This window comes from Saccostrea cucullata, unplaced genomic scaffold, assembly GCF_032062105.1.
Source record: "Saccostrea cucullata isolate Sc308-1 unplaced genomic scaffold, CSIRO_AGI_Scuc_v1 ctg1751, whole genome shotgun sequence".
Taxonomy (NCBI): Eukaryota; Metazoa; Mollusca; class Bivalvia; order Ostreida; family Ostreidae; genus Saccostrea; species Saccostrea cuccullata.
In genome coordinates this window covers 56,635-128,723 of record NW_026920766.1, presented here as the reverse complement: position 1 = coordinate 128,723, position 72,089 = coordinate 56,635, and the positions used below count along the sequence as shown (strand labels likewise).

General features: G+C 33.6%; 2 protein-coding genes and 3 long non-coding RNA genes across 5 annotated transcripts; 3 read left to right on the top strand and 2 right to left on the bottom strand.

The window, feature by feature from the left end:
• Positions 1 to 31,153: 31,153 nt before the first annotated feature.
• On the bottom strand, positions 31,154 to 34,105 carry LOC134257225 (frizzled-6-like). Its single transcript, XM_062739871.1, has 2 exons — positions 33,849 to 34,105; positions 31,154 to 32,250 (listed from the first exon to the last, which is right to left on the bottom strand). Exons 1-2 carry the CDS (start codon positions 34,010 to 34,012, stop codon positions 31,575 to 31,577), a joined length of 840 nt encoding a protein of 279 aa, XP_062595855.1. The 5' UTR covers positions 34,013 to 34,105; the 3' UTR covers positions 31,154 to 31,574.
• Positions 34,106 to 39,622: 5,517 nt separating this feature from the next.
• LOC134257214 (ralA-binding protein 1-A-like) lies at positions 39,623 to 61,592 on the top strand. The gene is made up of 15 exons (XM_062739860.1): positions 39,623 to 39,670; positions 49,458 to 49,550; positions 49,834 to 49,966; positions 50,597 to 50,651; positions 51,421 to 51,556; positions 52,002 to 52,124; positions 52,741 to 52,944; positions 53,482 to 53,600; positions 54,176 to 54,306; positions 54,580 to 54,781; positions 55,527 to 56,156; positions 57,474 to 57,828; positions 58,347 to 58,436; positions 59,285 to 59,487; positions 61,197 to 61,592. Exons 2-15 carry the CDS (start codon positions 49,529 to 49,531, stop codon positions 61,326 to 61,328), a joined length of 2,535 nt encoding a protein of 844 aa, XP_062595844.1. The 5' UTR covers positions 39,623 to 39,670; positions 49,458 to 49,528; the 3' UTR covers positions 61,329 to 61,592.
• Positions 40,320 to 41,701, bottom strand: LOC134257197 (uncharacterized). Its single transcript, XR_009989872.1, has 2 exons — positions 41,624 to 41,701; positions 40,320 to 40,495 (listed from the first exon to the last, which is right to left on the bottom strand). It is a non-coding gene; the product is annotated as an uncharacterized LOC134257197 (long non-coding RNA).
• Positions 42,436 to 46,219, top strand: LOC134257190 (uncharacterized). Its single transcript, XR_009989870.1, has 4 exons — positions 42,436 to 42,456; positions 43,164 to 43,259; positions 43,551 to 43,636; positions 46,089 to 46,219. It is a non-coding gene; the product is annotated as an uncharacterized LOC134257190 (long non-coding RNA).
• A 7,575-nt stretch (positions 61,593 to 69,167) lies between the features above and the next one.
• Positions 69,168 to 70,004, top strand: LOC134257183 (uncharacterized). The gene is made up of 2 exons (XR_009989869.1): positions 69,168 to 69,414; positions 69,707 to 70,004. It is a non-coding gene; the product is annotated as an uncharacterized LOC134257183 (long non-coding RNA).
• The last annotated feature ends 2,085 nt before the right edge of the window (positions 70,005 to 72,089 follow it).

The window sequence follows — 72,089 nt, the reverse complement described above, 5'->3', positions numbered from 1 at the left end:
GATATACGAGAATCATTCATCTTAATTTAGGATTTCTTCCTATTGTATTGAAGCCCTTGTTTACAGTGATAACAAATTGCTGGCATAAATATACCCTGATTAAATCAGGAGCGCTGAATTATTTACATTCTACCTCTGATCCCTAATCTCTTTATGGTAACTGGTTTTTTTATGCTTCATAGAACCAATCCTCTGAATTTTACCTTGCTGAATATTTCTACTATCTGATTGAGCTAAAAATATAAAAGTCGTGTACAAGCAAACACTTTGCATGAATCGTCGCAAAAAGATATTCAATGGTTTGCAGTTTGCTAAGGAATTTTTCATGAGCTTTTTTTCAAATATACTTCTGCAATACTTCTAAAATCATTCTGTATTATTTCAACATCTTTTTCACTATGTCTTTTTTTATATCGTATTTTGATATTTTCGTTTTTTACTGAAAAATACTAGTAAAAGAACGTTTTCTAAAACAGAATTTGAAAGTTAGATTCAATTTTGTAATAAAGGAACCCTTTCAGCAATTGCTTCCGAAAAAAAGTGTCAGTTTTATTTTATTTATAAAATTGTAAGTTAAAATATAGAGAAGAAGCAACAACAATAATATTAAAAGAAATTGTGACATCTAAAACCCTTCATACTCTGCTCACTGTAATTCTATGAACATACTAGTCCATAGTATTATATTAAGTGTTTAGATTTTCAAAACCTAAAATGTAACATTTTATTAGTGCGTAAAGGGACACAAAAAATTGTTTTGAACATATTTTATTGTATAATTTATACTTTAAAAAAACCTCTCCCTGAAAATTAGGAGCATTAATTCTAAAACTTATTCTTAAAGATACAGGTAATTTATAGTTCAACTATTTTATATACAATAAGATTATTCTAATTTAATTTCCATGTTTACATCTTATAAATTCTGATTATGATTAAGATGAATAATGGATATATTTTTAAAATGCAAAAATACTCTGAGATTTGCTCAGAAATATTGAAACCGACCATCAATTTTCTTCCCGATCTTGTCATCTGTTGTTAGAGAACATGTCTACTATTTAAAATTCAACTGCAACTGGCAACTAAACTATATGACCAATGTGTTGATAATATTTGCTTTCAATCTTCAACTTATTTCTGCAGTAACATTCTATTAAAACCAACCATATGGTGTTTGTATTTTGATTCTATACCGAACGTATATTGTCCAAAATCTTATACGTGTAAAAAAAAAACACTTGCTTTGGCCTTCAACTTAAAAATTTAGACGACGAATTGTCAATTAACGATGGTCATTTCCATTCTTACATATACATGTCGATATATATCGGTGAGCTTGAAATAAAAGATACGACCTGACACATCTGTTTATATTTGGAATATTTTAGTCTTGAAAAAGGCGTTAATGGTAATCTTAAAACCAAGATATATGATAAATGTGACGTCTTTAACTTTTCAATCATCAACTTCCATACTTATGCAGCAATATACATGATCCTTTACCATTTGCATGCGGAGTTTATACCCCTCTGTTGACTCTATATGCAAGAGCATACTCTACTTATGGACAATTTCTAGAACGGAGTAAAATATAGACAAACAAGTTGAAAACAGGGATATCAACAGTCTCGTTTACAGTCAACATTTCATAAGTTCTATGGTGGATACAATGAACTTGTCAGCAAATAAAATTTTTCATTTCATAGATGGGCTATAATTTACACTTTCAATTCTCGACGGATTTTCCGTTATTCCCCGATCATAACAAGAAGCACCCGGGGCTTTGGCCAGTCGGCAGGGGATGCTCATTCCTCGATGGCATCTGATTCCATCTCTGATGTTTTGGAAGTCCGTGTTTGCTCTCTCCTATTTTTTATTGTTTAATGGACTTTTAAGCTTGATTACTTGTCGTTATCTCCATATACAAAAAAATTTAAACGATTTTTATTAGTGACAAATAAGTGAATATTAAAGGGAAATTCACGCCTTAAAAGTGGTCGGGCATATAGTGATCGGGGTGTTTGTCCGTCTGTTACACTCTCTTATCCGCAACTCTTCTTATACCACTGATTGAAATTTAATGATACTCTTGCATAATCTTTGTTACATAGTGCCATTTTGACCTCCTATTTGACTTTTTTATCTGACATATTTCTGGTTTCCAATTGCAAACATGGACACTGCCATTCTTTCTATAATATTGAAGGGTACCCAACTCTAATCTAACTTCATCATACCCCTGAATAAAATTTAATGATACTTTCATGGATTCTTTCTTACATAATGCAATTGTGCATCTCCAATTTTACCTTTTGATCTGCCAATTATTTCGGGTCTCCGGGAGCGAAACATGGACTTTGCCATTATAATCATATGGGAGGCGGGGCTGTAATTTATTTGAGCTCATTGCTCACATTACCTCTTGTTTAAAGTCAGCAGTTTGCAATTAATTTTAATGGTCGCTATATGACTTTATTTAAGAATTAAATAGCAAATTTAAAACTTCGATGGAAATCGAATTGGATGAGTCATGTGATCAAAAACTGTAAAGACCAAATGTCCTTTGACCTGTAAAAAACTTCATACAGGTATGAAGATATTAGCTCTCTGTGTGTTTATTTAAAAAAGTTAACACCACAAAACATATATTTGCAAATACAGCCTATTATTTACTACAAATAATTGTGCCATTTGTTAAAAACAAATTTGACTAATTTTATTCCGTATCTGATCAATACAGTGGCCTCATGGCGGATGTAACCGGGGATGCCAAGGTGCCTGATCTACCTGGTATTTCCATTATTGCCGTGTCCTTAACCTGTACAAAATTCATTGTTCACAGGATTTATGAGATCAATTACTGTTCCTTTTCCTCACTTGTTATTTCCTTATTCTTGTAAAAATGACACGTTGATTTATTTGAACTTAAACTTATGAAGTTTTATAGAAACACGATAAGAATTTATGTTAGCCGAATACAATATAGCATCCAAAGTTTATATGAAATGTCACTTCAAAGTTTTACAGTTAAATATCATGACACAATCCGAGTAGACTCTCAAGTGAATTTTCTTTATCTGTACTAATCATTCTACTTTGTATGACCAACAATAAAAATGTGAAAAGGTAATATAAGTCTTAGTGTAAGTTAGTGAGAATACCGGTCTAAGTTCAGTTACATCTAACACATCAGTGTGACTCGTTGTGGAAAATTAACTATGAAACCCTACTATAACATTAAAGATGAAGGTTAAACTACGACAAAAAGGATGAGACGGAAGCAACGCAAATCTAAAAATTGCTGACTAACCATTCAAATCATTTCATGCATAACCTCCAATGCTTACATACTGTAGTTTCAATTTCACTATGTTCGCGGCTGAAGAATTTTCCGCGAACATAAAGCCATTGTGAATATTGTCGACATCCATTCATATATTTTTACATTTTTATACACCGTTTTCTACTTGGTAATAACAGAATATTGACACAGTAAATGTATAAAATAACCTAGGTAATGACAATGAGAGGTTAAAATTACTTGTTGCGTTTTTTCCCGAATACTAGTAGTTTACAATAAATTTTTTTGTTTTCAAGAATTATACAATTGCAAATATTTATTTTGAGAAGGTCATTATCCGTGAAAAAACCCACCGTGAAATGCTCAAATATAGAAAATCATGAAATATTGAACACGTGAAATTAAAGGGGTGCGTATCATTACCGCTACATTCTCAAAATTTTCATTACCGCTACATAATCATTACCGCTACAAAAAACCTTACGTTACCGCTACATAAAAATGTATACATTACCGCTACATTGCCTTATGCGTGTACAGTACAACCTATACATGCATAAGACTTTTTTCCCTGCTCACCACGGGGAGGTGAAAGTAGGACTTTGAGTAGGATGGCATTTTTTTTAAAAATAAAATCAATTTTATTTCATAAAACACAAAAAATTAAAATCAAGAACTGTTCATAGATAAAATTCTAAGTTTTGTCAAATGCTTTTTACGCTATCGGTAAAGCCTTGAAAGCCATTTACTTGACCTATTGTTGCCTTATAATTTCCCCGTTGTTATATTTAGCTTTCATTTCCCTTTTTTGTGTTGTGTTATTATTCACCTATCGTCCTGGGAGAATCCTGTTTCTTGCAGCACGCATTTTAAAGTAACTTTTTGTCCGGACAGACTGAATCTTGGCCAAAAAATCAAAAATGCTCGGATGTGAACTATAAGTTGATTAGAACTCATATACCGAACCATACCTGGCTAAATCGCTATGTAGCAGTAATGAGTTGTTTTTTGCTGATTCAATATGTAGCGGTAATGAGTTGTTTTTTGCCGGGAAAATGTAGCGGTAATGATCGGTCGAAAATCTGAAAAAATGTAGCGGTAATGAGTTGAAATTTTTGGCAATGTAGCGGTAATGTTGACCTCCCAATTAAAGACATTTACAGTTTATAGAAAGCATATGTCTACAGCGTAGTGATGGAGACACTGAGAAGACCAAACGCCTTTGTCGCTTGATTTGCGCCATTTGTAACCCAGAACTAATTCCTTTCAAGAGCGTCACAAGGGACCTATCCAGCCCAGGGTTTGATGACATACTCGACATAAACATATACGGTTCTAATGAGGACAAAAAGGGAGAAAATCCTGACTTCCCTCCCAGATAAACTTGGCTTTCAAAATCAATGTTAATGTAGATCAAAAGTTGGCGAATTGATTCTGTTCTGTTCGTTGCCAAGTTAGTTAATTTCATTTTAAATTTCAAAAGGAAAACATCTTAGTATTTAATCTGTTGATGTTCTGATATAACGAAAGTTGAAGTCATAGATTTATACGGATTTATATTAGCATATAAATTGAAATCTAATTTCTAATTCTTCATTGCTAGAACTCATTACAACTACGAAATGGTTGTGCAGTGAAACGTAAAATATACATATTTTAATAGTCTTGTCCTAAATTGTTTCGACAAAATTATTATTCACATACCCATTTTATTTTCAATATTGTCTGTTCAACGACATATTCTAAAAGTGATGTAAATCAGATGTGAATTCTCCAAAACTCCCCAGAACTTTTGAAAAATTTTAAAAGAAAGTAAATAAAAAAAACAAGACTTTTCTACAACTATTCCTCACGACAAATCAAAGCCTAAGCTTCTTGATATCATTGACAACTTAATCTTCAAAAAAATCAAGGTCAGTATGATAGAGAAGCAAACATATTGAAAAAGATGGATTGATTGATTGTATATGTTGTTTAACGTCCCGTTCGAGAATTTCTTACTCATAAAGAAACGTCGCCATATGCCGGTCAATGGTTTCAAATTTAGACCTATACTCGGCACTCAGGGCCATTGAGCAGTGGGGATTCTTTGCGTGACACGGAACCTACGGTTTTAATGTCATATCCGAAATACACGTGACTTTCACTCGGCTTGGCGAAGGAACAGTCAGTGCCTATGTTAACGTCTTAGGTTTGACGCGGCGCCGCGAACGAGAATCGAACCCGGGCCTCCCGATCACGTACTGAAGTTTTGAATAAGGAAGAACAAAGTTAACATATGAGGCTTTTGTCAGGACATCTCGTTTGCTTAAATTTCCAAATTTTCCTTTCTTAAATCGAAAACCTCATATATAGTCAAACATATTGAAACGTAAGAAAATAGCCGTATGATGAAACGCTATAAAGCTAGATTCGATTTTGTACTTATATGCATTCAAATCATGGACCGTAGACTGCGACAGAATTAAAGGAATAGTTGGAATAATGCAATGAAATACTTATGAAATAAAATAATCTTTTCAAGACTATCAAGAACAAATATACTCGTACAGGAATCCTAAAGAGTAGATTTAGGGTTTTTTTATTTCTGACATTGAGAACTGGAAGGCGACACATGGGAGTACAAGGCTAGAAAATATCATTTTAAGAACATTTCCTTTAAATATTTTATTCACATGTAAAAATGATAATTTTACAAAATAGATTAGAGCATACTTCATTCTCAGGAGGTTAACTTTACTCTCACAAAGTGTATGTTTGTTCAATCAAATTCCTCAGCTAGGGTTTTAAAATTGGATTTTATCTCCGTTTTGGGAAATATCGTACAATGTAAATGGAAGTTTAGGATTGTTGTTTGCTTTAAGGTTTCCGGATATTTTTTGCCTCCTATCCCCAAGAAAAACAACATCCTTTCATCTATTCATAGTTGTAGTGCCTTGATCAGATATTAACTCGATAGCACATCAATGTTTGTTGATTTACCGTTGACCTATGAGATAAATGTAGGTTTTAATAAATGATCTAAGTTTTACATTGGAGAATTCAGGAAAATTTCTTTTTCAGTTGTAGGATGGAGCAGTTTTATTGTAAGGTAATGTCAGTAGAGATTTGCTAAAATGAAACATAAAGGCAAGGAATAGTAATCTAGCTCAAAAGTCCCTTCAAACACGACAAATCGGAAGCAGAGTAAAGATAGACCTCTTGAAAGGTCAGAGGTGGGATCAGGTGCCAAGGAGGAGTAAGCATCCCTTGCCTACACGTCATATCCGCCGTCTGCTCCTTGTCATGATCGAGCAGACGGAAATTCAGTGCGTAAGTAGTGACGTAACAACTTGTATGAAAAACGTTAGTCGGCATTCAATGAAATGATAGATTGTATTTGCTTATAAGGTCACTATATCAACCATGACTTTAATAAACAAAGCTTTTGATATTTTTGTTTCATCAATTTTATTGACCATAGCTTGCCTTATTTCAGACATTGTTCTATGTAGAGCAAATCGAATCATTTTGGAGACATAAACCTCATAGGCAGGAAATAATTATATCACTGTACAAAAATAACTAGTTAATGTCACGAAGAAAACTAGTAGATTCACTGTCCATACAATCACTACCTTAATAGTAGTTTTACCAGATATTGGTATATTTACTAGATAAGATTAGTAAATTTAGAATTGATGAGTAACTTTCACTAGCTTAGGTATCTAAGTATCTATACGACCCCCGCTCCACAACTCACTATCTTAACCAGTAAACTGAAAGTTTACTAATCACGACCAACGCTTTACTAAACACACTAGCTAAATTCACTAGGTTTTTCTTTCAGTGATATATTACTGCACAAGAAACGGAAGCTGACAACAGAAAATTTGAGATCATCATGTTTGTCATAAAGTTTTGCTCTTAGGTTACCATTAACATTTCTTTCTAGTTAATTATCCAAATTTGAACCAGATATGTTGACCAGATTCTTTTATTTCAAGTTTTTTGGACATTTCAAGTTGACATAGCAGTTAATTTGAAATGCGTTATCGATATATCTAAATGTCAAGTTAAAGGCAATAGCAAAGTAATTTCTTCTCATCAATTGTTTTTAAAATAATTTTCCTTCATATGAATACAAAAAAAGTCTGTTAATAACATGGTGTGATGAATACTTATTAGAATTACGACAGATTTTTCGAAGACCTGTTCTCTTGAAAACTATGCGCTGTTTTTAGCATTTGGCTATAATTGTTTATCAACGTTTTGATTGGGAATACAGATTACATAAAGGATTAAAGTACTGGAAGTACTGAAATATGCTTACTTCATGAAATTTTGTATGCCAGTGGCCAAGCGTACATGTAAATACATGTATGAATGTTACATCGTAAGAAAAAAATCTTGTTTCAGGTCTCATAAAGGGCGATTTTGTTAAATATATGGAGAAAACGAAAAGTATTCAAGCTCAAAAGTCCATAAAACAATATCAAATAGGGGCACCGTCCCCCAAAACATCAGAGGTGGGATCAGGTGCCATGAAGGATTAGAATCTCCTGATGACCGATCATACCAGCCGTGTGCTCCTTGTCAAGATTAGGAAATAACGGAAATATCCGTCGTCAATTCAGTGTGTAAATAATGGCCTAGCAAAAAGTATGTAAAACTTCAGTCAGCATTTGACTCAGTGAAAGATTGTATTCGCTGACAAAGTTTCAGTTATGTGAATGTGTGTGTTTTGTTTTCGGGGTTTTTTTTATCCGAGTAATAAGCCACTGTAAGCTTCGCATTCCATGTACTTTTTTTTCTTTTGTTACCTCAACGGTTATGTAAAATTTGACTTTGATTGTCTTCGTTATAAAAAAAAAATATGTCTAAAAGACGATTTCCATATAAAAATTTAATTTATTTTACCCAACCAGACACAAATGTTCTGAATATTCTTAAAGTACGAACTGAAAGGAATTTAAATTTAAAAAAAAACATCTGAAAATTTGAGAATAATTAGAAAATAAACAGATGTGGGCAACAGAGAAGAAATGGAAGCGCTGCACAGTGCATTGAAAGATAACATCCGAATTAAATTGCCGGTGACTCCCAGTTGAAATTCAATTAACTTACTTGAGGAAAATGATTTTCGTTAAAAAAAAACAATAGATTGAAATTAAAATGGGATTAAATGGTGTGCACTTAGATAATGAAACCGTATTGTTTCAGAATAGCTATCAGTGTTTAAAAAGCAAAAATATACATATTTTATTTGAATATCATTTTCTGATCTGAAAAAAAAATGAATTGGATTTTGGTAATGTTTCATCAATATAAGAAATATTTGCCTAGGTTTTCACAAAGAATTAGCTGACTTTGATCATTCAAATCATTTCATATATAACCTCCAATGCTTACATACTGTAGTTTTAATTTTGCTATGTTCGCGATTAAAAAAATTTCCGCGAACATGAAGCCATCGTGAATATTGTCGACATGCATTCATATATTTTTACATTTTTATATACAAATTTCTACTTGGTAATAGTAAAATATTGACTCATTTAAATGTATAAAATAACCCTAGGTTATGACAATGAGAGGTTAAAGTTACTTGCTGCGTTTTTTTCCCGAATACTTGTAGTTTACTATAATTTTTTTTTTTTTTTTCAAGAATTGTACAATTGCAAATATTTATTTTGAGAAGGTCATTATTCGTGAAAAAACCCACCGTGAAATGCTCAAATGTAGAAAATCATGAAATATTGAACACGTGGAATTAAAGACGTTTAAAGTTTATAGAAAGCATATGTCTACAGCTTAGTGATGGAGACACTGAGAAGACCAAACGCCTTTGTCGCTTGACTTGCGCCATTTGTAACCCAGAAAAATCCTAATTCCTTTCAAGAGAGTCACAAGTGAGCTATCCAGCCCAGGGTTTGATGACATACTCGGCATAAACATATACGGTTCTAATGAGGACAAAAAGGGAGAAAATCCTTACTTCCCTCCCAGATAAAATTGGCTATCAAAATCAATGTATATGTAGATCAAAAGTTGGCGAATTGATTCTATTCTGTTTGTTGCCAAGTTAGTTAATTTCAATTTAAATTTCAAAAGGAAAACATCTTAGTATTTAATCTTTTGATGTTCTGATATAACGAAAGTTGAAGTCATAGATTTATATGGATTTATATTAGCATATAAATTGAAATCTAATTTCCAATACTTCATTGCTAGAACTCATTACAATTACTAAATGGTTGTTCAGTGAAACGTGAAATATACATATTTTAATAGTCTTGTCCTAAATTGTTTCGCAAAATTATTATTCACATACCCACTTTATTTTCAATATTGTCTGTTCAACGACATATTCTAATAGTGATGTAAATCAGATGTGAATTCTCCAAAACTCCCCAGAACTTTTGAAAAATTTTAAAAGAAAGTAAATAAAAAAAACAAGACTTTCTACAACTATTCCTCACGACAAATCAAAGCCTAAGCTTCTTGATATCATTGACAACTTAATCTTTTTAAAAAATCAAGGTCAGTATGATAGAGAAGCAAGCATATGAAAAAGATTGATTGATTGATTGTATATGATGTTTAACATCCCATTCGAGAATTTCTTACTCATAAAGAAACGTCGCCATATGCCGGTGAATGGCTTTAAATTTAGACCTATACTCGGCACTCAGGGCCATTGAGCAGTGGGGGTTCTTTGCGTGACACGGCACCTACGGTTTTAATGTCATATCCAAAAGACACATGACTTTCACTCGGCTTGGCAAAGGAACAGTCAGTACCTTTTTTTACGTCTTAGGTTTGACGCGGCGCCGCGAACGAGAATCGAACCCAGGCCTCCCGAGCACGTATTGAATAAGAAAGAACAAAGTTAACATATGAGGCTTTTGTCAGGACATCTCGTTTGCATAAATTTCCAAATTTTCCTTTCTTTAAACCGAAAACCTCATATATAGTCAAACATATTGAAACGTAAGAAAATAGCCGTATGATGAAACGCTCTAAAGCTAGATTCGATTTTGTACTTATATGCATTCAAATCATGGACCGTAGACTGCGACAGAATTAAAGGAATAGTTGGGATAATACAATGAAATACTTATGAAATAAAATAATCTTTTCAAGACTATCAAGAACAAATATACTCGTACAGGAATCCTAAAGAGTAGATTTAGGGGTTTTTTTATTTCTGACACTGAGAACTGGAAGGCGACACATGGGAGTACAAGGCTAGAAAATATCATTTTAAGAACATTTCCTTTAAATATTTTATTCACATGTAAAAATTATAATTTTAAATCAAAGTACTCAGAAGTACAGAGAGCCGGGCTCATTTACAGAGTAGAATGGATTTTTTACATGAATCACGTTTACTATATAGTATATTCTGATGAAAAAATTATTTTAAAACTATCAATATAAATGATAAGGCACTGACAGTGAGTTTTTCAATCCTAATACCACAGTCCGATTTTGTCAGAATCAGAATTAATCTGGTACCGCAGCTGAATGTAAACAAACAGGCCAGTCTGGTTCCCTCTCCTGCTTTACCTCGTATGTGTAGAGAACTACGGTAACACTGATTATCAAAAATCCTTACGCTAATGAACTATGTTCTTTGACTTATGAAGTTTTCAAAGTCATTACTACTGATGTTTATTTTATATAGATAAAACATCCTTTTATTTTTGTTGCTTTATTTAGCGTTTGTGTTATCTCAAAAGCGGTTGAGAATTAAGACTTTATATTTTTGCACGTAACTTTAAAATGGCGACTATGGGGTCAACATCCTGCCTTGAACAGGATCACATAAGCCGGCAATTGCTCTTTGAGCAATAAGCCCGGCTAAAAATTAATTAGAGAATACTTCATTCTCAGGAGGTTAACTTTACTCTCACAAAGTGTATGTTTGTTCAATCAAATTTCTCAGCTAGGGATTTAAAATTGGATTTTATCTCCGTTTTGGGAAATATCATAATGTAAATGGAAGTTTAGGATAGTTGTTTGCTTTAAGGTTTCCGGATATTTTTTGCCTCCTATCCCCAAGAAAAAACAACATCCTTTTATCTATTCATAGTTGTAGTGCCTTGATCAGATATACCTCGAGAACACATCAATGTTTGTTGATTTACCGTTGTCCTTATGAGATGAAGTTAGGTTATAATAAATAATCAAGGTTTTACATTGGAGAATTCAGGAAAGTTGATATTTCAATCGTGATGGAGCAATTTTTTTGTAAGGTAATGTCAGTAGAGATTTGCTTAAAATGAAACATAAAGGCAAGGAATAGTAATCAAGCTCAAATGTCCCTTCAAACACAACAAATCGGAAGCAGAAGAAAAGATGGATCTCTTGAAAGGTCGAGAGGTGGGATCAGGTGCCAAAGAGGAGTAAGCATTTGTTGCCTACAGGTCATATCCGCCATCTGCTCCTTGTCATGATGGAGCACACAGACATTCAGTGCGTAAGTTGTGACGTAACAATTTGTATGAAAAACGTTAGTCGGCATTCAATTTTGCTTGCTTATAAGGTCACGATATCAACCATTACTTTAAACAAAGCTGTTGATATTTTTGTTTCATCAATTTTATTGACCATAGCTTGCCTTATTTCAGACATTGTTTGTGTTAGAGCAAATCGAATCATTTTGGAGACATAAACCTCATAGGCAGGAAATAATTATATCACTGTAAAAAATAACTAGTTAATGTCACGAAGAAAACTAGTAGATTCACTGTCCATACAATCACTACCTTAATAGTAGTTTTACCAGATATTGGTATATTTACTAGATAAGATTAGTAAATTTAGAATTGATGAGTAACTTTCACTCGGTATCTAAGTATCTATACGACCCCTGCTCCACAGCTCACTATCTTAACCAGTAAACTGAAAGTTTACTAATCACGACCAACGCTTTACGACAAACACTAGTTAAATTCACTAGGTTTTTCTTTCAGTGATATATTACTGCACAAGAAACGAAAGCTGATAATAGAAAAATTGAGATCATCATGTTTGTCATAAAGTTTTGCTCTTAGGTTACCATTACCATTTCTTTCTAGTTAATTATCCAAATTTGAACCAGATATGTTGACCAGATTCTTTTATTTCAAGTTTTTTGGATATTTCAAGTCGACAAAGCAGTTAATTTGAAATGCGTTATCGATATATCTAAATGTCGAGTTAAAGGCAATAGCAAAGTAATTTCTTCTCATCAATTGTTTTTGAAATAATTTTCCTTCATGTGAATACAAAAAAGTCTGTTAATAACATGGTGTAATGAATATCTATTAGAATTACGACAGATTTTTCGAAGACCTGTTCTCTTGAAAACTATGCGCTGTTTTTAGCATTTGGCTATAATTGTTTATCAACGTTTTGATTGGGAATACAGATTACACAAAGGATGAAAGTACTGGAAGTACTGAAATATGCTTAATTCATGAAATGTTATATGCCAATGGTCACGCGTACATGTAAATACATGTATGAATGTTCATTGTAGAGAAAAAAATCTTGTTGCAGGTCTTATAAAGGGCGATTTTGTTAAATATATGGAGAAAACGAAAAGTATTCAAGCTCAAAAGTCCATAAAACAATATCAAACAGGGGCAGAGCAAACACCGTCCCCAAAAACATCATAGTTGGGATCAGGTACCATGGAGGATTAGAATTTCCTGATGACCGATCATACCAGCCGTGTGCTCCTTGTCAAGATTAGGAAATAACGGAAATATCCGTCGTCAATTCAGTGTGTAAATAATGGCCTAGCAAAAAGTATGTAAAACTTCAGTCAGCATTTGACTCAGTGAAAGATTGTATTCGCTGACAAAGTTTCAGTTATCTGAATGTGTGTGTTTTGTTTTCGGTTTTTTTTTATCCGAGTAATAAGCCATTGTAAGCTTCGCATTCCATGTACTTTTTTTTTCTTTTGTTACCTCAACGGTTATGTAAAATTTGACTTTGATTGCCTTCGTTATAAAAAAAAATATAAATGTCTAAAAGACGATTTGCATATAAAAATTTAATTTATTTTACCCAACCAGACACAAATGTTCTTAAATATTGTTAAAGTACGAACTGAAAGGAATTTAAATTAAAAAAAAAAACATCTGAAAATTTGAGAACAATTAGAAAATAAACAGATGTGGGCAACAGAGAAGAAATGGAAGCGCTGCACAGTGCATTGACAGATAACAACCGAATTATATTGCCGGTGACTTTCCAGTTGAAATTCAATTAACTTACTTGAGGAAAATGATTTTCGTTAAAAAAAAAATCAATAGATTGAAATTAAAATTGGATTATATGGTGTGCACTTAGATAATGAAACCGTATTGTTTCAGAATAGCTATCAGTGTTTAGAAAGCAAAAATATACATATTTTATTTGAATATCATTTTCTGATCTGAAAAAAAAATGAATTGGATTTTGGTAATGTTTCATCAATATAAGAAATATTTGCCTAGGTTTTCACAAAGAATTAGCTGACTTTGATGCCTTCTGTTTAATTCTATGCTGATTTGGTATTCCCTAATCACCATTAGTTCCGCCGTATTGAAAATAACGAAGTGTTAAAACATTTACCTGGCTTAATCCGATGTAGCTGTGAGTTTCTAAGTATTACTCTACGTCAGAACTTCAATGATCTGCAGATAAAGGGGATTTAATCAGAGAAATTAGTCATAGACATAATTAAAAAAAATATGGTAATCGACAGGATTTGAAATCATCATCTTTGATTGCTTCATTCGCTGTCAGCATTTGACTACTCAAATATTGATTCCTTCTCTTTGGAAAGGATAAACTCGGTGTCAAACCTAACTGCTGCACTGAATGTTATAATTATTTTTTGCTAAATGGTTTGTAGCTAGCTTTCTTCTTTGACACTTATCCATGAACTTAACCAAGCCATGGAAACCCCGTGTCGTGTTTCTGTCTTTCCGGTATTACTTAGATTGGGTAACTCATTTCACGACTGATTGGATTTTTTTGCCGTCGACCCTTCCAGCAGCAGTTATCTGGTCAGCATTAGCTAGTTTCTATGTTCTACTATAGCTTTTAAGGAAATATTTTAATGTACAAGAGAAAATGAGCATTGCTCTGTGTGATACCGGTTAAACATGCCTGTATCTTATTGCATTGTGAAATGAAAGCCAATCGATCTACAGCCCATTGCTTGTCTTCTCGTCCTGATACAAGCTTTAAGCATCAGTATCATACCGCCGTTCTTACTTTTTTGAAGCTTAATTTGATACTTGTTGTGATAACAAAACAGACTTTCACCAACTCAAGCAGACATTAAAGGACCCTCAAATGCAAGATAACGTCTTTTTGTCTCATCCCTAGAATCTATATGATCAGAGGTCATTTACGTGCTCACGGTGATCAAGAAATCCCGCACTTAAGAATTCTTTCAGGGCTATAAAGATACCTTACTAAAAACATATTTCAGTTTATTTACTTCGTTTTGCATGACATTTGAATTATTTCTTTGTGCAGTTAAAAGAAGGCTAAATAAACCTCTCTACTTCTTCCCGAAGCAATTTGTTTCTCTAACTTTATGGAGTGATCTAATAGAAGAAAACGATGTACACCAAGCAGTTAACTGTCTTGGTGCCTTCAATAAGGAGTCCTCTGGTGATGTGTATTTGTCATAAGAGCTTGACGATTGTACTGCAAGCAAGTTCCAATTATACCCTAGGGTGAATAAGCATGGCTCAAATACTAGTAGATCGACTGCAAGACCGGTCATTTCTTATAATTGTCTGAGCCAGTGACAGCATAAATCTTACTTTTAATTTAAACTGACTCAAGAGAGATGAAGAAGATGGCGAATACAAAACGTAGAGTCAATAAGAATGCACGTATCAAGTTCTCCTACGCTCTGTGATTTATTTTTGCAATTATTGAAAATCGCTAGTGATGGGGAATCGGAAAAAAATCAGAATCGATTATCGGTAATAATCGGCTGGGCATTTTGAACTTTAATAAAATTAATATAGAAAAGTTGAAACTTGTTTCAGATTTGTGTCAACTTTACAAAAAAAACCATTTCTTTACATAAAATATTCAAAAATGTTAATTGAAATTTGATTATAAAAAGTGGAAAATAATATTTTGTTTACTTTAAACAATATAGGACTATATAAGACTATTGAAACAGAATGGAGATGTTTTTTTAATAAAGTCATTGCAATAATATAATAGTCCACCTTCATTTAATACATGATTGTATATTTTCTAATTTGGTTTCATATAAGTTAAAATAATAAAATTGCAAGTTTTAAAAGTAATTATCCAGAAGTTAAACTATGATAATGACGTTTAAAGATCAACAAATTATGCTTTCCTTGTATAATTAAAAACCTGATGTTCAGTTTGGGTATGCATCTTAACCCCATATTTAATAGTGGCGGTAAAAGTATCAACAACGAATCCTTCCATGCTTCAACGTTCATCACTACTTTTATGCTCTTTGCACTTGGATTTGGTAATGGATTGAAGGTAACAATCCTAGCAATGACGACATTTTATAATCGATTAGTAGCATAAAGCTGACCGACAATCGATTGTCGGCGACAATGATTCCAACACTAAAATCGCAACGGAAAGGCTTTTGCTTTGTTTGTTAGTTATTTTATTATGAATGTTAAGTGTGTTCAATTTATGGATCAACATATGGTCCTTTGAATAAAATAACCAGATATTTTCATTATTTTGTAACTGCAAGAAAATCTAGGTAGTCAAAACTTCCAATCTTATTGTTAATTCAAAACTCATCGAATTTCTGTTTTGTTGACCATGTTTTAAGATGAAGCGAGTAGTATTGATGATATCGGTTGTACAATAAACATGAAACACGCAAAATTAAGTAAACATTTACTAATCAGCAGGTTTTTCAGTCCTCCTTGTCATCTTTATCATATTATAATGGAATTCACAACAATCGAGAATGAACAAATTGCTATTAGTGAGCACAAAGTGTGCGAATATGGCGAGGATGAAACGACCCAATCTCCACTTATTAATGCATAGTTTATCACACAGAGAATTACTCTATTGTCGATTACTTATTGTGCGTAGGGACAAAGAGTAAAGGAAGGAAATTAATATGAAAAGCTAACCCGATCCAAAACCAGAATTCCTGTTCGGTGGTGACGGGGTTATTGTTCTGCTCTCGTTACAACAAAGAGAAAGTCACAGATTATCGATAAGATGCTTAAATCTATTCACTTCATCCTCTCCATTGAAGGTCACGTGATAAGCTGCACTCTATTTGCACCATGGTACTCAAAAATGTTGAAAAATTTCAATGTTAACATTGGAGCCTTGTGTGTGTGTGTTTTGTTTTGGCAACAAAAGAAAACATAGTGTTATTCCTTCCCCTTACTTCCAGGTAATACTTACAAGCTTTTTGATGGTGCAAAGTTATTATTTTTTCATAATAATGTAAATTTGAAGTGTGTGCATTTTTGTGGAGGTTCAAAGTCATAATCTTATTCTCTGACACAATACTTAACCTTGTAACAAAACCTTATTGTTTCAAGCAGTAAGCCAAAACAATAGAACAGAAATGCATAAAAAAATACTGGCATGCACAACTTTTAAAATACATAAACGAAAGAAATTGAATTCCAGGGCGACCCTATGCATTCTGACCACATCCAAAGACATAACACGACCTTCTTTGATAGAGGTCACTAAAATAACTATCAGAAATAATGTCCCAAAACCTCCATCAAGATGACAGATCACATGATTTGAAACAACCAATGACTTCTGTCCACTACATGACGTCAATGTTCCTGGAAATTGGACAATTGAAAACACATACAAAATGAACTTGTATTTGACATCTATACCACTGTCAACCCCGACAAATCTAGTAGAAGGGAGTAAAACAACAATACATACATCTTACAAAAACAGACAGTGTAGCATCGAAAATGAGGCTTACAACTATTAACAAACACAAGAAAAATAAATTTGTAAATAGTTAATCATGGACACATGCAATGACCTTGCAATCTTTTCGGTTAACATGCGTCCATGAATAAGGAGGTAACATCCAAAAATACAGAGAGAAGGGATTGAAAGCTTATATTTTTAGAAATCATCTGTTTATATGAAAATGCAAGGTTGATCTGAAAAAATCAAGGACAATGCATTGCAAATTATACTCCAGTTTCCACTAAATTTACATGTCTTTTTTAAATACACTGTACATGTAGCTGGCCTTAAATGTCTTTACTAGTAAAATCAATTTAATGTTTGGTATTGGAATAATTGGAATGTTCTAAAGACAGATAGTTAATCTGTTGCTGGCGCAAACATTGTGACACAGAGTAATGCTCTTTGTCGCCTTGTAATATCCTAAGTCACTGATGGATTTACACTGGGGCAATTATTTGTATACGGATATCAACACAAATACTAGATAAACTGTGAACAAAAAGATCTACAATAAGAAAGATCAACATAATAATGGGTACAAAAAGGTTATCGAGCTTATTAGTTGCTTGTATTAATGATATCATAGAAAGTATTTTATAGACACATCTATCAATAACAGCTTCCTGCTTTCCGATAAACTCTGCCGTTATTTATGTTTAATCCGTCGCCAAGTTTTTACTTAAAAAAAAACTAATCGTTGACAGAATCAATGGCTTTGGAACAGATGAATGGTGTACTTAAAGGTTAAATCCTTCGCTAATCCATGAACATCATTTATAAATAGAACATAGAATAGCAAACAACAATCAGAACCAAAAAAATAATACTTTACAAAAGGAATATTAGGGGGGATGTATGGCTAATTCAGCCATATATAATACATTTTTAGCCATGCACAAACTACATGTACCTCTATGACCGTAAGCGGAAAAATAGTCCGTAACTTTTAACTCCTATTTTCATATTATCTAAGGTATGAAATGAAAGGTCTTTTGGCTGGTAAAGGTAAGGATATCATCATTTTCTATACCTTCCAAAGCTTATAATTAAAACAGTCTTTCCTGAATGTTAGGCTCAGTCTGTAAATTTTAATATAACTTCTTCTTATCTCAGTGATTTTCGTATTTGTTCCTTCACAGATCAATGGCTTTATATTTTCATTTGTAACGTCACATCGCACGGCGGAATAACCATATCGCCAAGAAATCCATTAAAACACCGAACAAAGAATTTGGCCTAACAGGATCAGCATAGCAAGCAGATGTTTTGGTTTTTAATATCCCATATTATACATTATTATAGATACATATTTATATAAGAATGCAGCTTTTTTCCCTTTTATGTACTAAATTTAAGACCTGATTTCTGAAAACTACATACACTGTAAGATATTTTCTACAAGAAACTCATTTCTTTAATATAAATTTTAAAAATCTTAAATATTTCAAAGTCGATAATTGTAAATAAAGTTTAAGTTATATCAATTAGAAATTTCCAAGATTGCGACTACAGGTCATTAAGCTTAGATACCCATAACTGTGTTCTGACTGTCCAGTAGAAATCATTATTAAACTGATATTTCTTAGAATCAATCCATATTGGCAGAAACAATTATTGTACTTTAAGATTTTATCTTAACCAATTGCCATTGCACCCTTTGTTTACAATTTTGATTTTGATTGATTTATTCTGTTTATAATACCATCTTTGGTTTTGAATGGCATATTTTTCAGAAGAAAAATGTAAAGTGTTTTCAATATTCCAGAAATACTTTCCTATATGTTATAAAACAGAAAAACGAGAAAACTGTTCATTCTTCCTGTCTCATTAAGGCTAATTTTTTTTTAGAAATTATATATTTTATTTCAGGACCTTTTTATGATATGGTTTCAGTCCAGTGATGAGATTGAAAGAGATTGATGAGGAACAGTGATTGTTCTACAAAAAACTCCAAAGGCAATACAAAGTGAGCGATGCAAAAACACAGACCCCTGAGAATTTCAGAGATGGAAGCAAATACTGTAACATCACATATTTTTGTGGGGTTGAACTTTTCGTGGTTTGAGTGGAAACTCTTGGTTCGTGGGAACTTGAATTCGTGGATGAAGAATTATTGAGTAGTTATGTACCAGGTATGTTGCATTTTACATTCGTGTTGGACATAAATTCGTGGGTCTCTTCATACCTCGAAAATGACGTTAATTAAACACCGACGAAAATTTGTGATTTCAAAGTACCTTGGAGGAATAAGCACCCTGTTTTTCGATGACTTTTCCCGCGATACCTTTAATTGTCCAGGTAGATGATTTTTTAGCTTAGGTCATATTAACTATTTTTAAAAAATCGGCATCAAGAAATAACAATATTTGATTATACTAATTATCCGCTGGGATTCAGGTGTTCATTCCAATAGGTTCGTATTTGTAATACAAAATTTATGGCGTTTAAAGAAGTACATGCAAAGCTCATAAAGTATAAGGCTAATTTTGTACCATATCTCTTCTGAGAGATGTAATATAGACTAGTAATCAATTTATTTCACACTTCATGTAAAAAGATATGTATATAGTCTTGATCAGTATCTTAAATTTTTGTTCTAATAGATTTGATTAAACAAAGACAGTAGGATAAAGAGAGGGGAGAGGGGATATACAAAGTCATTAAGTGAGTGAGAGAGAGAGAGAGAAAGAGAGAGAGAAGATAGGACATACAAAGTCATAGAGTGAGAGAGAGATGGTTAATGATAATTGGAATACTCTACATGTATCGCATGGAATATCAACTGTCTATACAAGTAGAAGAAATACATTTTAGGAATAAAATCGTTTACTTTTAAAAATAAAATATATTCCAAAGATGAGAGACTTACCTTCGTAATCATTTTTTAATCCTGATGACTCAGCAAGCGTTGTCAAACCATAAAGAAGTAAGAGTATTTGAGCAGTTGTACACAATGAGACAGGGTACATATTGCTAACTGTCTATCTAATGTTCAACGTTCACCTTCCTACCTCAACCAAAAAAGAGTTACTTCCTGTCTTTTAAAATGTTTTTCACTATTGCTGCAATATAACAGTCAGTTTCATCTATTTCAATACCTTAACATTCAAGCTAAGACAATATTTACCAAGCTATCACCTCAAGAGGTCTTAGGAATTTAAACTGACTCAAATTTTAACGGAATTTATAGCAGCTTTTCCCCCTTTTTGATAAAGCAACTTTGATCCGGAAAATTGTAAATCTTCACTTGTTTGCTGTTAAAGTTCCCTAAATAAAACCACTGCACCTGGGTTTAAAATTAATAAACCAATGAAAAGTCTCAGAACTGTGATGCCTTATTACACAGCTCGATGATGTTGCACTTATTTATCCATAAGATAAAGGTGGGAAGTATTTATCGATGGCGGAAGGGTGTGAACGATTAGTTAGTGACGGCGTAGTAATATATCCACACCTCTCTTAAACTGAAGCCCTACGTAATCCTGTCTACTTTTTTACCTATTCTGTAAGTTTCACTTTATCTCTGAGTCTTTTACTAAAAGTGAAATAAAAACGTGTGTAGACGTTAAATCTTTGAAAAGACAATAAAATCTCAACGAATTTCTTCGATCGACCTCACGTTACCTTAAGCAAGTTTCTCGTTCTCTTACTCAAGCTATATAATATATATTGGCAGTTTATATTAATCAACGGTACTACTGATGATTTGTTTTATGTGAATGGGTATTTCCTTATCATTAAGTCAAATACTGACTGACATTTTTTTCATACTTATTGGTAGTCCATTATCTATACATTGAATTGACAAGGAATTTTCTTGTTATTTCCCGATCATGATAAGGAGCACATGGCGGGTCTAACCGGTCAGCAGGGGATGCTCACTGCTCCATGGCACCTGATCCCACCTCTGATGTTTCGGAGGTCCGTGTTTGCGCTGCTCTTATTTTGTATTGTTTTATGGACTTTGAATATGGATATTGAATACTGTTTGTTATCTCCATATCTTTCTTGTATGAATTTCGTGACAAGTATTGTAGAATAAATAGAAGATAATCCATATCAATTATCCAGATTGGTTTGGCTTGTTTTCTGTTGTTGTTGTTTTTTTTTTTTTTTTTTTTTTTTTTTTTTTTTTTTTGTTTTTTTTTTTTTTTTTTTTTTTTTTTTTTTTTTGTTTTTTTTTTTAAAGATGCTATCACTTGCAGTTTGAATTATGCAGTTCAGACCAATACCCAGCACGTGTAACCTTTGGACACTGAGTGATCGTTTTTTTTCTTGCATTTCCTGTCATGTCGGTGGGAACTGAAATTTCTATCTTCTTTTCTGGCATTTACTATCTTGCCCGTAGGAATTACTTTCTACTTTTCTGACATTTGCTGTCATGCCCGTAGGAACTGAAATTTCTGCCCAAGGACCTGGCTGCATTAAAGTCGCAGCCAGGTCCGTGGGAAAATATTTCAGTTCCTGTCGGCATGACAGCAAATCATAGAATAGTATTACAAAACAAAGGGTCCATAATGTATGTATAAAGAGGAACAAAAAATCTTTAATAATTACTATGTTCACTATAAAACGCTATTTTAAAAAGGTGAGTCTTTAGACACCTCTTAAAACTGTGTAGATTTTGTTCATGTCTCAAAACTGCTGGGAGACTGTTCCAGAGTGCAGGTGCTCTTAACATAGTTGATGTTCGATGGTGCGATGATAAACTGCATGGTCCTATTCATATTCCTTATTTCATGAAAAATAATTAAACATTGTAAAATTCTTCAAACATTTTTTCATCGGCCACATATTGTAAGAATCCAATAACCATTTTTCATTTTTTATAACTTACGGAATCCTTCACAGAGTCTTAATTAATATTCTTATTTAAGAACTTCTGATTTAAATGGTAATTGAATGATATGATATAAACATCAATGTGTTTATGACATATTAAATCGATGCGCCTTTGTGCTTTCATTGTCAACATTTTAACTAATAAAGATTTATCATTTTAGTATCATAATGCGTAGTTTTAACTTTTGCGTGTCTTGTATATCATATTATTAGCATCGGCTTTAGCTTTCCTTTCTTATTCAGCAGAGAGTAATCAACATTATATTGATAGATGTTTCTGTATTATAATTAATTGATGATTTTGTCATTTAATTGATCTATATTCCTACCTAGACGGCTTATTATGAGTTGGAGATAATTAATTTATTTACAATATATCAAGTATATTTTCTTCGCCGTGAGATTTATAATTCTCGATAATTAAATGATGGCGTTCACGTTTTTCAAGAACGTAGAATGCCTTGTCTGTGCTACGTCTTTGTTTCATCCAATGAATTAAGAATAAATACGCTACCGGGCTCGACATCGGTAATATATTCCATTGTCATCGGGTTTGGAAGTTCTTTAATTTTAAATGTTTAAATCATTTCTAATCCGCCATTTTTGGATGACTGTTCAAAAAAGGTTTAACTATATGTTTTCCCTTTTCTGTTAAGATTAGGTATAAATACTTTGAAGAATGTGCAGATTTTTATCTTCAAAAATTATTTCATTGGTGGAATTGCTGCAAAACAAACGGGATGATTTGCAAATACTAGTAATTTTATTTACGTATGATGTAGCCATTGTTGAGCAACTCTCAAGATTTTGTTAATCAAAGAGGCAAAAAAAAAAAATGGAACAAATGCAGTGCAACCTTATGTTTAAAAAAAGATTTAGAAATTTCATATTCACCTGATTTATGAGCACCTAAAATGTGTGGTTTCATTTATTTCTTCCTTCTTTCAAAATCTGGTCTTTAAATGGTAATTCACGATAACAGACGTTATAAAAATCAGTCAAATTTTATAAGATAAGACAATCTATATCTAAGATGAAAATTGACACTTCATCCTATAAATCCATGCCCTATAGATACATGTCCTGTAGATACATTATCCTCTGCTCCTGACTTGTATTGTATAATTGGAATCTGTGGATATACCGAACAGTACTCGAGCTTAAAAATCAATTCAAGATTACAAAATGAGCGGAGCAAACACGGATTTTAAAAACCCACAAAGGAGGGATCAGATGCCATGGAGGAGTAAGCATCATTGTTGCCCACAGGTAGAGCATACTCTTCCGTTTCGAATCAACTGAGAGATTTAAACTCCGTATGCAAGTGACAATTGTATATTGCTGTATAAGAAAGGGAATTTGGTGATTGAAAAGTTGGGTCATTACGTTTGTCATGAAACTTTATTGCTAGATAATCATTAACGTCTTTTTATAGTAAAATATCAAAGAATTAAACAGGTGTGCCAGACTCTGTGGTATCTTTTTTTTTCAAGTTCCCCTGGAAATATCAAGTTGACTTAAGAATGGAAATATAACCAACGTTCATTGACAATATGTGGTCGATATCTCAAAATATTGAATTGAAGGTCACGAAAGGGTTTTATTCTTATGCTTTTCAAGGAAAGAGTTCGGAACTTGAATACTGTTCGTGATCTATATATTTCAAGCACGCTCTATTCATTCTAATTCTATATACAAATTTTCAATTTTGGACATGAAATTTATTTTAAACATTGGACTATTGACAACAGAATCACAAACATCTTTCATACTATAAATGACAATACTTTAAACCAACTTTTATTCGCGTGCGAGAAATTTTCGCGAGGTTCGCGAAAGCCTCGTCATCTACATTATATCCCGTTGCGAACGGGTCCTTAAAGTCTCTCTCTTTTTTTTTTAATTTAAAACAGTTCCAAAAAGGCTTGCTTGCGAAAATTAATCGTCGCTAACTAGTTGATTCAAGGTTAATCGTGAAATAAAGTCGTCGAGAATAAAAGTTGGTTTACAGTATTACAATTTATTGCTAATGTACATTGTACTGATTTTCAAATGAATTGCACATCTGTTTCATATTTGGATAAAGAATTTTATCCAAATCAACTCTCTTTTTAAAAAAACACTCTTTTGTAAAGTACTACAAAAAAACTTACAAGAATATCAACAGTCTCGGTTAAAGTCCTCATTGGTATTAGTATGTGAATGATGTAATGATATTCTTAGGACATACAATTTAATTGATCTTTGAGTAAATTGATGAATGATGTTGTATATATACTCATTGACCATTATTATCAAATTGAATTGTAAACGTGTTTATCCCTGTTTTTACGTGCTGTCGACAAGAAGCACATGTCAAATGTGACCAGTCGACAGCGATTTCAAACTTCCTCATGACACCCTATTCCACCTCTGAAGTTTTATTTTGTTTTGTTAAATGGACGTGTGACTCATTATCTCCATATATTTGATTATATGCTACCTGTACAGAACGAACAGTGAGGATATGAAAGCCCCATTAAAACAATAGAGGAGCAGATAAAACACGAAGCTTTGAAAACATCTGAGGTGTATGGATTAGATGCCATGGTAGAGTTCTGTCCATCTTCTGTCCACGGGTTACATCTGCCTTGTTCCATGTCATGATCGGGAAAACGGCAAAAGGGAAAAAGTCAACATCCAGTGTGCAAATAACAATCATTTTAAAGTATTAAAAAAAATCAGTCGATTTTCAACAATTGAATGAATTCATATTTACTGAGCGGAGAACTGAGTCAAGAGATTGCAAATAAATATTATCATTTTTACTTGGATTTTTTATGCAATTATAATGAATGATGGCCCTTTCAATTATTTTTAAATACTGTGTACTGGTTACACATACAATCCATTTTGAACTTTTTTTTTCAAAAGAAAGCCTTTTGTCATACCTAACTGACTGACGTTTTTCATACCAATTGTTAGTCCTTTATTTATACACTAAATTGTCGGCTGATTTTTCCGTTATTTGCCGATCATGACAAGGAGCACACGGCGGGTGTGACCGGTCAGCAAGGGATGCTCACTCTACCATAACACCCAATACGACCTTTGATGTTTTGGAGGTACGTATTTGCTCTCTGATGTACATATGTTTAATCTAATAAATATTATTTTAAAATTTAAATCTGAGGTTGTTTCTTAGGACGTATATAATTTTTCGTAACGAAACAAAGCCCAATCTTCTATGAGTATACGGAGTTACATTTGATTAATTGAAATTCATATTAGAAAAATAAGTTATTTCCTTGCATTTATTAAAAGAATTCTTTGTTGGGGAATCTTGCTGATCGAAGAATAAGAATAAATAAGGTATTTTGATGGAGCTGTTTTTTAAAATGACTTTCTCCTTACATTTATAATCAAAATTCCAAAATATTTTTAAGGATATCTTTATATTTTGTAAGAAAACAAAGAAGAAAAGACATTAATAAATTACATTTTTTTGAAAAAAAAATTGTCAAAAGTAGTTTGGGGAGAAAATAAAACAAGAAATATTGTGTAAGTTTATTTCTCATCACATCGTGATGACGTCATAATAACAACGTGATGACGTCATAATAGTCATAATAACAGTTCGTGATGACGGGTTTGTATCATTCAGTGACGATATTGTTTTTCTAACACTAGATATAACAGGGATAGTTCTAATATTTACAAAGCATGAAAGTTAAGCGTAATCCGTATTATTAATATGAGGTATACTTTTTTATATCATAAATGTAAATAAGTAGTTAAAAATCTTAGTACAACAAATTATGATCATTATTTTTTAACACCATCATCATTGTTGAGTGATTATTCATCAGCATTTTGTCAAGGATCTTTGAGATGTTTACGTAAATCCATGAAATATGTTTATTTTCATTAGAATAATAAAATTGTCGTTTTATCAAAGATAAAGAGAAAATAATTTACGCGGGATTATCCTATTTAAATTGTGTTTTATTCTAATTTAATTATGTGTTATATTTCACACAATAAAAAAGGATTTTAAAGTTCATTTATCGTTTGGTCATTCACTCATGAAATAGGATTTTCATTTAGAAATATAATTATTAAATATTATTATTAAAATTAGTTAAAACATGATAAGAAAAAAAATAAAAATGCATAATATTAAAGACAATATTGAACATCGTTTTTTTTTTTTCTTGTATTTCTTCAAGGAAAAATTGAAAGTTATTTTTTTTTTAATTACAATTAGCATTGTTAAGAAAAGCACCAAAATTACCAGAATGTAGAATTTAAATTCAAAGATCATTACCACTATTGGTTGATCTCTCATTTATAATGAATTAAACCTCATACAAACAATAATTTATATCGCATAGGTCAAAACTAAATTAATTCAAAACTAATTATTCATTCAATTAATAGATAAATATGAAATGACTTTAAAATATTGTAAGCAAATAAAGTGTTGAACAAATCTCTTTGAAGAAAACCCTTTTTATAGATTTTTTTATATTAATTGTTTTAATGTAAATTGTTTTAATGGATTTTCTATATACCTGCATCTTATTTGTATACAGAAGAAAATTTTGCTATTTTATTTGTGGTGTTTGATATGTTTAATAAACAACACCCTACATGTACCCTGTGCGGTTCCTATCTTTTCCATTGTAAAATCTTTTGTATCTTTAAAGAAAATGGTTGAAATGGAGGATTTGAGAAAGATTATTTTTTTTCTAACTTTTTTAGTGATTGTTTTATGATATGACACACATATGTCTGTCACCGTTCAATTCTTAAATTAATTAATTTACCTTTGAAATGAGAGACGAATGAAAAGAAAGCACATCCTCTTTATCGAGGGTCTTATTAATACACTAATACTTTATGTTGAGTGTATGTACAATACTCTGTCAGGAAATAAGATACCATTTTTAGAGTGTCATTGGGGTATGACCCGAAGTCGGTCACGTGATCAAATTCTATAACGCCCGAGGGCGTTATAGTGGATTTCATCACGTACCAACTTCATGTTATATCCCATTTACACTCTGAAGATGATATCTTATTTCTAATATTTATATCTTTATTTCTCTTCACATTACAAAGACAAAATGCTCTATTTAAATTTTGTTATTGAATGTAACATAACGTATAATATTTTATTATACTTCTGTTAAAATGTTTCCTATATAAAGTTCAGAAGGTAAAATAGCTATCTTTTATAGTTCACGCATAGCTTTGCTATATCCCGGGGTATAGTTTTTGCTATCCACCCTCGGAAAATTTTCATGCAATTTTTGATTTCCAACCTTAGATCTATCTACTGATGATGTCATAATGACTTCAGTAGCATTGTGACGTCATCAGTATTTCAGATTATTCTTGCAGTATTATCTTACTCCAAAAAATTCAAACCTCAGAAATTATATTATACATCAGTATAATAAAATGCTTATCCACTGTTTGTGAGTGGGATAGCTCTTTTATCAAACCCGCCACAGAGAACTATTCCCCGAGGGCTTGCCCAGTGGATAAGTGTATAATATACAACGTCATATGACGTCACAATCAAGACTTTCCAAATGTCTCGTTTGCTTTCCATACGCAAGAAAGGCTGATCATGTGACCGACTACATGTCACTGAAAATTGAATTTCATTTTTTCAGTATTGTCATATAAGGAAAGACGTTGGCAAATGTAAATATTTTAATTTAGACTTTGCTAAACAATAGCATATCTTACTCTTCTGATCTATCAAAACAGGAAATCTTTGGCAAAATAGATGTACACATTATTCCTCAGTGGCACCTAAAATGATCAAAATAGAATTAATAAACAATAAAAGTTTTTAAGTTGTTCAATTTTAAAATGCTACAAAATGTTTAGCAGCAGATTTATATATGTAGGAGAAGGAGCACACGGCGAGTGTGACCGGTCGGCAGGGGATGCTTACTCCTCCATGGCACCTGATCATCCCTCTGATTTTTAGAGGCCCGTGTTTGCTCTGCTCCTATTTTGTATTGTTTTATGAACTTTTTAATTAGAATGCTGTTCGTTTAACTCGAATATCACGGCATATTGCATGAAGTATATCTTACAACCCGTAGACCATCGTCACTTTTTGCATGGTAATAAGCATGAAGCCAAAATCTGAATTCATGTCATGATTGTGTTTAAGGCACTTCTCCAAAATTTCAAGCCATGTCATATTAAATTTTCTGAATTCGTATCGTTTTCACGTTTAAGTGTTTATGTTACTTTTAGTCATGAACTTATCTTGAATGTGTGAAATCATGTCATATTTCAATATCTTTTTTTTCAAAATCTAATCTCCAATACAGTGAAGCCTGTTTCATACACTGAGAGACGAATTCTGTGTCGGAATAGACAGTATGTCGGATTGCACAGTGTAAAATGACATGAAATTGAGTAAAATTAGGAAGAAATGTCATGTTGGAAAGCAGAAGGATAAAACGTACGCTCAACTAGGACCTTGGGTCCCCGGCAAATAGTTCATCATCCTGCGTAGTAATAAAATGTTTTAGGAACTCTTCAGGTATTAGAAGCACAAAAGTTCTGATGTTGGAATCGACCATGTAAAGGATTGCAGAAATGTCTACCTGGACAGTTCTCATTGTATTTTCATTGAACATTGTGTAATTATTATCATTATATTTTCAACAGTGAACTACTTATACTACTTATTGAATTAAAAATGTCCTTAAATTGTCACGTTGCGAAAGGATATCAATATGGTATTCTGTCACGGCGGGGGAATATCAAAAACGCGGGAAAACTCTCCCCTCCACCTGGACAGTGTTGTTAATATCACTCCATAATCTGTTATAAGATAGAAATATTAAATAAATCATCCCGACAGAGTCTGAAACTGTCAAAAAAATTCAAGATATGTTCAACATGTTATAATCCATGATAACATTTTTGTTTATCTCGTAATTCCATAATCTGATCCGCTCAGGTATGACGTCATAGATGACTGTGTTGTGAAAAGACTTAGGCAAAGGAAATGTAATTAACTTTTTAAAGTTTAATATTGCAATAATTTCACTCGTGGGACAGGATTTTTATTATTTTCACTCGTGTTTTGAACTCGTAGAAATATCAAGAAATCATGTATACCACTCGTGAAATAAACAACATTTTCAACTACAAAACGTTGAATACTATGTAGCTATGATTAATGAATCATAAGTTTAATAGTACGAAGACTTAGTTTGGAATAAGCTTGATTATAAGCTGCTGGGATAAACCAAAACATCTGTGTTCTATGCTGATCATGTTAGGCCAAATTCTAGTATTTAATTTGACTGCATCTGTCTCCTGGGAATCGTGCAGAATGTAGAGAGAGCTTATGGAGGGTTTTACAAGTCAACCGGGGATGCTGACTTTCCCTAGGCACTTGATCAAGCCCTAAAATTTTCGGGGGTCAGTATTAGTTTCCTGTTCAAAAATTTGTATTCTTGTAGCTTTTTTATTGATCGATCATAGTTCCTTATATTGACCTTTTTTTCATTATATAAATGAATGTAAAAAAGGATTTTAGTGTTCTTTCTAATTTTTATAGAGTTCAGATAAATTATCCGTATATTGAATTATTTTTTTCTATAATAAGACACTATGAATTTCTTTGAATATTAAAATAAAAAAAAAAACTGACAAGAAAGTGAGAAAATATTCTGATGAATTATAATTTTTTTTCCAGGTATAATTTTGATCGATATAAAAAAACACAGATATGAAGTACGCAAAATCACTAATGTAAGAAAAGGTGAGAACAGAGAAATACCACGGATTGACGCGTGATGGGCGGATTTAATCTTGAGTTGTCTGGTCAGCATTTTCTGTGTCTGAGTTGGAAGGACACACTCCAACTTGCAGAAATATACACGTGTTTCAATGATGCATCAATGCATGCCACGTTTAATTTTGAAGTCAAGATTCGCAAGTTCCATGATCGATACACCTATAACGTTCTTATAGCTATTTCTAAACCCTTAAGTCAAATTTTGACTGGTGTTTTCCCACCTTCATCATAGATCATTACTTACACATTGAATTTTCTGCATTGTTTAATCGTTTCTCCGGTCATTTCCAATAAAACACATAGCGATGGTTACCGTTCGAGTGGAAATGACCACTCCTCCATGGCACCTGATCCTATCTATTTTTACACGAGCCATTAGTATTTTAAGTCTCCATGGAACCTGACCCCACCTCTGATGTTAAAGAGGGCCCTGATTGCTCTGTTTCAACATATTTGTATTGCTCAATAACCTTTCAAATGGAGCAATGTACGTCATATCCATATAGATCATATTATCATACATTGACCAAGAACAAGGCACAATTTCAATACAAATTAAGCCCTGTACTTTTTTAAAAAAAATATGAAAGTGATATAAGAAATCAAAATTCATTCTTTCTAAATCAAATGATTTCCATTCAGTAGGTATACACAAATCGTTTTTCTCATATGACCTCCTACATACTTATTGTGACGTTATGTACGTGAATTTTCTCGTATTTTCTTTGAAAAGTTGAGGAAGATATCAATATTCAGTGGGATTTTCTTTCAGAAAATTTATTTTGCATGCATCACCCAAAAAGATTTTGAGATATGTGATTTTTCATTGCATAATATATTTTAAAATTGAAGTGGGTGATGGTGGCAGACCATCATAAGGTTAGCCTGATGAATTCGAAGCGTAACCGCCTTTCAAGCCGATTTACACCTTTAGTTCTTTTGACGGAAAACTACGGAGACCGATTAGTGCAATATTGATATCCGAATATATTTAATTTCATATTTAATTGTCCATCTCAAATGTATATATAAGTAATAAATAACAAGTTTAAAACTTCAATGGGAATTGAAGTGGGTCAGTACGTGATCAAATCTTGTGAGAAGGCCTTTGATTTGATCACGTGACCGACCCACTTCAATTCCCATTGAAGTTTATAAACTTATTTATTTCTTAATTACATAACCTTTTAAGAATGTTGAACCTTTAGAGCAAAAGAAAGCCAAAATCGTAAAGTCAACTTTAATGATTCAAAATCATAGATACATATACATGATTGAAATGCACGACAATGTCGTCCTCAAGAATTGGTGTACATCAGTACATGTACAGTCAATTATGGTAGTTGACTTTTCTTTTCACAAAGATTAACTCAACATAAATGTACAATTAGTTTTCACGTGAGGTTAAGTTACTCTAAAACGAGTTTTTTTCATCTGGTTTGTGTTTTCTAAGTTGTGAGTTGAATGATAATGCGTTGCTCTATATGACTTCGGTGCAAGCACATATAATTATCAAACTCAATACATGTATATCGCTTATATATCTCTTAAAACATGATACATGCAAAAAAAAATCAAGACAGTTCTAAGTTCTTGAAAGGTTACGTGATATAACAGAAAATTAATAAATTTTCCGTTTTCCATGAATTAATTCTGTAATATGGATTCCGCGTCATTTGGCGCGGCACACAAGCTCTGGGCCCCTCCCGAGGGGTATCGATGACATTGTAGTTTGGCAGGCCAAGGCAGACCGCCATACAACCCTCGGAAAGTCTCTAGACAAGCCGTCTTTACCGCTTCACATGTTTCACGGCAAGGCTGCACAAAGGGTTGTTGGTCACTTTGACAAAATGGCGCGAAAGTCCCACACAGCAGGAACTGCAGATTTTCGTGGCACTGGGTTTGTAGAAGTGGTCTATACTGGTTCATCTCGATTTCAATGAGCCGTTCGTCACTTTGGAGGAACATATTAGGCAATGTTCGTATGGGAGGAGATAGATTTTCACACACGCTGAATGTGTTGCGCTCGCAGTAGGCGTATCGGAGCGGCCTCGGTGTAAGTCGCCTGGGGACTGGCTTCAGACAGGATCCCTGTCTCTTCCGCCGGAACCTGTTACACTTCAGCTGCTTGTTGGGCCATTTAGATCCGCCTTGTTTGAGTTTTTTGCTGCAGCCTCGCTTTGCGCTGAAACAAGTCTCTCGGCATGGAAGTTCTGTCGTGTTGCTTCCCGGCGAGCATTTCGGTAGGAATGTGCCACAAACCGTCAACCGGAAGTTCTTGTGACAATCACTGTCCATAAATGGCCAATACCGCTCAATAGCTCTGAAATATTAATGATAACATTTCATGTAACTATGTATTTATAACAATATCGTTACTTAAAATATTCCGCAATTATGGAAATACCAAACTAGAGGTACTGTGAGCAATGAGCTCACTAAATGTTACCCCCGCCTCCCAAATGAATAAAATGACAATGTCCATGTTTTGCTTTGGGAAAACCAAAATATGTGTCGGATCAAAAAGTAACATAGGAGTTGCACAATGGAAATATGTGATAAGGATTCTGTGAAAGTTTTATCAAATTTCATTCAGTGGTATGAGAGGAGATACGGATAGGAGATGGGTACTCCAGAGGTAACAATCCTAACATCAAATGTTGAAAGTTATCGAAGGTTTAATGAAATTAAACAAAAAATGGTTCACACGCCAATGTCACAATCAGGAGGTCAAATATGTTGAATTCCAAAGATTCAAGGTCAAGTCACAAGAAATATCAAAACCCTGAATCCTGGCGTTTTGAGCTAGGTCAATTTTTTGCGGAAAAAAGCAGGCACGTAGCAACGGGGGGAGGGGGGGCAAGGGGGGGGTCTGTCCCCCCACTTTTTTTGCCAACAATACCTTTACTATTGAAAATGTGCATTGAAAGGCTGGTTGGCCCCCCACTTCTTATCACAGTGAAGTGATATCGAGGAAATGTAACACCCCCCCCCCTCCCTCCCCCCTCCCCCCCCCCCCCCCACGAAATAGGATTTTCGAATTTGGGCAATTTTCATTTCTTTTTCTTTTTTTTATTTATTTATTTACTTTTTTGCTTGTCAACTTTTACAGGTAAGTAAAAAAAAAATTCTCTGGCTGCATGCCCCCCCCCCCCCATTTCAAAAACGATGCAGTACGTGCCTGAAAAGCGTAGGGAGATACCGACAGACACTCTGACAGACGGACAGGGCCACAACTACTTGACGTATGTATATTCCCCCAATATTAAATAACGGGGAAATTAAAAATAATTACTATATTTTTAGGGGGCTAAAAATAACAACAAACTCTTAGGGGGATCATGTTTAGTGTGAAATTACAGAATGTACATGTAATGGATAGTTTTCAGTAGACCCATATTAACAAGAGTTATTTCCCGTTGGCCGCCATATTGGGGGTCAACATGCTCATATTCCTTCATTATTCAACCAACTTTAACTTTTATATTGGCAATTGTGGGGTGGGAAGCATTGTTTTTCTTAAAATATACATTCGTTAAAGCCTCCTTTATTTAATAATTTTTATTCCATTAAGATTTTCCCCAAAATATTTCTGCTACACTCTCTTATATTTGGTAGGACAAAGGGGGAAAATTACCTGGCTGACCCCCAAGATGGCGGCCAACGGGAAATAACTCTTGTTTATTTGGGTCTACTGAAAACTATCAGGCACTTAATTAATTGTTTCGAAAACGGGGTATACCACTTATTTCGTTTCGAAAGAAGTGCCTACGGGTAACAGACTGAAAGCAGAGGGATTTAACAAAGTTTTGACAACTGGAAGTACTTAACATTTATTATAATGCACAAAAATACGTGTGACTTTTAAAAGGTGTCTTGGATCTAACATGTCTAATATACAGTACTGTACTATTCACTTACCTGTAGACTTGTACCTGTGTGGTGTGGCCGAATCTATTAGGGAGCCGGGTATGGGTGTACCCCACTAACCCCCGACACATCGGCACCATGACCTCCTCACACGCACCGTCACCATAGCAACCGTTTATCGCCAAGACGACAGCGACAAAGAATTGGAGAAACATCCCTCAGTCTTGGACTTTGAATAAAGAAAAAAGATCTTTGTTTGCGGAGGGCGCTGCGGGGTCAGTTAAGGTCGCTGTTTTGTACAGTTAAGGAGAACTTTGTGTTTAAGGATCACTGTGTTATAATTACCGGAAATAGACAAGCACCGCCAGAGCTACAGAGTCGAGAACTTGACCGAGTTTTCTATTAAAATATAAAAGTGCGATATATTTTGTTGTTGTTGTTTTTCTTTAAAAAAAATATTGATAAGATCAGGAATTCTGTAGGTAAATTGTAGCTGTGTGAAATAGAAAACTGCTTGCACAGGCTAACTGGGGGTGGATTTACATTTAACTTTTTATTTTATTTTTTCTCTGGTGAGAGAAAGTGGATTAACTGGGTTATTTAAGTTTTGTACAATTGTGTTACGATGATTTAAAAGTCAGACAATTTAATGCTAACTATACAACAATCAAAGTTTTTTTTTTCTATTTTTATCTAAGAAAACAAATGCCTGCGTTGGCGTGGGAGTGAGAGCTCGGACATGTAAAATATAAAAAGTATGAAAGGGAAGACAAACAAAAGAAAAAAACCTGTTTCACAAAACCACCTACATGTCACTCCTAACTGTTATAGGGTAGGGGTTGATGTATCTTTAAAAAAAAGCAATTAAACACAGAAATGTTTGCATGTTGTATAATAACTATAGAGCATTAGTATTACAGGGAGACAGCGCCATATCAATAGCTAAAGGCGCAATTTTTCCATAAAAAGTTTCCTGTCAAAAAGAAAGGAAAAAAACTAGAGCCGAGCTCGTTGCAAAGCAACGAATAGGTCTTCCGTTGGAGCTACGGATAGGAAGACGTAACCTTGAGTCTAGGTCAAGCCACATTCTAAAGTTATACAAGTAAGCAACCTAAAGACTTGTAAAGAAAGAAACTTACAATGTTAAATTTTCACCATGAAAAACACTGTGAAGGAATGTATGTGACCTTGAACTTTATAAATGACCTTGCGTCAAGCTATGTTTCGCCATGAAAAACACTGTAAAGGAATGTATATGACCTTGAACTTTCTAAATGACCTTGCGTCAAGCAATGACAAACTCTGTTATAAAAATCTAATACCGTATAATCCCTATTTACCGCCCCGGGTGCTTAGAAGATTTCGAAAAGGGGCCGGTTATTTTGGTATTCTCTTCATATTATTTAATGTCATTCTTATACTTCAAAAATGTTAAAGAACAACTAAAATAATGTCGAACTTTACTTTAAGTGAAGATAATCCACCCAATTTATGCGATATGATTCATTTTCCACTGAGAAATTGGATAATAGACAAGTTACATTTTCACTTTGTTAAAATTTTGGCAGACGTTTGATACGATTCTAGATGATTTTAATCATTGTAGAGGGGGCCCTTGTTTTCTAATAATTGAAAAAAGACCTAGGGGGCGCTTATAGGGGCAGGGGTGGTTAATAGTTATCATACGGTATGTGTATTACCGACTGGAAAAGTACACACATGTTTTTTACACATTCTTTTAGTCCATGAATCCAGCCAAAACATCTTATCTTTAGTGACCTTGAACTTGAGTCAAGGTCATGTCCCATCCTGCATTATACATGTATCAGCAATGTTTCACAGGTACAAATACTGTAGCGAATTTACAGTTTCTCTGTCAGTAACCTTGACTTGTCTGAATGAATGGATATGTTCAGCCTTATTTTTTCTGAGCATATACAGTATCGAATCGGAAGAATTTATTAGGTTCAACACTATAATTTAGCTAAGGATTTAACAAGAAATATGTCTATAGGACATGAATGCCCCGCCAAGTGTATATTAGTAAATAATGCAACATTAAAATCTGTATTAGTGTATGACGTTTGTTGAGAATATCTTGAGTAGTTTCTTTAAAATTGAAATCTTAAAAAATGGATATAGATTATAAAATCCCCTTCAGATAATGCATAAGCTTACATAAAAATATCTTAAATGGTTTCTTTAATACTAAGCAAAATGCAAATTAAAGACAAGTGAGGTAAAGGTCACAGGAAAGTGCAAGGTTAAAGTGTATCAGCATACTAAAGTTTGATAAAAATGTCTTGAATTAATTCTTCAAATCTGAGCACCGCCCGTGTGGCACAGGGGTTAGAGCATCTGTTCTAGACTGAGGTTTGGATATATCTCTCAAAAGTGTGCATATATTTTGGCCACTTTTGTATGTAAAAATGCTTACATGTATATAATTAAACTTACATGTACAAGCATATTCCCGTAAAATCGTGCAATTGAAAATTCTTTTCGGGTTTTTCCCGTGAGTTGGAAACGTCACTTACTGGTACACTTACAATTACGCCGTGGTATTTCCATTTATAACTATCGGAGTACACGATGTATTTTTAACACCGACATGCCCGCGGTTCTCTGCGGCCACGCACGTGTGAACGAGGACTCGGGTGCAAAACTTTTTGACACAAGGCAACAGAGGTGGATGTAAACTGTAATGACATAACTGAGGGCATTGTGGCATCGCACTTTGAAAAAAATGCATAAAACAAATCCTAGACTTATAGATTTTAATAATTTAAATTAAAAGTAGATACACCCCCAAGGTAAACCCCAATTTTTAATGCCTATATAATGTATCTGCAAAACATTTGTGTGAACCCCCACCCCCCACCCCCACCTATGCTTCACAACAATATAACTGGTATGACGTTAAAATTTTTCAATAAATTTTAGTTTACATAAAATGCATGAAAACTGTAAAAAAAAAAAAAATAGTTCAGTAAAATATTTAAGAGAGAAAGAATTTTCAAAGTACATGTATGGAAAAATCAAAATCGCTCACTTTCATATCGTAAAGTGACCATACCGAAGAGTTATCAAACAGGTTCAATTATTCATATCATATCTAAGATTTGCAAGAATATTGACCAAGCCACACACATTTTTCAAAGTGCATTTATATGGTCGATATTAACGCACTTTGAAAAGAAATTTTATTTTTTTAAAAGTGCGTTGATTTAGTCCCAAATTTAACGCACTTTGAAAATATTTTTCAAAGTGCGTAATTTTTCAAAGTGCGTGGTAACAGGGCATACACAATGAAATTCGATTATTCGTGGACGATGCATCACTGTTTGCAATAGTGGACACTGATATTAATACTCCTACATGATCTCTTACAACCGATCTTGATAAAATAAAGAAATGGTCACAAATCTGATTTTTATTAGATTTTAGGTATAGGCGAATGTGTGTGGATATGTGGAAGGGATAGTGTAAATTAATTCATTCAAGATTTGCTAAATTGTTCGTTCGGGCGAAGACTTAGAAAAAGTGACACACTGCGCGTGCAGGTACACACCAGTAAATGTTATCATTAAAATAAAATTTGACGGACATTAATTTACTGGTACATGTATTTTAGTTATCTGAAGACAACGTAATCTTAAGAGAATGAGGCATTATATATATTTTCTGTTTTTCATACCCCAGATTTCCTTCTTTTGATTTACCGTTTACACAGGCCTGTGTTTTAACAGCTGTTCATAAATGCTGTCAATTAATATATGATACGAGAAAACGATACATCTCTCGGTAATTTATATTTTAGGGGGAAAATATAGGTGAAAATATATAGATTGACACCTTAGTATTTACCTGTGTAATTATGAGGTTACAAACCGTGACGATGACTGGACAGGATGGGCTACCCGTTATAAAAACAACTCATAATCAACTCTGCGGAACTCTGTGTGTCTCAATCTACATACTTTGGAGGCGCGTGTGAATGTGGGATTTTGTATTGATGTATTCTGATAAAACGCTCGATATTTGTATATTCGGGATGTATACAGTTGTACATTGTAAGGACGACGACAAAAGAACGTATATTGACTTACATACATATGTACATTTAACTTAAGATACAAAAAATCTATCACTAGTAGAAATTAATCAAAGGAGCATATTTTCGATGGTATTTGAAGTGAAACAGATCATGACCTCGATGTCGAGAAAAACATTTGCTATAAAAAAATAACTATATGCAACTTTCATTTAATTCAGCAAATAAATTATTGAATGAAATGCACTAGCGACATAATCAGTCAAAGATACTATGAAATAATCTGAAAGATTCAACATATTAATATCCACTCATCAATTAGTTAACAAAATTAAATTTATCCATTCTGTGGTTTCTTTTGTGTATATGACTGGGGGTCGCTGGATCACACGTCGATTGATTCCCGGTGACCGACTTTGCCCCGCGTTATCGAGGGAGGTGCGTTATATAATTGTAAACAAACAAGGTGAATGTAAAAGGAGTGCACTTAATGGCTGTGAATAGTATATGCTTTACAGTTATGTTTTATTTTCTCACTATATTGTTTGTTTTTATATGATAAGAAGAAAAGATTATCTTTTCTTCCATTTTTAGTAGACTTGATTTATAGATTTTAAAAAAAATGAAATAAAAGGGAAAGTTGTCAGTGAATAATCATGATAATTTGGGGGAAAAAAACACAAAACACTTCAAGAACCTTATTCTAAAAAATATTAGCATCCAATGTAGCCATCTTTATCATTTATAGTAAGTTTGTTTTGGTTTACACGCACGAGGAGCTCGCGTTTACGTGCTGAGTGAAAAGAATTACCTGTACATATATGGGTCATGCATCTAGCTCATTTAAAACAATACTCGAACAAAACAATTTCATGAGATAATAAGATGTTAAAGCAAAACTTCATAATCGACAGTCATTCCGAAATATTTACCGTTTTCGAGTTATAAAGCAAAAATTTTCAAGGGCCCTAGATCCCTAATTTTAGGGGCCAGCCCCTTTTAATGATATTAAATGAAAGCTCGTGCAATTAGGCACAACTTTTATTCAACATGTCTTAACAAAATATTTTTAGTTTTCAAGATAAAAAGGAAAATATGTGTTAATTTTCGCTCTTTTACGCGTTCTAATTTTTGACCCCTATAGAGCGCCATTTTGAATACAGAAATCGAAAAACAAAAACCGATGTGCACAACTTCAATCCTTCTGTTATCTAAAACCAGTAAAATTTCTGCTCCAGCTTTTGTGGTCTCTGAGCCTTTGTCTGGAAATGAAAGCCTATAATTTTTCGTTTAAAGGGAAATAACTCATAAGCGGAAGTAAATTTTTAAAATGTTAGACAGTATTCTGATAGAGTTTATTACCGTCTATAATGTCTGAAAATTTGAGCAAAATCCATTGAGAAATGAGTGAGATATGAGGCCTCAAAGTTGGCGTCTAGGAAGAAAAAAAAAAAAGAATAATAAGAATAATCTTAATCATCAGAATCAGTAGAAGGTCTTCCGTTGGAAACGGAAGACCTTAACAAAACAAATGAACAGCATCAAGAATACGCTGTAGCCCGTGAAAGAAGAGGCATGTTCAACCCCCCCCCCCCCCCCGAAAAAATGGCACTATCGATAATACGTTATGCAAATAGAAACATACACACAGGAAACTTTTTACCACAAAGTCCTGAGCGCTGTGTGTGAAGCAAATCAATATCCGGAAATTTTTACATTTCCATTCTATCTTTTACCTTGCAGCGTTCATATCCCGTTTGAGATTTAAGAAAAAAATCAACACGGAAATCGAAGATTCGGAAGAATGTTGACGATGAAGGTAAAATAGACAGGTTAGAAACTGTTAACCGAATTAGGGTTCAGGTAGGCTATCAAGTTTTTCAAATTTTTCAACTGGAATGAGCACTGAGCGTTGCGCTGAGTCGTGTTCAGCATTGTCTAACAGGTACAACGCAATCTATCTATTCACTATTGATCAGTTGATTTAGCTGAAGACTGATAGATACATGTACTGATGAAGCATGGGATAACTATAAAGCTTTATTAAGCTATTCAAAGTACCTTGATTTAGGGAACAACTTTTACATTACTAGCCCCCCAAAATGGGCTAATATATAGTGTCATGATTAATTTTTTTTTACGCATAAAACAAAAGCAACTTAATTGAAAAATTAAGGATGGTGTTAACAGGGAAAAGTGGCTCGCATGATTTTCATGCGATTGCCTTTTCGCATGAATTTCGTACGAAAATCATATAAAAACCATGCGAAAAGTTCCACATGCGAATTTCATGCGAATGTCCTCATATAATATTTATACAAAATTCATACGATTTTCATGCGACTAAGATTTCGCATGATATTCATGCGAATTCCAAATTATCAGTTTTTCATGTAAAAATCGTGCGAAATTCGCATAAATATCATGCGATATTCATATACAAGAGAAAAAAGCAATGAACAAAGAAATTGAACATTTCAATATTTATTTAGGTTTTTCTGCCACATAGAGTGATAAAAATTGCCAGTCTCTGATATCATATTGCTTGGATGTTCCTAGGTAATCCATTGACTTTAATGATAGCTGTGTTTACATGCAGTTTTTCAGTACGTCTTTTTCAGTCTTGTGTCCTGACAAGCGTTTCCTACAATTAAAGAAATTTTGATTATTATAAAATACTATTACCCATACTAACATTTCAATTGTTTAGGTCAGAGGGACCTATTCCTAAATTCGATGACATTAAATACAATGAATTCAATTATATCACTTGAAAAGTCCATGTTTTGGCAACTTGTATTACTGCAGAGTATGCTAAATGGTATATATATTGTAGTAGGAAAGGATAAATGCACGAAGAAAACATATGGCTGGACCGGGAATCGAACCCGGGACCCCTGTATTACTAGTCAGGTGCTCTAACCACTGAGCTATCCAGGCCGATATCCACGGTCCGTAAAGCCCGAACTTCTACATTCCTCCCTCCTTAAACAGTCTTCGACCTCGAAGACACAAGTTCTAGGGCCCTGCCAGGAATTACTAATTTACACATACACTGTAACCTGAACAAAGCCCCCCACACTGGCCACCAAATGTAGTAGGAAAGGAGAAATGCACGAAGAAAACATATGGCTGGACCGGGAATCGAACCCGGGACCCCTGTATTACTAGTCAGGTGCTCTAACCACTGAGCTATCCAGGCCGATATCCACGGTCCGTAAAGCCCGAACTTCTACAATATGGTAAGAGCGAAACAAAACACCATGTGTTAAGCACATTCATAACTGCATAATAGATTTTAACACATTCAGTGTCTTATTGACCTACTTTATATATCCTGATATTAGGCTGCTATTGAACCCAATGAGATAAAATGTTTCATTTTAATTGTGATATTCCTATTGGATGACAATAAACATGTCATTGATGAATTTTTAATAAATTACATACAACAGTACAATACTGAAAAGATTGATTTTTTTTAAATCTGGATAGAATAATTAGAATAGTACCTCAATTGTGAATAAATCAAATGCAATAGTTAGATTTTTTTGCATGGACCTCAAATTAACAGATTAATCCCCTAGAAGATGGAACCTTTTGTTGGACTTATCATCCTATGTCTAAATTATTTTGTAGGATACACTTAGTCTAAAGAAGCTGTGGTTACAAGTCTCTACATATGTGTCAGAACAAAACACACAGTCTGTGTAATTGTGTAGAGACTTGTAATGTCAGTTAGTTAAAATAAAAATAACTTTAAATTATTTACTCAGAATTTAGTAAACCTTCAAATAGATGTCACCAAGCATAAAAAGACCATTCGATTCACCTGGCTGCGTTACGTAGACGTTGCAAGTTGAATTATCAATAAAAATGTGCATTATAAACACAAAATATGACAAACAATTAACAAAGCATACATATTTACCATTGTTTTAAGGAATTAGATCACAATCAACCAGAAGGAAAGTCTGGAACAAACCATAGAAGGGAGCTCTCGCTGACTCGGTTTTTTTTTTCTGTAACAGGAAGTGCAAATGGAACCTGGCTTTTCAGTTTCGTATTCATCCAAGAATCGGGAAATACCTTAATTTTTATAATTTTTGTGGTTCAATTTTTTATCTTGAAAATGTATCTCCGCTTCAAAGACGAACGTTGATGACTAAGTGATACAAATTTAATTTATGGAACCAAAGCTAGTTTTTTTATGGAATGCCGTACGTCACAAATTACGTCATCATGCGGCTTAGAAAGCAGAAAGAAAGAAAGAGCAGAATGTTTTCAACTCCATCATGTCCATATTTTCTGTAAGTTTGTAAGATTCTCATCTTTTTTTTAATACCAGATAGATGTAATAACTTTATTTGGGAATATCTGTTGATTTAATCATATATATAGGCGCTTGGTTACAGGATGGTGTGTTTTGTGTACTCTTTTTATATGATATATTTTAAAAGTTTAAACGTGCTAATTTCGGCGAATTTTTAGTTTTATTTTAATGAGGGTATTCAGACACACATAGAAAAACACAAAATACACCATCCTTCAACCAAGCGCCTTTGGACTTAATAACAGATTCAAGTGGATCTAACATTATCTATTGTTGAAATGAAAGATGGGCTTGATACAGGTTCTCTGCCTTTCTTTCAATATTATTGAAAAGGCCTATTGAACAAGGGTAGGCCTAATGTTTTGTTTTTAATTCCTGTTGCACCAGGATCTGGTATATAAAATTAAACTGCAGCAATCAAATAACACACAAAGTGGCGAATCCAAAGGGGGGAGGGTGTAGATAGAATGTTCTATCGTTAAAATGATAAAAATTTATGTCCTACGGATCCGGTGAGAGCTTGTCCCGAGACACAGATTATTCTAACTACGGGGGTTGCAACTCTCCCGTTGGATTTGCAAAATCCCCCCAAAAAAAAAGAATAAGAAGAAAGTTTCAAATTTTTGTATTTGTGTTTTTACCATAGAAAATGTTCAGTAAAAAGCTAATGTTGTAATGTATAAAGAAATTTGGTCGTGAATACAAAATGACCCCGGCCTTACAAAATAGGATTCTCAGGTTCTGAGATCAATATTTTCCTTTCTTATATTATTCAGAAACTTTTCAGGTAATCCATACAAATACTTTTTTCTAGTTTAATCAATCTCCTTGCCCACAGGCAAGTGGTTGATAAAATTTCACTTGCCCACTCTTAAAATTTACTAGCCCCCGATGACGGGCGTCGAGCAGTGGGATTTGTCATCCCCTGTTTATTTAAGTTTCGAAAATATTTATTAAATGTTGTATTCTATACTTACAGGTGTAATTTGCTGGTAATAAGCAGATCTATGCATGGCACTCCATTATACCACACTGATAGCTTCACAAAGATTATAAATATGATACATGTAAACAGGTAAAAAAAAAATCCAAGAGAGAAATATTTTTGCAGAGCCTAGCTGAGGTATACATTGTTTGTTATTACATGTATAACAATTTTGTTGTTACATGTACACATGTAGCAAAACCTTAATCATTCAGCTTAGCCTTATTTTTGCTTATCTTTGCATTTTTTAAAATATAAATACATGTATATAATCTTCATTAATTTATAGAATACATGTTTTAAATAAAGTGACAAAGGGATAAAGAACTAAATGTTATTGAACCTACAGACACTATCTCACATTTCTGAGTTTCTCTGTAGGCACAGTTACTTGTCATCACAAGGATCAGAATTCAAGTACCAAGGTAGTCCTAACTCCTGAATCTTCCTGATTGTCAAAAGTACATGTAAGTATTTTATAATATTTTTTGTTAGCTACTAGCCTGAGCCGAAGACTCAAGTGAGTTTTTCTGATCAAAATTTGTCCATTGTCTGTCTGTCGTCGTCATTGTTTTCATTAACTTTTCACCTTTTCGACTTCTCAAGAACCACTGGGCCAAATTCAACCACACTTGGCACAAAGTATCTTTAGGAGAGTTTGTTCAAATGATGGGCCCTATTTAAGGGGAGATAATTCAGAAATAGTGAAAATTTGATGGTATGATTTAAAAATCTTACCACTGTGCCAGGAAAGATGAAACTTACAGGGAAGCATCCTCAGGTAGTGTAGATTCAAGTTTATTCAAATCATGACCCCCAGGGGAAGGGGGGGCCACAATGGCCAATTAATGTTTTACATAGAAATATATAGAGAAATTCTTTAAAAATATCTTCTTAAAAACACTTTACTAAGTGTAATGTAGATTCTAAATTGTTCAAAGCATGACCACCGGGGATAGGGCGGGGCCACAATGGGGACGCAAAGTTTTACATAGAAATATATAGGAAAAATCTTTAGAAATATTCTTCTCAAGAACCACTGGGCCAGAAAAGCTGAAACTTATGTGGAAGCATCCTGGATACTGTAGATTCTAAATTGTTCAAATCATGACCCCCGGGGGTCAGGGCAGGACCACATTGGAAAGTCAAAGTTTTATATAGAAATATATAGGAAAATTCTTTTAAAAATCTTTTTCTCAAGAAACACTGTACCAGGAAAGTTGAAAGTTATAGGGAAACATCCTCAGGTAGTGTAGATTAAAGTTTGTTCAAATCATGATCTCTCTGGCAAGGGTGGGGCAAAAAATATTGATCAAAGTTTTACATTGGAATATATAAGATTTTTTTTTTAAAAATCTCAATTCTCAAGATCCATATTATCAGGGACAGGAAAGATTAAACTCATGATGATATGGAATCATCCTCAGGTAGTGTAAAATTAAATTTGTTTAAATCATAACCTACAAGGGTAGGTAAGGATCTCAATGGAGGACCAAATTTTTTACATAGGATAATTAAGGGAAAAATCTCAGGAACAGAAAAGCTATGTTCACAGTCATATTGATATGTAAGCATCCTCATGTATTGAAGATATAAATTTGTTCAAATCATGAGTACCCTTTGGGGTAGGAATGGAAATGATGGGGTGTCAAATTTCTTCGTCGACCCACCACCACACCTTTTCAGTAAACTTTTCAATTCTGATCTGATTTGTGTGTTTTCTTAGCTGATATGGTCAGATGAGCGATGTGACCCCTGGGCCTCTTGTTTAAAATTTTGACAATTATTACTAAGCTGGGAATATTTCATTGAATTTTTCTCACCTAAGCTAGAAGCTTAAGTTAGCCCTTTTTATGCCCCTGTAAACAAAGTTTCAGGGTATAGAGTTTTTCTCGTGTCCATCTGTCTGTCTCTCTGTCTGTCTGTTTGTCCGCAAAAACTTTAACCTTGCCCATAACTTTTGATTTATTGGAGCCATGACTTTCATATTTCACATGTGTATTCCTTCTGACAAGACCTTTATTTTGGTACCACCAAATTTGACCCCTTGACCCTGACCTTGGAGTTTGACGCAATTTTACATGAAAATTTTTAATTTTTACTCTGGCAATATCTTTTGAAAAGTAGACTCCAGGACATTTATACTTCACATGTGTATTTTTTATTGAAAGACCTTTCATTGGATACCAACAACCTTGACCCTTTGATCTTGACCTTGTAGATTTCTGTACCTGTGAAAAACTTGAACCTTGGCCATAACTTTTGAATGGTAAGGGATACGGCTTTCATACTTCATATATGTAATCCTTGTGAGAAGACTCTTCATAGGATACCCAGAACTTTGACCCTTTGTTTAAAAAACAAGCCTTGACCATAACAAGACCTTTTATTTGATAACAAGAACATTGACCCTTTGACCTTGACCATGGAGTTTGACCTAATTTAAAAAAAAAATTAACCTTGGCCGTAACTTCTGAAAGGTTAGGGTTAGGGCTTCCATACTCTTAGATAAGTAATTCTATGTGGCAAGATCTTTCATTGGATACCAAGTAACTTGGCCTTTAGAACTTGACCTTGGAGATTTTTGTACTTATTAAAAAAACCTTTAACAATGGCCTCATACTATCAAATTTCACAATTGCTTTCCAGTGAGAATATCCTACTTTTGGTACCTATTAATTAAATTTGCATTTAAGAAAAGTTTAATCGTTGCTATGTTGTCATACGGGGGCATCAGTGTTTCACAAACATATCTTGTTTTTTTCAAAATTTTTCGTAAAATTTTTCATTTTCATGCATTGTTGATCGAAACTTTAAATGCATTTTATAAAAAAAAAAAAAAAAAGTACAATTGTAAAAATACCAGCTTATTAAAAGTTCTTAAATTTGTGAGATTCTCAATAATATGATACATTTCAGCTAGTGACACAAGAGAAGAATGTGGAGTAAATGCCAATAAAGGCTCGACTGCAGGGGTACACCTTACTTCTCAGGAATTTCTGGTTATTACCATCCAATTCAGAGGAGAAGACCAACTTCAAGGTGACTCTTATGCATTGGTAAGGATTTAAATTTACTTTCATTAATATGAACACTTGAGGGATGCAAGTGTCAATTTATTGTTATTTGTTTTTAGACCTATTGCTTCTCTTTTCATCAGTTGTTGTGTATTATCAGTAACAAATTATCCATTACTGACAGAACCATTATCAACCAAATTTTGCATGGTAAAAGTGCTTTTTGATAGAATGCAAACAAACTAAGTACATGTAAAGTACATGTATTGTTATAATGAGAATTAAAGAGTTCCATTTCCAAAATTGTACATATAATTACGTTGCCCCTGGGTACCCAGTAATAGGTTCTGATGTTAAGTAGACATATCAAAAATGCAGTAATTCTTTGACAGTCATCTTTTTCTGCTCCTAGTACTCAGCAAATAAACTTTATGCATACATATATTATTTTATCCTATGTTTACACCTTTATATATGCCTATATGACATCTTAAAGCGAGGACTGAAGTTTCTGAAATGCAAGACAAACTTAAAGATCAAGGTGTCAAAAGGTCAAAATTGTTAGCATCTTAAGGAAGGTTTTGTCCTAAGGAATAAACCTGTGAAATAAGAGAATTTTAGTATTAAGTGTTAAAAAGTTATGGCCTAGATTATATTTTTTAAAAGTGGGTCAAACTCTTAGGTCAAGACCTAAAGGTAAAAAAAACTCATTGAAGGGTCTTGTCACAATGATTACAAAATAATGTGAAGTATCAGATTGATAGCACTAACTGTTCAAAATTATAGCCTAGGTTAAAGTTCAGGGATTTTTTTTTTGTAAAAGTGGATCAAACCCTAATATCAAGGTCAAGAGGTCAAATTTTATAGTACCCCAAAAAAGTTCTTGTTACATGAAATACACCTGTGGAATAGGAAGCCATAGCCTCACCTATTCATAAGTAATGTGTTTAAAGGTTAAATAGACAGAAAGATCAGGACATACAGTACAAAAACAAAGTAATCCCAAAACCCTTGTTTAACAGAGGCAAATTAGTGCATAATTTTTCCATGACCGTTTAAATAATAAAACGGATTCAAACTTATTCCTTTAAAAAGTTGAACTTTGAAGATATAAATACATGAACTAGTCTTAATAATATTTTTAGATTTATTTCTGTTCTTTGCTTTACAGAGAGCTTTGGAAATGCAGTTGTAAAATTCATGACTGTACTTCATTTACCGGTACCCAGTAGTCATTACAATTATTTTCTCTTGCAGATGAAACAATCTCCAGACAGATGGGTGGCCCTTGAGCAGAGAATGTTAAAAAGAATTGAAGCATTCAATAAAGAAGATTAAGAAACAGAATGTGTCCAGTTGTTTGTTCATCAAAAGAATAACTTGGATAATCATAGTGGTGCTGCCTCAAAATCTGCATGTGTTCAAATTAAGCAGTTTCAAATTAAGATGTAGATAAAGCTCATTAAGTCATTTGCTGGATCAGATTTTGAGATTGTACTTATTGCATTTTTTTTATTATCAGTAACAGTGAAACCTTGATGATTAGATGTACAAATTCATTTACAGATCTAAGTATTAGAATTTCATAATGCTTTTCATCAAATGGATTAAAAGAATTGAAAGTCCAATATACTAGGCAAAATATATACTGAGTACATCACATGGATTTGATATGAATATATTATGATATTCACATGAAATTCATATGAAAATCTGTAAAGAAAGTAGCAAAAATATTCATATGAATTTCGTGCGAATTTTTATTCGAATGATATTTGTGCGAATTTCATGTCAAAATCGCCTGATGTTTTCATACGAATATCATGCGTGGTCCTTTTCGTCTCCTTTTCATGCGAAGAATTCGCACGATATTCGTGCGAATTTCATATGTAGTTCATGCGAGCCACTTTTGCCTGTATACATGTAATCATGCTAAAGCAGAATTAAGATCTTGCAAAAAAATATTAAAAAAAAAATACGAATGCAACCGAATTTCTTAATTAACATTAAAAAAAAAACAACTCACTATCCTTAACCTGAGTCTCTTTGGTGGATGCTAGACTTACCCTGATCAATTGAAAAATTTTGCAAGGACTTGTGCAAAATATTTCAGGTGAATGTAAACCCTCAGTTTAACCAACAGAAAAATGTGCAAGGGCTTAACTTTACGGCTCCCCACATATGCAAGATCCTCCCGCTCATTGGACGATGACATAACAACTACATCACTCAACTGAAATGGGTTAAACTTGCACACTATTCGACTAATTAGGGTTAGTCTAGCACCAATCTGAGAAATTAGGGTAAGTTCTTGCACTAGTATTTGACTGATTAAGGTTAATCTCGCATCCATCCGAGAGATTAGGGTTAGTACTTGCACATTATTTGACTGATTAGGGTTAGTCTCGCATCCATCCGAGAGATTAGGGTTAGTCCTCGCACATTATTTGACTGATTAGGGTTAGTCTAGCACCTGCCTGGGAGGTCCTTAGTCCTTGCATACCATCTGATAGATTAGGGTTAGTGACTTGTTCGTTCAGATAAGTGAAGAAATTCAGTTGTTTCTGTAATTTCTCTTAGATCATAATTCAGCTTTAACAGCATTTTGTTGGTTTGTTTACATAGAACGCACTAGGAAAACGCACGCACACACTTCCTTCAGAATTAAACTTTGTTGATTTTGTTTAGAGTACGAGGTTTAAAACTTTGTTTATAAGTGAAGTTTTAACCATAAAATTCGATTTTGGGGTCAAAAGGCAAATAAAAACTCGTATTTAAAATTTTTCATCGCTCATGCGATCTCATATATATTGACTTCGCCTTTGGTGACACTGCTGCATTTAAGCCCCCTTTTCTGAGGACCTGTCACGTCATTAAATTCCATGTGCAAGACTAATCCTTGCACAAGCTTCAGTTGATCAGTTGAGTGCCGTACATGTAATTAGTCATAGTGCAACAAGCATACATACAGCAAAACTTGTTTAGTACCAACACAGATATTGCAAATTTGCTGATATAGCAAAGTTATCTTGGATCCCCAGCTATATAAATTTAAAGAATTCCTTCGAGGGATATAATGAATTATGGATATTGTAAAGTAATTTCATAGGTCCCAGTGACTTCGTTATATCCAAGTTTTCCTGTAGTACCAAATTCTTGAGATGCTTGTCTGGTAAAATCTTTGAAAAAGTAAGGATAGTTTCCAACATTTTCAATCAACATATTAATATGATTAAGTATTAAGATTGAAGCTTGTACCTGCATTTTACAGGTTGTGGTGAATCTTCAGGTATAGACGGATTTCCCTCCAGACTTGAATGACCTTGACCTGTAGAGAACAACATGAACACGGATCACACTGAGGGTATTCACTTTACTTTCAGGAAAATCTAAATTTAGTTACATAGGGTGTTCCAATTACTTTTCTTCTAATGATTGTTAAATTGACAAACAAAGCGTAATAGTGTTCCTATTGTTCAAAATCAAGTTTTACTAGACAAGAACTGATATTATAGATGTAATAATCAGACAAATTTCCTTTTTCGATTTTTTAATTGCTCTTGTCAGGAAGTTGGGTTTTGTTAATTCTATAAATGATTAATTTCATTCCTCCATTTTATGAATAACCTAATTTTTTCTGTTGTCAGGAAGTGAAGATGGCAAAAAGCGAGATCTTCTCGGTAAAAAACGAGACTCGAAGAAAGGGCAGAAAGACCAGGGCTACGTAAAGTTTGACGAGGAGGACTCGGATACATCTCAACTCACCACAGAGGAATTCAAGTGAGTAAACTCAGATACATCTCAACTCACCACAGAGGAATTCAAGTGAGTAAACTCAGACACATTACAACTCACCACAGAGGAATTCAAGTGAGTAAACTCAGACACATCTCAACTCACAACAGAGGAATTCAAGTGAGTAAACTCAGACACATCTCAACTCACCACAGAGGAATTCAAGTGAGTAAACTCAGATACATCTCAACTCACCACAGAGGAATTCAAGTGAGTTATCTTAAAGTGATTTAACTTTAAAGTTTTTTCAAAAACACTCAAGTGAGTTAACCTAGACAGTTAAAGGAACTTAAATTTAAGTGAATTATCTTTAAGTTACTGTAGATTCTGATAGATTTCAACTTATATAAAGAGGCCTAAATATCACTGTGACAGCTTTCCTTAAAGTCAGAGAAATTCAATTTGTTGATTTCAGTTTGCACACCACCAAAAATTACCTCTTAATTTTCATTTTGAATTTTAGTTAAAGAATTTCATTACATGAAAATAAACATGTTTTTATTTTTTTACAAAATAGTGTTTGTTTATATCTATAAAAGTAGAGAATCAGGAACTGTAACTCTGTAAAGCAGGAGTTGCCTCCCTTAACTTTTTTTCTTTTTTTGTTTTCTACAGAAGTCCGTCAAAAGCCAAGAAATCCAAGTCATTTTTCAAAAAGCAGAAACCTAAGGTAAGTGTTACTGATTTTAGTAAGCCCATCTATTGACGGGGAGTAATTTCTGCCCATCCACCTGTCATACTGTACATGTACATAATGTAGCACATTCAAAATTTAGCGCAATCAGTGGGTATGGAGTTGTTTACGTAAGCATGAATTAGCGTTACACGTGTTTGTGCTGTATATTCTACTTAATTATTCCTTACTTATTATTATTTCTTAGCTGTATTTATGAAATCTCCCATTGTTGTCTGCGCCAAAGCCGCTAAAATATGAAGCCCACTATTTTAAGTAATCTGTCAGACTGTGTGGTATAAGATCATCAAAGTTTGGCAATTGATGCATCTTCGGAGTAAAGCTGCATTATATTAAAACCAAAAAGTAGGTCATGGGGATGTATTTTCAGAATCGGTTAAATCAAATCTGTTACAATGTGGGGCCTTAGCGACGATCTAAGCTTGGTCAGTTATAGCATATTCAGTAGAAGATAATCCTTACCACATTTTAGTCACACATATACTACAGTCTGAGAAGAATTGTTTATTTAGATAATTTTTAGACTGGGTAAGTATGTAGGCATTCTTTTTTTGGGGGTTTTGGGAAATTTGTTTTCAGGTTTTTGTTAGATAACAAATAATAGAGTTTTTCAACAGCAAACAAACAAATTTTTATTTTAAGCCTCACCTGTACATTCTTTCATTGTGATTGCAGTAGACTTTTGTTTCACATAACTCATTTGTTTTACAAGTTCTTAATAACAAAATTAAAAGTAAATTTGTAGGAAGAAAAGAAAGACAAAGAAGGCAGGAAGGACGAAAAAGAGAAAGAAGGAAAGAGAGAAGAGAAAGAGGGAAAGAAGCACAAAATAAAGGGAAAAAAGAAATCCAAGCATGAACCTCCCCCTCCTAGTGAGCCAGGTATCTACTTCACTGAAACATCTGAGGATCTTTAATACTTGTATGTTCAGGTAGTTTGTAAGGCAAATCTTGGTTAAATAATGTGAGTGAAAATGTCTACCTGTACACTCAAATTTATGTATTAATATTTTTAATTTTCTTTGTATGAGATAAATACTTGATATTCGCATAAAACTACTGCTTCTTTGTTAAGAAAATCTTGCAAACTGCAGAAGTAAGTGGAGCTTTTAGCAAGCTTGAATGTATCGAAACAAGAGTATGTAAATATAGGGAATAAGTGTTAGAGTTTCTAGTTTCATGAAGATGATCTAGCCTTCTGCATTTATGCAAATTGTCATGAAAGCCTATTGCTTGAGCACATCATGAAACTCAAAAATTAAACAGCTATCCCTAAAATGCATACAGTCATCATAAAATAAGACAAAGAATCAATCTTTACTCACAGTGGAAGCTACCAAACCTATTTTCGGTGTACCATTGTCTGTTGCCGTGGAGAGGAGCCCAAGTCATGATGGGATAGAACTGCCCCGACTCTTCAGGGAGTGTGTGGATTACATAGAAGAGCATGGTAAGAATGGGTATTGAAGTCACGTCTTTTTTTTCTTTTGTTTGACTATTCCTTAACATCCATCTCAGGAACTATAATTATGAACTATTCTCTTATATTGAGACACCTCCACTTGCCAGTAGAGAGCTGCAAATATTGTCCTATACTTGACACTCTGGGCCTTTGAGCAGTCAGGGATTTGTTTGTGCCAGAATTGCTCTGATAAGAAAGCAGAATATGTCATTGCTGGCGCTTTATTATAAGTGTGTTTTAATGTAGTCCATACTGGTATTATTGCCAATTGTCATTTTGAATCCATATTCACTGCACATATAAATTGACTTCTCATTAAGGTTATATACTATATATCTATTGCCTTTCATTACTTGTATGATTATTATTTGTTACAGTCCTTTTAGTACCTTAGTTGTTTAACCAGTTAATCATGTGAGTGGATCAACACAAGATTCAGATGTTATAATCACCTGGGGTCCTGTCCACAAGTACCTGTGGTTATAATATTAGGCTCCTGTTTATAATGACGTTCAGTGCTTTTAGTACTTTGATTTCTTATACTCTCATCAGTATTTTGGTGTTTGATTTGCTACATTCTCACTATTATTTTAACCTTTACTAGGATTATCTTGTGAGGGGATCTACAGAATCTCGGGTGTGAAGTCTAAGATCCAGATGTTAAAGGACTGCTACAATCGTGGGGCACCTGTTTACCTGGAGGAGCACGAACCTAACATCATCGCCAGTCTCCTTAAACAGTTCCTCCGAGAGCTCCCCGAACCTGTACTGACCAAAGCGCTCATGTCAAAGTTTGAAGACGCGTCAGGTAAGCCTTAGAAAAGCTTCAGATTAACCTAGATCAGAGACACCCAGAGTAAAGGGATCATGTCAATTTTTGAAGACACCTCAGGTAAACCTTAGATAAGATAAGCTTCAGATTAACCTAGATCAGACACCCAAAGTAAAGGGATCATGTCAAAGTTTGAAGATATCTTAGGTAAACCTTAGATAAGAAAAGCCTTAAGTAAAGGGGAACATTGATTCAGAGTTACCAATTAAACCTCAGGCTCTGGAGCAAAAAAACTTAAACAAGCTCATTTCATATCTCAGCCTTACATTTCTACTATAAACTAGATCAAAGTGAGCTAATGGTAAATTTCATGATCTCAGGGCTGATTATAGACACATATAAATCTCAGATCAGAAAACTCAGGTTATTTACAAGGTTTATATAGTGTTGTTAGAAATTTTGGTCTTCCCTTCCAATTTTTTCATACAAGTGAGCTACAAATCTGCAAGTTGGCTGAAGATTTTTACATCTAAATCAAACATTTTTACTTAACAATCGTCAATTTTTTTTCAGTGGTTCGTGGAGAGATTGCAAGATCTGAAGCGTTCCGAAAACTAATTAACGATCTACCTACATGTAATCGGCTTCTCCTGTCGTGGATGATTGTCCATATGACTCATGTTATACAAAGGGTAAGACATGTTATTAGGATTGATTATTGTGGATTTTGTCACCATAAGATGATCTTTCCTAATTTAGGTCAAAGTCACTGTAATATGATTATGTGTCGACTGGCTTGTTCCACTGCAGAAATAGTTCCTTAATAATCTCAGCACTCAGATATTCAGATAAATCCCTGCACTAAAGAAAAAGTCTCAACAAATTGAATATGAAAGGTTTTATTTATCAGGAGAAGGAAAATAAAATGAGCGTACAGAACATGTTCTGTAAATGTATTATATTTAGATTGTACAATATTTGGCAGAAATTGACTTTTGAATATGTTAATGTAGATCTCAATTAGTGCAGTTTCTTATGTTCCTATTTATGTATATTTGTACAAGACATTGAGGCTGTAATTAAATTAGAGAAAGTTTCTTTCTGCAAAAAGCACAAAAAAAAAATAAGCAGTTTACAGTATTCCCTGCATCTCAATACTCAGTTATAATTAGACAGTTGCCCTTTGTGAGAATAAAAATTATGAGAAATAGAACAAAATGAGCCTACAAAACGTTCTGTAATAGTCATTTTTATTTTTATTTACCAGGAGAAGGAAAACAAGATGAGTTTACAGAACGTGTCTATCGTCCTTAGTCCCACGATGCAGATCTCACACCGCGTTCTCAACGTACTGTTCCAGTCCGCATCCAAACTGTTCTCAGACATCGAGATCAAAAAGTAAGTACTCAGTGAAATCGATGTCAAAAAGTTAGTTCTCAGTTAAACAAGATCAATCAGTATGTACTCAATGAATTCAGGATCAAAAAATGAGTCAAAAAGTGAGTACTTAAATAAATTGAGATAAAAAAGTCCCATTACTGAACAATTTTAGGTCATCCTCTTTATTCTTTTGTTTGCCATGTATCAGCCAATTATTTATCTTTGACAGATATAAACCTCTCATTATTTTTCTCTGATAGATATAAAGCCCCTATTATTTATCTCTGACAGATATAAACCCCCGATTAAGCCCACCACTTCCCGCTGGTCGTTAGAACTCCCAGAATCCCTTGCTCTCATGCAGGAAGAACTACAGAAGCAGGAGTCTCTACTGAACGCTCTCCACGCAGAGATCAACGCCGGGTCAACGGACCAGGAGAAAGAGGAACAGTTGTGGGAGGTCCAGCGAATCGTGACCCAGCTCAAACGGAAGGTAAATATAACAAAATCTTGACCCAACTTAAATGGAAGGTAAATATAATGAATCGTGACCCAGCTCAAACGGAAGGTAAATAAAACAAATCGTGACCCAGCTCAAACAAAAGTTAAAAATCACTAAATTGTAACCCAGCTCAAACGGAAGGTAAATAAAACAAATCATGACCCAGTTCAATCAGAAGGTAAAATAAAACAAAATTGTGACTCAAATGGAAGGTAATAATCACTTAATCATGACCCAATTCAAACAAAAGGTAAAATTAATATAATAATGACCCAACAAAAACAAAAGTCAAAAATCACTGCATCGTGACCCAGGTCAAATGGTGATAAATAAATCATAATATTGTGATTCAGCTGAAATGAAATGTAATGAATCACTTAATCCTGACCAAACTCAAGTAAAATTTAAAAATAAAGAAATTGAGATCCAACTCATACGAAAGTTAAATAAATCACACCTCGTGAAATAGTCCTGGCCCTGGGGAACTGGAATCTTGGTAACTCCCTCAATGATATACTTTAACTGTATAATAATGCAATAAATGGTAACCTACCTCAAACAAAAGGTAAATATCCCCTCTCAAACTATTAGTTCAACTCTTGCAGGTCAAGAAAATTGTGACTATTCAAATAAAAGGTTAATATCTCCTCTTACACTAAAGCTTCAAGTACATTAAATAAATGTTTAAAATTTCAAGACGGCAAATGTTGTATCACAAATGATTCATCTTTTGTAGATCAAACAAGCCCAGAAACAAACAACAGAGAGAAAACTGAAGGAGGAGTCGATCCCGCCCACTGTAACAGAAGAGGAAGAGCTAAAGCTTGATCTACAGGTGCCAGTCAAACAGAAAGCCCCGCCCCCTCCTCAACAAGCCCCACGCACAGGGCAAGAGGTTCCAACTACAGCAGAAACAGATCAACAAGATGATCAGCAGGTCCCGTCCCAGGAACCAGCAAATCAAAAAGAGGCTTACAGAGAGTCCGAAGAGGCTGGTCAATCCACAGCCAATCAGAAAGAGGCTTACAAGCAGACGGAAGAGGCTGGTCAAACTTCAGCCAATCAGGAGCAAGAAGAGGAAATCACTGAAAAAGTTACAATTGATCAGAAAGAAGAAACCTGCCCTACTTCACAACCAGAGCAAGAAGCAGAGACAAAAGAAGTTGTGGAAGAAGATGTTGTTGATTCCCAATCTGTGGAACCTGAGGAGAATAAAGAAACTGTCACTGAAATACAACAGGAAGTCAACCAAGAGGAAGAGAGTATAGAACAAACAGAAAGAGGAAGTGGGGACCAAACAGGAAGTGAGGAAATGGAAGTTACTGGAGAGGAAGTGGATGTTGCCAAGCCACAGGAAGCAGGAATGGTAAAAATACATCTCATGTGTATAGTTTAAAGAGATATTTAAGCTCTATAAGGCCTTAAATTGTTTTTAAGATTAATACTATGAATTATAAAGCAATTTCGACTTAATTTTTGCACTGTAATGATGTAGAAGTTAAAAGAAAAACAAAATAAAATGTTACTTAGGATTGAATGAAAAGAGGTGGTCTTCCCTACATGTTCTAAGCTAAAAAGCTTCTTACAGATGGTTGAGATCTTGAGTGAAAAATTGAACCATTTAATGAACAGAAAAAAATCTCATGTCTGAAGATATTTAACATTTATTATAGTTTATACCCCCGCTCCGAAGGAGAGGGGGGTATACTGTTTTACCCTTGTGTGTCTGTCTGTCTGTCCATCTGTCTGTCTGTCCGTCCGTCTGTCTGTCTAGCTGTGTGTCCGTCCGAAACAAATTTTCGTCACAGTTTTCTCAGCAACTACTCATCGTAGATGCTTGAAATTTTAACACAATCTTCTCTGAGGCATGCCATATGGTAGGATACATTTTTGTTAAAATTCAATATCAACTTCCTGTTTGTCTGTGCGTCTATCCGTTTCATACAAACCAAATTTTCGTCGCAGTTTTCTCAGCAACTACTCAACATAGATGCTTGAAATTTTAACACAATCTTCTCTGAAGCATGCCATATGATGGGATACATTTTTGCTCAAACCCGATGTCAACTTCCTGTTTGTCTGTGCGTCTATCCATTTCATACATAACAAATTTTCGTCACAGTTTTCTCAGCAACTACTCAATGTAGATGCTTGAAATTTTAACACAATCTTCTCTGAGGCATGCCATATGGTGGGATACATTTTTGTTTAAATCCGATGTCAACTTCTTGTTTGTCTGTGCGTCTGTCCGTTTCATACATAACAAATTTTCATCCGTTTTCTCAGCAACTACTCATCACAGATGCTTGAAATTTTAACACAATCTTCTCAGAGGCATGCCATATGGTGGGATACATTTTTGTTTCAATTTGATATCAACTTCTTGTTTGTCTGTGCATCTGTCCGTTTCATACATGACAAATTTTCATAGCAGTTTTCTCATTAACTATTCATAGCAGATGCTTGAAATTTTATTACCGACTTTGTTGAGGCATGCCATATGGTGGGTTTAATTTTGATATGAATCTGATGTAAACTTCATCAGCCGGTAATTGAACTTGTGTAAACAGTATATTAACATGACAGTGCTTATTTACATCAGAGCGGGAGTATTACTAGTGAGCATTGGCTCACAGATTTCTTGTTATTTATGTGATGCAGACAGATTTGTTTTATTCATAAGGCCCCACAACAAGAAGTTGAAGTGGTTAAGAAAACTGAAGATCTAGGATTTGACCAGTCTGCGGGGGTGGATCCAGCTGGGGTGTCAGTCAATCAGGAGGATGAATCTTCTGATGATCAATTTGAAAACACAGCAGAGAAAATTCTGGAGGCTGAGAGGGGCGTGGCTCATAACTGGACAGATGAGAGTGAGGCTGGTGTAACAGATCAAGAGGAAGGCAGGTCACAGGTTAAAGGTCAACAGAGGTCAATTGAAGGTCAGGAAGAGGAGTCAGGGCAGAGAGAAGGACAAACACTGGATGAGGCAGATGGGGAGAAACCAATTGATATGTCATTGCAGGGGGAAAGTGATGAAGGTATTACATTACAGGGGGAGAGTGATGAAGGTATTACAATACAGGGGGAAAGTGATGAAGGTATTACAATACAGGGGGAAAGTGATGAAGGTAAAATATTACAGAAAGTAATCATTATATTCAAAATTAGTGATGAAGGTACGCAATGCAGAGAGTGGTCATTACTCGTATAAGCTTGGTTCTGATATTTAAGGCCTTTTTTGATTGCTTGGTTAAGAAATTCCCTATGATTATTAAATCATTAAATTTTCATTTTTAGATTACGTGAAATATTAGGAGCTGATAGGGATTTGATAGATGGATCTAGAATTGTTATTGTTAATTTACCAACTGAAGTTGTTTGTAAAACAGACCCTGAGTTCGATAATGATGACACGTCTGTCATGTGACTGTTGTCAGGTTGTCTGTGATTTGACTTTCTTACAATAATGAGATGATAAAATTGTCCTGATGTTTTAATAGGCCACATACTTTACAATTATCACAACTTTGAAGAAGTTGTCTTTTTGTTTTGATAGATCAGGAGTTTGCTTACGATGATGAGATGATGAAGTTACTGGAAGAAGAACAAGCCCTTATACTGGAGGAGGAGGAGCTTCTGGCTATAGGTAATGAATATTCATGATGACATTTATGACAGCTTCTGGCTCAATGTATTGAATATTCATAAGTAAAGTAATATAACTAGAGGAGGAGGAACCTATGGCTGATGAATATTTATGGGACACTCAGTATATTAATAAAACTAGAGAAGAATCTTCTAACTGTTCGTAATAAATAATCATGATGGTATATATTACTCTACTGGTGTAGGAGCATCTGACTATAGGCATTGAATATTCATAAGTTAATTCATTTCACTAGAGGAGGAGGAGCTTATGGCTATAGGTAATGAACATTCATGAGTTAATTATTGAAACTGGAGGAGGAGTTTCATGCTGTAGGTAATAAATATGTTCATGGGGATATTTATTATACTGGTGGAGAAGGACCTCAGGCTATAGGTATTGAATATTCATGAGTATGCTAATTATACTAAATGTACAAATGGATCTCCTTTCTAAAGTAATGAATATTAATGAAAGTATAATTAATCAATTATTTTGATTTAGTCCATGGTGAAGATTCATTTGTCTGATACCAAAAATGATTAATTTTATCAAGGATGATAATTTACATGAAGTAATCTGACTGCATCCAAAAAAATAGTGAAATTAAAAAAAACAGTTTTAACACTTATAATTCATGTTGAATCTGGTAGATTCATCTTGAAAAACACGTATGTGAAAAAATATTGACAGAATGCTGATAATAATTATAACTTTTGACAAAAATATGGCAAATTTCTTCACATCATAAATATAAGGACATAAAGGTGTTTAATTTTATTCCTGCTTTGGAACAGCTATACATTCATGGATGTTTATCTCTGTACATATTTTTTCTCTGCTTTCAGAACGAGAACTCAGGAAAAAGATAGAGACGGAGCGTCACGAAGCGGAGAGACTGAATCAGGAAATCGACGAGCTGAAGTATCTCAGACAGGACTCGGACGTAGACGAGTACAGCTCAGAGTCAGACAGCAGCTATGAGAGCGAGGACGAAGAGGACCTACAGGAGATACTGAAACAGCTGATAGCTAGGAACGAGGAGCAGGAGGTAATAACTGATAACTGATAGAGAAAAACAGGAAATAAGTGATAACTGATAGGAAATACTCAAACAGCTGACAGCCAGGAACGAGGAGCAGGAGGTAATAACTGATAACTGATAGAGAAAAACAGGAAATAACTGATAGGAAATACTCAAACAGCTGACAGCCAGGAACGAAGAACAGGAGGTAATAACTGATTACTGATAGGAAATAATAACTGATAACTGATAGGAAATACTGAAACAGCTGATAGCCAGGAACGAGGAACAAGAGGTAATAACTGATAACTTATAGATAAAGGAAATACTGAAACAATTGAGAGAGGAATGAAGAACAGGAGGTAAATAACTGATAACTGACAGAGAGAAACAGGGAATAAGTGATAACTGATAGGAGATACTCAAACAACTCATAGAGAGAAATGAGGAACAACAGGTAATAATTGATATATAGAATATCACACTGCTGTTTTGATCTCGGCCCTGGTATCACCCCGAGCGGTTGCTTTTAGCCCAATCCCGAAGGGCGCGGGCCGAGACCATCCGAGAGCTGATACCAGGGACGAGATCAAAACAGTGGTGTGATGTTGTTTATATCATATATCTAAAACCAAAGAAAAGAACAAATATTCAGATATTTTTCAATCAAAAAAATTATATAATTAGAGTTATCTTTCTTTATTTCAATGTTCCTGGAGATGATGCTTGACAGTGAATAATAATAGAGAAAGATTTGCCTGGTCTGGTCATTAAAAAAATAGTCCTGGTGTTTTTAACAATTTCATTTCGAAGCATATTAGATAACAAAGATTTAAAAAGGTCAAAAACTTAAAAAATATTCTACTTTCACTTTGGATCGAACTGGGGTTAAAACTTCTTTAACAAATCGAACTACAACTTGTTAGTCTGAGATTTATAGTAACTGTTTGTTTTGTTTACGATATATATTAAATTAAAAATGGCACATTACATGAAAACTCTGTATTGTCTTTCTGTCAAAGCAAAGAAACGTCCATTTTTTTTTCAAAACATGATTTGTTGCTGTCCTAGAAGTAAACAAGAGTTACCTCTCTTACGTCACAACTATTATCATTTGTCACACTTTTCAAAAACAATTTTCTCTAAATTCTTCTATAAATAAATAATTTTTAAAGATCCTGGTTAAATTTTTCGATATATAATGTTACTCTTAAATACTTAAATATGAATTTTACTCTTAATTCACACAAATTAAACAGAAATAATGGTTTGAAATTTGAGGGCGAGACAGCCCCTTGACGACGGGCCGAGACAGAGATATCTCAGCCCTGAGGGCGGGACAGCCCTACTTCCCAGGCGCTGTCTCGCCAAGTCCAAAGTGCCTGTATCAGGGCTGATACAATACTAGGTATATGATAAAGGAAATACTCAAACAGCTAATAGAGAGGAACAAAGAACAAGAGGCAATAACTGATAACTGACAAATAAAGATGACACTATCAGCTGAAAGGATACTGATGTTTGATAAATACTCAAAAAGCTGAAAGATGATACTACCAGTTGTAAGTATCATTTTTAGTTTTCAGTTATCAGTAATTATCTTCTGCTCCTCGTTTCTGGCTATCTGTTTTATATCCCCTATCAGATGAGTAGCAAGAGATAATCATATCCGAGAAAGAGGCTTATTTGTCAATAATCAATACATGTAACCCATGTTTACATTATTTGTTTTGTAGAGAAAGAATGCTGAGCTGTGCAGTAAAATTCATGAGGAGAGAATGATCTGTCTGGACGTCAAAGTACAGATCAGGATGTTACAACAAAAACAACTGGAGAGTTCACTTAGTATACAGGCCATACTGGGATAGAGACAACAAACAACAAACAACAACAACAACAACAAACAACAACAACACATAGCAACACATACAGATCCAGATGTTACAATAAAAACAACTGGAAAGTTCACTGACTATACAAGCCATACTGGGATAGAGACAACAAAACAACAAACAACATATGAACAACACATAACAACAACAACACATTAACAACAACAACAACAGAAACAGCTGGAAAGTTCACTGAGTATACAGGCCATACTTGGATAGAGACAACAAACAACACATAAATATCAACAACAACTCATAGCAACACACAACAACACATAAACACCACCAACAATAAGAAAAACAACTCAGTATACAGGCCACAATGGGGTAGAGACAACAAAACAACAAACAACACATAAACAACAACAACAACAACACATAAACAAAAACAGCATAAACAACTGGAAAGTTCACTCAGTATACAGGCCATACTGGGATAGAGACAACAAACATCAAGAACACAAACAACAACACATATTAAACAAAATATTAACATCAGCAACTGGAAAGTTCACTCAGTTTTAAGGTTTCACTGAGATAGAGATTTTTTTTTTATAAAACACAATATAAACCAATTGTTTGGTAATTCGTTTTTTTTTTTTCATTTATATTAAGATTTAGTGATCCTAGTCCTATGTATATAATGTTTATTCCATTATTATACCTGTTTATAATTGTATGTAGACTTAAAAAGAAATTGAATTTCAGTTTGTGAATATATAAGAACTCTACAGATATTCTATCTCTACATATCTGTACATGTTATATCCACACAGAAAGACAAAGTTTAAACCATTTGTAGCGCAGACTTATAGAATACTGTATGCTGTGATATTTTGGCCCAGTGTTATTTTCGCCCTTTTAACACTTGCAAACAAAGAGCTAGGTCCACTTTATACTTAAAATGGCCCTGCAGATATATACCAATTGATCAATTAACACTTGATGTTCTATTTGAAGCGTTAATTAAATATAAAAAAGAGACTTACTGCTTTCATTTCCTGTTAAAAATTTTCTCAAAAAGGTCTAGGTTTTGGAGAACTGGCTTTATGAAATTGCAACGTTCTTTAGTTTTAAGGTAAACAGGTATATCTGAAGTAATTTTAAGGTAAACAGGTATATTTGAGTAATTTTAAGGTAAACAGGTAAATTTGAGTAATTTCAGTGCAGAAAATTGATATGAGGACTCTGATCTAAAAAATAAAACACTCAGACACAGTTCTATCATTTACTAGTTGCTAATTTTAGATCAGAAGTTGTGCTTTATGTTAAATATCGAAAAATAAATTGGCCATTTTTTTGTACACTTCTTAAAAATTACGAGGAAATTGACACATTTCGTAATGACATAAATACATTGACTAGCTAGAAAATTACATCATTTTTATAGATACACAATCAGCAAAGATCTAAATGAATTTCCATGCATTGTTAACTAAAACTAAACAGTTTCAGTTTTTCAGAAATTCACAGGGCCAAATGAGGCCATTAGTGAACCTTGTTCATTGCACCATCTTAATTTCTCACAGTCATAGTTTTGTTTTAGAAATTTTACTGTATTCCTTCAATTCGTCCCATTTTAAATTCACCCAAATGAGGGTGGGGCAATAGAAGCCAAAATAAAATGGGGGCCAAAATTTCCCTGTATACAGTATTTTCATTTGATTCTATCCTGATCAAAGGTCCCTAAACACACATATGGGAAACTTTGATCACCTGATGGTTTAATGTTGAATTTTACGTTTATGTATTACTACTCATGTTGTGCAATAGATAAATAAAGTTACAAATACAAAAATGGTTTTATTGCTTTAAGTACATAAATACATGCCCATTAAATAGGTACAAAGTATTTTTACATGAAATAAATACAAGATATTTTTTTTTTAAATTAAAAAGAAAATCGTTCTGTACTACATTATGCCCAAGTTAAACGATTGAGTTACCTCCCTTTTGACACTGATGGTAATTTCATTTTCCGCACATTTGTAACAACTTGATAATCCTGTGTTTTTTTTATATAAAATTATTTTATTACCTGATTATTGTAACATTAAAGTCAGTGTCTTAAATTATTATCTAGAAATTGAATTGTTCATCATTTATACACAACCATTCCCCACCATAAATGAAAGTCCAAGCTTTTTGATATCATTGACAGCTGCTTTTTCAATAAAAATGGAACTCGTAATTTAACTTACCCTCTTTCTTTACCCCTCAGTATATTAAAAATACCGAAAAAAACTTAAAGAGTACTGTGCTACAATATTCAAGGAAGGATGTGAATCTGATGTGAATATACTCAAATATTCTAAAGAACTTTTGGACAATTTGAAATTTTACCAAAACCAACACTTAAAAACTTACGACTTTTCAACTTTATGCATACATGTAACTTATTAAAGTCCAGACTTTTTGATATCATTGACAGCTGACAATGACCTTGTCAGCAAATACAATTTATCATTGAGTCAAATGCTGAACTAGAGGTACTGTGAGCAATGAGCTCACTAAATAATACCCCCGCCTCCCATGTCCATGTCTTGCTATATATTGTTGTTTTGGTAATGTGTAAAGAGGAATAACTCATCCTATCATATGTTATCCAGAAGCTTCTACGTGTGACGTCATAGGTAAACATATAATGGCAATCTCCATGTTTTGCTATAGGAAACCTAAAATACGTGTCGAATAAAAAAGTAAAATAGGAGGTGCACAATGGCAATATGTAATAAAGATTCTGTGAAAGTTTCATTAAATTTCACTCAGTAGTATAAGAGGATAAGAGATAAAGCGTAACAGACGGACGGACGTACAGATGGACGGACGGAAATGAGTCATTATCAAAAATCGCCAAAATTTTGGTCACAAGCCGATCAAAAAGTATATGAAGTAAAAATTATATAAATTTTCATATCACTATTTAGAATACATTATTCTGTAGTTGGCAGAATATTAATTTTATAGCTGTGTGATATATTTAAAGAAAAAATGCATTGATAATAGCTCAAATTAGCACATTTTGTGATGTCACACACTCCTTTCCATTGAATTAACAAGTGTTTTATGGCATATGTTGTTCATTTTCTTTTCATTTTTTTCCTTGTATGCCTTAAACTATTCATAATAAATGCCATAAAAACACTAAAATTGTCTTAAATAAGCTCATCTTGTAAATATGAAGACTAAAAGGTGTGTCCCACGAGTTTTTGTCTCTCCTGTTACGCCAATGAAAATCAAGAAAATAGAAATATTTAGAATTAACTTTTCTGGGTTTCATACTAACCATTAGCCTTGGTTACATTTCCATGTTACTAGGTTGTTAATGTAATTTTTTTAAATTTGATAAGTTTGAATAAAATGTCCAAAATATAACTACGATTTACAAAGTAGAAAAAAATGACGTCCGTACTGTTACATTGAAATAAAGCTTAAACAATGGAGTGAAACAATTTTAACTTCTTTTACAAAATAACTTAAACATTTTGTTTCAAACCTACTGCATCATCAGCTTGTATGGTAATCAATAAGGAAAAAAATGACCAAATATAGAGCAATTGTCTACACTGTTATATGTCCATCCTGTTACGTGTTAATTTGTAACAGTAAAGACAATTTTTGTAACAGGAAAGACTAACATTAAATAAAATGTGGATTTTAGACCTATCTCATCATTAACCAAGAAATTTATTGCATGATTTTTATTAAAATTGAAGTAAGTGACACAAATACACCTTGAGTAAGAATTCATTGTTTCTAATTGTTAATTGAAACATAAAAAGTGATTTTGTTACAGGAAAGACATAGCATATTGTAACAGTACGGAAAAATTTTGCTTAAATCAGAAAAAATGTGGACTTTTATTAATTTGTCAGATTTAACATTATTTTCATTTTATTACTTTGTAGTAATTATTGTATTTTTTATTCTTTTTTCAACTATGAAAAGATAATTTTTGATATTATTAAGGACTTCTAAATATGATTCTGTAACAGGAAAGAAAGGCATTGCTATAAGATAAACAATTTTTGAGAACTTTTTTTCTTATTAGCACAGTATAATATAAATTCAATATATGATTTTTTATTTATTAATTCAGTTTAACAGGAAGGACTCAATAAATTATGGTTCTTAGCTATAGGCAGTATATATTTTTCCATCTCTAAAAAAAAAGTTTCACTCAGGTTAAGGGATTTGTTACTGCCCTGTTTAGGTTGGAATTTAGGCCCAATTCCTGAGGGTCATTCGTCTCGTGAGGTTAAACTTAGGGTCATAAAACCCAAACCATGGTATAATTTACAATACACCACAAAACAGTCAAAATTGTATGGTTTATCTATTATTACTGACCATGGCTTTGCTACATGTAATGAGAAGATTTTTAAAGATTTTTCATAATTATTTGTACCCCCAATATAACTCTAAATTAACCAATAGATGCCAAACCCTACACAAGTGATCATGATTTGAACAAATTAGAATGTACACTAAGTATAAATGCCTTTATTCATATTTAACTGATCGATTGATTGATTATATTACTGTTTAACGTCCTTATCAAGGGTTTGCTGTTCCTGAAAAGAGATTTGTTGATATGTGTCTCAACTTACGCCAGTAATATTTTGATCAGTCATAATGCCATACCCTACCCTAGGGGTTCATGATTTGAACAATTGCAAACTTTAATCTACACTATGTCATGAAGCTTTATATTTAAATTTTATCTTTTCTGGTCTTTTTTAAATGACATGGCAAAGAATTTCATTCTTTCTTAATTATCTTTTGGAAGAGGGTGTGACCCTTCATTTGAACAATTTAAATTTCCTTTTCATAAGATATTCTGTGCTAAATATAGTTAAAATGACCAAGATAAAAAAAATGTGAGAAGTTTAAGAAAACAGTAACAATAAAGTTAACACCAACAAACAAAACACAAATCTCAATCAGAAAAGCTCATCTGAGCATTTGGCTCTAATACGGTAAGCTACCGGTAAACAAAACATCATGAGTGTTTCGTTTTTTTCTTTTTGTTTGTTTGGTTGTTTTTGTTTTGTTTTGTTGAAAATTGCCATGTGATTTAATTTCCCAATCAGTGATAAAATGAAAGTAAATTCCCAATTTTGATGACCTAGCTAGGACCCATTTCCAAATTGCAGTGGAAAATTCTCAAGTTAATCAAACAACTTGCCAGAAACATACACTCTTTTGAACTACCAGGTAATATTTTATGTTTCTATATTTAGAAAAACAGTGAAAAAAGAGAGTTTTCTTCTAAAGAAAGGTAAAAGAAAATTATACAGGCAAAAGGAGGATGGCTCTCTAAATCCATGTTTTTCGTTTAAATGGAGGTTACATATTTTTTTTAGACTCTAGTGTCTTTCAGTGTCCTTCCTTTACGTTGTACTCGCAAATATTTGCATAGGCAAGCAATTTTCTTAATGTGAATCTTATTTTGTTTTACATTTTACTTGTAATTCAGCAATTATTCTATGTTATTATCTAATTAACATGCAACATTGTTTTGTACTATTACAATACTGTGTATTTTAGAAAAGTCTCTCCTGTAACAGTCATACATATTCATTATTTTCATACTCTATTTGTTCCTATCTTAACTTTAAAGTAAAGTTTAATCATTATTTGGGAACACCAGCGTAAATTTTCAGGATTAATTAAATTATGTGTTTAACAAAATAAAGAATTTGATGTAGATACACAGAAATTTCTCTCCTGTTGCATGTTCTGTTCTTTCCTGTTACACTTTTTAATTGAGAAACCAAAAAACCTTTCAAAGTCATATTTTTCTGGAATTGCTTTAGTTACTCTATATCTTTATAATATATTAACAGATTTCAGACTGAAACTGATTCAATATTTACTTTCCAATCATTTCTAAACTAGAATTTAGGATTCTGTTACAGGAGAGACATGTCTATTGCAAAGTACTGTCTTTCCTGTTATGGGCCTGTCTTTCCTGTTACATGCACTATAATTATGAAAATATGTGGTTTATATGTAATTGTAACAAGATTGGATCTATATGCATGCATAAAATGCCATTTCTTATCAAATGTGTGAATGTGGTTTTTTATACTAACTTTCACGACTGTAAAATGGTGAAAATATTGACCAAAATGATGTTCAGATTTGAAATTTGTCTCTAAAATAATTGAAAAAATTATTTTGCTCCTGTTTCATTGAAAAATTATAACTGATTTTTTATTTGCCATGCTTTCACAAACTAGGCTTAACTAATTTTATAATTATTTTTCTACCTCTTAATAGTAAAACTTGCATTATTGTGTCTGTAACAGGAAGGACAAAATTTTAGGTGAACCAGTATTTTGATTTCTTCGTACTCTGAAATCAAATAATTTCCAGGTGGGAGTTTAGTGTTTTTGTGTTCTTCAGATATGTGTTTTATAGTAACGATAAAAAAAAATTAATTCTAAATGCAAGAAATTTGTTGATTTTTCCAATATTTTTTTCTGCGGTTTTTGATAATGACTCAAATACCGATTACCCCAGATAGCAAGACTATGTTGGGCCAACATTGGCAAAAGGTTGTATGGTTGGCGTTGGGGGAACAACGTTGGGCCAACGTTGGACCAATGTCACCATGCCAACCTTCTCAACCACGACAGAATGCCTATGTTGGCCCAACGTTGGTCCAACGTTAGCAACTTCCATTCACTTTACTTCCCAAGGAAGGAGGGATGTTGATGTTGGCCCAACGTTGGCCCACTGTTTGTAATACACCCTTAAAGAAAGTGTTTTTTTAAAGTTGGTAGTAGTATGTTGGCCCAACGTTGGCCCAATGTTTGTAATACACCCTTAAAAAAGTGTCTTTTAAAGTTGGTAGTAGTGTGTTGGCCCAACGTTGGCCCAATGTTTGTAATACACCCTTAAAAAGTGTCTTTTAAAGTTGGTAGTAGTATGCTGGCCCAACGTTGGCCCAATGTTTGTAATACGCCCTTAAAGAAAGTGTCTTTTAAAATTGGTAGTAGTATGTTGGCCCAACGTTGGCCCGATGTTTGTAATACATCCATAAAGAATGCGTCTTATCAAGTTGATAGTAGTATGTTGGCCCAACGTTGGCCCACTCTTTGTAATACATCCTTAAAAAGGGTCTTATCAAATTGGTAGTAGTATGTTAGCTCAACGTTGGCCCAATGTTTGTAATACACCCTTAAAGAAAGTGTCTTATCAAATTGATAGTAATATGTTGGCCCAACGTTGGCCCGATGTTTGTAATACACCCTTAAAGAAAGTGTCTTATCAAATTGATAGTAATATGTTGGCCCAACGTTGGCCCGATGTTTGTAATACACCCTTAAAGAAAGTGTCTTATCAAGTTGGTAGTAGTATGTTGGCCCGACGTTGGCCCGATGTTAGCACGAGTGTTCTTTTGTTTAGGTGTTTCAAAGATGGGATATTTATATTGGGCCAACGCTGGCCCAATTATTATACTGCCAACTAAATGATGGTGTCATTTTTAGCTGCTGAGCTTTACGTTGGAACAACGTTGGTTGTTCTAATTAAGTTTTAATTTAGATGCACATTCTGAAATAATTAAGAGGACATTCTATGTCCATGCTTTTAATTGTGTGACTGTTTTTTTTTCAGATCTGATATTTTCAATATTTTAACTTTGAACTTAAGTGATCAGAGCGCCAAAGAGTGTTTTATTATATTTTCTGAATTGTGCATATGCATGCTTATTTATTTGAAATAAAACCCTTGAAATAATGAATTTTTTCATGAGCGTTGTATTCATGAGAATTTAGAGAAGACTGAATAAGTTCTCAGGAACAGGATGTGAATGAAGCCTACATATACATAAATCAAAATGACACAGCTTTGTAATTAAATTGAAACAAAAGTTAGGCGTTCGCTAAAGATTGGAGAGCGGGAATCAAATTACACCAAACTGTGGAGTGAGCTGTCAGATTCAATTGCTCACATGTGGTGAGGTCATAGACTGAAAACGCAGGGCAAGCAAGAAGAAGTGAAATTTAAATTTGTGGATTATACACTTGCTATAGCTGCATTTAGATGCGATGTAAGTATATTTATTCTTATTTATTCAGGTTAACTGTTAAAATTGATTCGGAATTCATTCTTTTCATGTTTTTGCACACAAGCACTGTAAGTTAAGGTTATTAAAATAACATCTTTTAAGTTGTTTCTATCTAATTCTTAACTGTCTATTACAGACACGATTGTAACAAGGAAATTAAGGTGCACTGATAGTATAATACATCATTCTCTTTATTAAAAGATTTAAGTAATATTTATTCATGTTGGACCAGTAATTGTATTGTTTCTAATATCAAACTATTTTGTATTTTCAGTCAGAGACTGCAAGGAAAACAAATGTTGTGGCGGTAAATAACAATTAAATCGAAGACCATGCATAAAGAAGTGTATAAAGTACGAGTACGTATGACAAAGATCAAGATGGAGAAAACGGGAGGCGACGAAGGACGGAAAAAGAGCGGGAATACAACAAAAGTACAGTAATAAAGGAAGTGAGCCCTGATTAAGAACTTTGAATTGATAATTTTTCATAATTTACCTCTATTGTCTATTTTAAAATTTATTTTGTAAATTATGATTGAATTGATGTATATAAAATATTTTCACAGTGAATCATTAGTAATGTTTTCATTGAACATGTCCATGTATGCATTATGAATGCAGATTGAATTGTTTATTAATTTTTTAAACAGTCATAAAATAGGTTTATGTAAAGCATCACGTAACCAATTGCAAATGTTTCAATGTAATAACTACGTTGGCCCAACAATTTGCCAACTGACATTGTAAAAAAAGGGTCAACATTGGGCCAACCTAACCAACCAGTTGTTAAGGTTGGCTGTTAGTTGGCAAACACTAAAAACTACGTTGGCCCAACAATATGCCATCTGACATTTCAACAAAGGGCCAACGTTGGGCCAACCTAACCAAACCGTTGTTAAGGTTGGCTGCTAGTTGGCATACACTAATAACTACGTTGGCCCAACAATATGCCATCTCACATTTCAACAAAGGGCCAACGTTGGGCCAACCTAACCAACCAGTTATTAAGGTTGGCTGTTAGTTGTCATACAATTATACCTACGTTGGCCCAACAATATGCCAACATGTTGGACCAACGTTGGGCCGATGAGCAAAATTACCGTGGGCCAACGTAAGGTTACCAACAGTGGGCCAACGTTGGAAAAAAAATTGGGCCAACGTTGGCCCAACTATGTCTTGCTATCTGGGTACTATCTACCCTCCCACTTTTCAAGCGCGGGGTATAATAATTAAAAAAATAAACAAATGGAACATTTTAACGCATTTGCTTATAGATACATGTAGATTCATCGATGTATAAAAAGGTCAGTGATAAATTATTAGAACTAATGACAGATGCGTCTTTTTCCTTATAAGACACACAAGTCCTGTAAGAGTGTAGGAGGACCACTCAAAAGTGTAACTGCCTACAACCCAAATGAAAAGGATTCAAATATAAATTTAAGTCTTTATTCAGTGGCGTCTCTGCATGGAATGCCAATATTTAAAATCAAATGAACAATAATCAATGCATTTTACTTTAACAATACTTAGTCATTTACTCATTACAATACTTCTATAAAACTTCAACAGTATAATTCGAGCAATAAGTACATTGTCGCTGTGAACAAATAATCAATTAAAATAACAAAGTTATAAATGAACAACTCATTCCTGCGACCCGTTACCTTACACAGAAATATTAATAATCGTGATCGCTTGTTATTTAGGCCTACTTACAAGAAATGGAAAACAACATGCCGAAATGTATTTTGACAATTACTAAAAATAAATTAAACTTCTTTGACTAAAGAGTTCCAAAAATACACAAGGGCGCTAAATTCAAACATGATATAAAATATTTGACAAGTTTCCGGAGATTTTAAGTTAATCAAGATAAAATATTTAAAGGACAGTAAATATTAAAAGGTAAACAGGCGCATATAAAAATCACAAAAGTTAGATATTCACTTGGCCAAAAATAACAACTTTGAACTAAATAATAAGGCATTAAAATAATTATTTCACTTATCAATAATCTTATCCAAATTAAAAGTATTTAATATTAATCAATCTTAGCTCAAATTTAGGAAACAACTTTTATAAAAATAAAAGAAATTAAAGAAAGAAATCTAATAAAATGTGCTACATACCTACAACCCAAATGAAAAGGATTCAAATATAAATTTAAGTCTTTATTCAGTGGCGTCTCTGCATGGAATGACCAAGAGTCGGGCCACTTTCCATACGGAGACCCACACTGTGGGTTGTAGATATTAGCCAATCAGAATTTAGAATTAAAAACTATATTGTCCGAAAAGTGTGAAAATTAACCATATAAGTAAAAACTTCCAAAAAGGTAGGTAATGCGCAAAAGTGGATGCGCACTCGGTCTCTTTGTCCTTAGCCGAGAACCAATTAAACAAAAAGATAGCCAAGAGGGTAAATTGCTAAATACTCATGTAAACAATTTAGACTGACCGCTAAAGCTCAAAAAGTACCGAAATGACACCTATGCCAAAAAGTCAATTTCCCTTCTTTTATGTGAGATTAAATTATTTACCTGTTGACCGGAGTCAATTAGCAAAAAGTTTTTGACAATAAAAGACTGGACACTGCAATCAAGCAAAACTTCTACATCTGTTGACATGTAAAAGCATTTAACAATTTCTTTTG

Bases quoted from the DNA above. Each gene is read 5' to 3' on its own strand.
- LOC134257225 (XM_062739871.1), bottom strand. From the start codon at position 34,012: ATGTTTCTCCAATTCTTTGTCGCTGTCGTCTTGGCGATAAACGGTTGC. The intron at 32,251-33,848 runs GTAAGTGAATAG...TTAATATTTCAG, and splicing joins ACACAGGTACAAGTCTACAG to AGCTATTGAGCGGTATTGGC.
- LOC134257214 (XM_062739860.1), top strand. From the start codon at position 49,529: ATGAACACGGATCACACTGAGG. The intron at 53,601-54,175 runs GTAAGACATGTT...TTTATTTACCAG, and splicing joins TGACTCATGTTATACAAAGG to GAGAAGGAAAACAAGATGAG. The intron at 56,157-57,473 runs GTAAAAATACAT...TTTATTCATAAG, and splicing joins AGCCACAGGAAGCAGGAATG to GCCCCACAACAAGAAGTTGA.